Raw genomic sequence first — 72089 nt, 5'->3', positions numbered from 1 at the left:
TGCGTGAGTCTGCAAAACTGGCTGCCCACAGGAACAGTGCCTTGATGTGCACTAATGTAATGTGTGTGCACACAACAAAGTTGTAACCTCAAAAGAGGCCCACTGAGGATTAGGCTTCAGAGAGAACCACTGTCCCAATATACGTGAGTCTGCAAAACTGCCTGCCCACAGGCACAGTGCCTTGATGTGCACTATTGCAATATATGTGCACACACCAAGCTTGTAACTACAAAAGAGGACCACTGGGGATTTGGCTTCACAGACCACCGCTGTACCAAAATACATGAGTCTGCAAAACTACCCAGTGTGCACTGTCACTGATGCCCAGTGCACTGGCTTCTTGGATTAAAAGAGCACAGCGAGACAGTGAGTTCAATTAAAAAAAAAAGAACTGCAGTTAACAAAAAAGCCTGGCTTGGCACAGCAGCAACATCGATGTAATATATTTTCAATGGAAATTCTATCAAACTAGCTAGAAATTGAATATATCTCCCACCCACAACACCAAAATGCTGCTTAAAACCTATCCCAGGGGGTAAAATAAGCAGCAAAATGCCACTGCTAGTGCTAGCAGCTTCTCTCCATGGCACAGAGAGACCATCTCAGATCAATTTTAAAAAGTGTGGTTAAAAAAAACAGGGCTAGCTGGTACTGCAGCCAAATCGAACAAATATCTTTTTCTATCGAAGTAGCTAGCAATTGAATACAGATTTGAGACATTCAGACTAGCTCTGAGTTCAGCCACCTCCCCGAACCACCTCCCCAGACAATCCCTGCCAAGAAAGTGAGTGGCACGCCGTGTGCTTAACGTATAAATAGCGCTGCATCATCAGCAATAATGTCAGAGAGCACTGAGTGAGAGCCGCATTAGAAAAATGCTTAGCTCTGATAGATTGCATTCTGGTCTCCTTTCCAACCTGTCTGACCCACTCTATGACAGGGCTGTGAGGTCACTTATGACTTACTTTTCCTAGAAGCCTCTCATGAGGAACTTTGTCAAACACCTTCGGAAAATCCAAGTATACTATCTCTACCGGTTCACCTTTATCCACATGTTTATTAACTCCTTCAAAAAAGTGAAGCAGATTTGTGAGGCAAGACTTGCCCTGGGTAAAGCCATGCTGACTTTGTTCCATTAAACCATGTCTTTCTATATGTTCTGTGATTTTGATGTTTAGAACACTTTCCACTATTTTTCCTGGCACTGAAGTCAGGCTAACCGGTCTGTAGTTTCCCGGATCGACCAAAGCCAAGGTTTCTCGAGCTTGTTAGAAGGCAAGGCTCCACTGGTTGTGGGACCCACCATAGGTGGAGAGCGAGAACATTCCACAGCGGGGCGCTGGGGTGCCCAAGCTTCCCAGTGGCACTCCTGGAGGCGATGGTCTTTGCAACCTGTAAGGTCTATTAGATCCTCAAAAGAGGATGGTAATTCACAGGCTGCAAGCTCATCCTTGAGCTGGGGCGACAGGCCATCTAGGTAAATGGCTCGGAGGCAGACCTCCTGCCAGCCCAGCTCTGTTGCTAGAGTACAGAATTATATAGTATATTCATTGAGTGTTCTATGACCTTGCCGCAGATGCAGAAGATTTGAACTGGCCATAGCCTGCCTCCCTGGATCATTGAAGGACTGACGGAAGGTAGTCACAAAACGTGATAGTTCTTGGAGAAGAGAGTCAGCTTGCTTCCATAAGGGAGAAGCACAAGCCAAAGCCTTGCCCTCTAGGTGTGAAAGGATGAAGGTCACCTTCGTGAGGTCATCCTGGAAGACTGATGGTTGTAGAGCAAACTGCATGTAACATTGGTTTATGAAGCCCTTGCAGAGCCACTCATGGCGCTACCCCACGGGTCCCCACTGTCGGGAGGTGAGGCCAAAGGGGAACCGGAGGATGACTGGAGTTTTCACCAATACCAGCCCTTGTTCCCCACAGGTTGAGCCCTTGGGTACCGGGGCCAGCTGGACTTGTGGGCCTCTGCATGGTTGATCCCAGAGAGAGTGTCCAAGGCAGGATGCCAGGAAGCAGCAGAGATGTGGAGTTCCAAAGGGAGAAGCTGGACGCAAAGTCCGTACAGACTAAAGCAGAGACAATGCGGTTGGAGACAAGGTTAAGTCCAGACTGCAAGTAAGGCAGAAAACTGAAGTCAAGGCCAAGTCCAAACAAGGGTCAGGGCAGGCGGCAGGAGATGAGGTCAGGTTCAAGCAGAAGTTGGGGCAAGCAGCTGGAGATGAGGTAGGGTTCATGCAGAAGTCAGCTCAGGGGGGCTGAAGACAAGGTCAGGATCAAGCAAGGGTCAAAGCCAAGGAGATCCGTCTGAAGTGTAGGAGGAACAGGAAGCTGGAGCAGGTACTGGAACAGCAACAGGTACTGTAGCAGGAACAGGTACAGGGTTGCTTGCAGAGAATTCACCCCCTTCTGCAATCAACTCTTCCACCGTGGGATAAAATTCTCTTTGTAATTCCTGAGAGTATTTCATAATATGGAATATAGATTACTCCCAATCACACGAGATGTGAAGGAGTTTTTGGATAAACTAGCATGAGTCAGTATATTGGAAGTTTTGGGGCTCAGCTTATAAATATGTAAACTTGCGCTCATTTGTGTTCTACAGTTTTGGGGCTTTTTTATGTTCTTAGTCATCAAGCTGCAATCTGTTTCTGTGACTGAAGTTTTACAAGTCACCATGAGCTCACAGGGGTTGATTTTAAGACCCATGTGCACATGGATGCGGCTATTTTATAACACGCGCGCATTGGTGTGTGTTATAAAATAAGTTATCCTTGCACACATGCGTGGTGGATTTCAGCCTGCTCCATGCGTAGGGCACGGGATATTCGAAAAATGTGCACGGCGATGCAATCGGGCCTCCACCAGTTACCTCCCAGTCCGCTCCAATTAAGGAGTGGACTAGGTGGGAACTTTCCTATCCCTAACTCTACCCTTCTTACCTCTTCCTCTCTCCTCTCCGACCCCTAACCTAACCCTAACTATCACCAAATTTTTTGTTATTTTACTTACTGCTCAAAAGTTACAATGTGAATGGGTTGTCCATTGTTTTGTTTTTCATCTTTCACCTCTCACCAGAGGGATGTGGCCATCTTAATTAACAAGAATTTTACTTCCTAAAAGGAAAAATGGGTTTCTGACCCCAATGGTCACTTTGTCCTGGTAACGGGGAGCTTGCAGGGGATGAAAGTGGTGTTGCTCAACATATATGCACCAAACATTTACTGTCATAGATTTTTCTCTACTTTGGGATACACTGTTATCATGGGTGGTGACTTCAATGTGGTTGATAAGGCCTTGGTAGACTGTAAGCCAACTAAGAAACCTAAGAAAAATCAAGCTGATTTAGAGGTGGGATTTGTATCACAGGAGTTGCTGTTAGTTGACTCCTGGAGTACGCTACTCTTGGAGGACTGTGAATATACATTCTTCTCCCCTTTGCACAACATGTATTCCTGGTTAGATTATATTCTATTACTGAATCACTTTTTAATAAACTGGTGGAAAGTGGAATTTACGACATGCCTTCTTCTGATCATGCAATGGTGGTCATTACACTTGCTTTGTTACCCAGGGCTCAGAATCAGTTTCAGTGGTCCAAGCCCCCCCCCCCCCCCCCCACCTCTATAATGATAAAAGATTTGTACTCCACTTACGAGATAAGTGGAAGGAATATTTTTAATTTAACTTAAGCCCTGAGATAGACCCTATTACTTTTTGCATGTGGCCAAAGCAGTCATGAGAGGCAATGTCATTGCATATCAAGCATGTACAAAGCGGGACAGGAATTAATCAATCTTGGGCCTTAGAAAAAAGATAATGACATTGAAACTGATCCATAAGAAGAATCTTGGGTGGTGTCTAGGGAGTGGTTGGCAGCAGCTCACAAAGAGTTTAATGCTTTATTGGATCTTACACAGCAAAATATATTATATCTCGTCAATAAATCTGGGAAACTGTTGGCCAGACTGGTGAACTCTGGCTCCCACTCTAGGGATCTTATTACACACATTTGCTATGACTCACAGAACCTTGTGATCAATTCTCAGATTCTCAAGATCTTTGAGTCATATTATAAGACTTTGCATACTGCAAGTCCTACTAATGATCTAGTGCGGCGGGAGTTTTTTCAGGGCTTGGGGCTGCCTGGATTGGATGAACAGGTAAAGGGCTAATTGGAGTTACCTATCACAGAGATAGAGATCCATAAGGTTGAATCTGCTGCCGACATATCTAGGAGGGTGAGCAAGTATGAGGTTCCATGGTCCATACCTTTGAGGATGGTATCTGTCATTGATAGTAGTAGGGTTTCTGTATTGCGTGCTTTCTGGAATCCAAATTGTGAGGGGTGGAGGATGTTGTAGTCTTCTAGGAACTCGGAGAGTTGTTTGTTAATGACTCTTTCCAAAATTTTTGAAATAAAGGCAGGTTGGAAATGGGTCTGTAGTTAGCTAGGTCTGACGGGTCAAGGTTTGGTTTTTTAAGGAGGGGTCTTACTACAGCAAGTTTGAGTGGGTCTGGGATGCTACCATGTGTGATGGAGCAGTTGATGAGTTCAGCAATGAATTTTGCAATGGTGGATGGGATAGCGAGGAGAGTTTTTGAGGGAATAGTGTCTAGGAAGTGGGATGCAGGTTTCATTTTCTTTAGAATAGTTTCAATTTCGGCATTTGTTATAGGGTCAAAGTTTCTGAGTTTGCTCTTGTTGTCAATGCATGGCGGCGATACAGGGGAGGGGTTGGTGGGCAGGCGAGTGAGGATGTTGTCAATTTTGTTCTTGAAGAACGCTGCTAGTTCCTGGCATCTGTTACTCGAATTGTCCTCATGAAGAGGTGTGGTAGCGGGGTTAGTGAGGTCAGTGACAAAAGTGAAAAGTGCGTTTGCATTGAATTTATAGGCATGGACTTTTTTGGAGTAGTAGTCCCGTTTGGCTTGGGTGATGGCTAGTCAGTAGGTATGTGCAGCGTTTATGTAAGTGGCTTTGAGAGTAGCAGATGGTTGTTTACGCCATACATGTTCTTTGGATCGTAGGTCATTTTTGATTATCTCTAAATCCTTCGTGTACCATCTTTTTTCACTTTGCGTCAAGGGAATTTCCTTGTGGATGATAGGACATAGCTCATTAGCGATGGTGGTGGTGAGATTGTTCCAGGAGAGCAATGCTGTGTCAGGGTCTTTAAGGTCGAGATTGTTGGTTGTTTTGTCAAATGCTAGAGCGATATCTTCTGTGTTACAAGGTTTGCGGAAAGAGATGGTCTTGCTGTGCTTCTGCGGGGAGGGAGTTGGGGTGTTGGACGTGAGATTGACATTGATTAGGGAGTGGTCGGACCATGGTACAGGGGTGATTACAGGTGGGTTAAGTGTAGAAAGTTGTGAATTAACGAAAATGAGCCAACCCATATAATCAACCCAGCTTGTATCTCTTTGTCTACCATCCATCCAGTTCCTACTGGAAAAACGGTAGTGCCCCGACGACTCAGAGAAAGAATCCTTCGCTGGGCACAGATTCCAAATTTGCCGGTCAGCCAGGACTAGTGCAAACCTTAGCTTCTGGTGGCCTAACTTGGTCTCTGACGCGAAGGCATATGTCTAATCCTGTAATGTTTGTGCACAGCAGAACCCCCCGGTTGGGTGACCTTGGGGTCTTCTACAACTGCTTCCAGCACTCGAATAACCGTGGACTCTCCTGTCTATGGATTTTATCGTGGATATCCCAACTTCTAAGGGTCACACCGTAATATGGGTCACCATAGACCACTTTTCTAAAATGGCCCATTTCGAACCTCTTCCGGGCCTACCATCTGCTCCAGAGCTAGCCCGATTATTCTTTCATCATATTTTCAGATTGCATGGTGTTGTATTTGTGACATTTGTGGATCCTTGGTCTTATTGGAAGTGACTCCTCCCACAGGGGAACCAATCCTCCCCCCATGGGGAACCAATCCGATAGGCTAGACTCTAAGAGACGGACACAGCGCAAGTAAGACTTTATTATACTGCTGTACTGGAGTTGGCATTGCCCGAAGGGCAGACAGTGCTTTTGTTCAAGCTGTGCTCTAGTCTTGAGTGTCTGGAAGCAGCATAGCAGCGCCTTCACCGGAAGAAGCGAAGGCTCGGTGTAACTCCCGCAGAGCGGGGCAGGCTGTGAATCCAGATAGATATCCAGCTGGCTAGAAGCATAGCAGTACTCACAGCGTGGTAGAGATGATAGGCTCTTTGCTGGTGAAGGAGCAGTGAGAGAACCAGGGTCGAGATGTAGATTACCCAGGGCTGGATAGGCCTCGAGGCACGAGTACCTACAAATACTGAGAGTTTGTAGCAGAGGAGCTGAAGGCTTCTCCTGTAGAGATGGACGAGCGTCCCGGGTCCGTGGTGCAGGATACCCAAAGCTGGATAGGCCCTCGAGGAGCTAGTACCCACAAATACTATGGGTTCCTGAAAAGAGAAAGCAGGGAGGACCCCCGAGGAGAGGGTATCCAGTTAGGAGAAGGAAGCGAGAGGCCCCCGAGAAGCGGGTACCCAGAACTTCCGTAGTCAGTGAAGTAACCCCGAAGGGCAAGGAAGGATCTAAGCGGGTGCTTAGAAGCGGTCAGAGTAGCGAACCAAAGTCTTTACTAACTCTCTGTACTGTAGCAGAGTGAAAGGTCAAATACCTGGTGGTGCTGACATCATGTGGTGGGGCCGCCCCCGAGGTTCCCACCTTGACGTGTTCAAGAGCATGGGTGGCGTGCGCGCGCACCCTAGGAGGCCTCAGAAGCATGGCGGTTGGGAACGCCCATACTAGTTCGTGAATGCCGAGAAGCGCGGCAGGCCACAGCGGAGACAGCCATTCTTCCAATAGCGGGGGAAAGATGTAAGAGAGAGGTGAGGCAGAGCGGTCTCAACCGTCTATGACTGACGGCCGTAATACATGGTATACCCACGGATATCGTTTCAGATCGAGATCCTCAATTCGTCGCCAGGTATTGGCACTGCCAAAAATTTGGTAGTAACATCAGCCTTATGACCGCCTATTACCCCCAGGCCAATGGGCAAGCCAAATGGACGAACCGGTCTTTGAAGGCTTTCCTGCGCGCTTACATCAATGACCAACAAGATAATTGGTCAGACCTCTTATCCTGGGCAGTTTTCTCACAGCTCTCACATCGCCACAGCTACTGGAATGTCCCCATTCTCAATCATCTATGGGAAACAACCACAACCACCATTACCCATACCTCTATACGTGCCGTCCCCTGCAGCACAGGCCACTGCGGATACCCTTAAGATGCTATGGGAACAGACAAATCTTCGCCTGCTTCAGACCGCCTCCCAGGCCAAGAGAACTGTTGACTGTCGATGCCACTCAGTTCCTGAATTCCTTCCTGGCCAAAAAGTCTGGTTAAGTACCAGATACATCCGACTTCGCATTCCATCACAAAGGTTTGCTCCTAGATTCATCGGGACCTGTTACGTACCAGCTTCGGCTGCCTCCTACACTGGGTATACATAATACATTCCATGTATCGCTTTTAAAGCCTGTGATTTTATCTTGGACTGCTTGGAAGGCCCCTGAGCCACCCCCTTTGGTGGCAGAAACCGACACGATGTACAAGGTCCACGAAGTCCTTGACGTCCACCGTAGGGGCTGCTGATGGGAATACCTCCTTTCCTGGGAGGGATATGGACCCGAAAAGAATTAATGGGAGCCAGCTCGAAACATCCTGGATAAGACCCTCCTCTTGAATTTCCACCATGCCCATCCGGGCAAACCCTGACCTCCAGGAGGAGGGCGTAAAGGGGGGGCATTGTTACGCATGCCAGCTGTGGCTGCCCCGCTGAAAAGCCCTTTCCCCTTTTCAGAGAACTCCAGCTCCTGGCTCCTCTTCACTAGAGGTGGTGGGCCGCCAGCTCTGTCCTCAGGTTCCCTCCAGTGTCTCAGGCCCTGCCACGCTACCCAGTGTTGCCAGCTAAGATGTCCCTGCTCGTCGGGCCTCTTTGCATGGCCCGCGGAGAGACGCCACCACCAGCACCACACCCCTTCCTAGGTGCACGTGCATGCATCACTAGTTCTTTTAAAAGGCCCGCGGCGGGAACCTGGCTGCAGACCCGGATGCTGATGTCAGACTCCAGGCCTCACTCCATAGCATTGCCTTTGAAAAGGTCTCCTCATACTCCTCATACTCGTTGCTGATCCAAGTATCATCTCTTCGTTGTATTCCTATTTCCTGTGGTTCCCGGTTCCTGTTCTCCTTGTTCCTGTTTCGGCTATGTGTTGGACTGACTCATTGGATTTGACCTCTGCTACGCCTGACTACTCTTCAGTAGAGATGTGAATCGTGTCCTCGATCGTCTTAACGATCGATTTCGGCTGGGAGGGGGAGGGAATCGTATTGTTGCCGTTTGGGGGGGTAAAATATCGTGATATATCGTTAAAATGGTTAAAACCCGCTAAAACCCACCCCCGACCCTTTAAATTAAATCCCCCCCCCTCACGAACCCCCCCCCCAAATGACTTAAATTACCTGGTGGCCCAGCGGCGGTCCGGAACGGCAGCGGTCCGGAACGGGCTCCTGCTACTGAATGTTGTTGTCTTCGGCCGGCGCCATTTTCCAAAATGGCGCCGAAAAATGGCGGCGGCCATAGACCAACAGGATTCTACGGCAGGAGGTCCTTCCGGACCCCCGCTGGACTTTTGGCAAGTCTTGTAGGGGTCAGGAGGCCCCCCCCAAGCTGGCCAAAAGTTCCTGGAGGTCCAGCGGGGGTCAGGGAGCGATTTCCCGCCGCGAATAATTTTCGTACGGAAAATGGCGCCGGCAGGAGATCGACTGCAGGAGGTCGTTCAGCGAGGCGCCGGAACCCTCGCTGAACGACCTCCTGCAGTCAATCTCCTGCCGGCGCCATTTTCCGTACGAAAACGATTCGCGGCGGGAAATCGCTCCCTGACCCCCGCTGGACCTCCAGGAACTTTTGGCCAGCTTGGGGGGGGCCTCCGACCCCTACAAGACTTGCCAAAAGTCCAGCGGGGGTCCGGAAGGACCTCCTGCCGTAGAATCCTGTTGGTCTATGGCCGCCGCCATTTTTCGGCGCCATTTTGGAAAATGGCGCCGGCCGAAGACAACAACATTCAGTAGCAGGAGCCCGTTCCGGACCGCTGCCGTTCCGGACCCCCAGGTAATTTAAGTCATTTGGGGGTGGGGGATTGAAGGAGGTAGGATTTGGCAAGGAAATGTTTAAGTTATTTGGGGGGGGTTCGGGAGGGTGGGGGATTTAATTTAAAGGGTCGGGGGTGGGTTTTAGCGGGTTTTAGTGTGCCGGCTCACGATTCTAACGATTTATAACGATAAATCGTTAGAATCTCTATTGTATTGTGTTCCATAACGGTTTAAGACGATATTAAAATTATCGGACGATAATTTTAATCGTCCTAAAACGATTCACATCCCTACTCTTCAGCTTCTCTCCAGTCCCGGACCTGCGCTACACCTGACTATACTCTCCAGCCCCGGACCTCACTACGCGTGACCACTCTTCAGTTTCTCTCCAGCCCCGGACCTCTGCTATGCCCGACGACTCTTTAGCCTCTCTCCAACCCCGGGTCTTTGTTACGCCTAACCATGCTTGCCTTCTCCGTGCCCTGACCCTTGCTTTGAATGACTACGCTATAGACGTTCCTGTGTCCAGAGTTCTACGTTGCTTGCCACAACTTCCACTTGCCACCGGCTCTGATCCTCGTCTGTCAGTGATGCCTCCTCTCGCCTATCCTCTGGATGTGGACTTACAAGGCTTAGGCCTTCTTTTGCTTGAGCACCTCCAGTTACCTATTGTTCCTTTGGTGCCTGAGCTCCAGTACTGAATCCTGTCCAGGATAGGACTACACCATCTACCAGCTGCTGTCTCTGGGCTGAATCGCCTTCCATCTCTGTCTAATCCTGAGGCCCACCTAAGTCCTGCCGGCCCCGGCACCCAAAGGCTCAACCCAAGGGGAACGAGGGCTGGTATAGGTGAAGCTCCAGTGGCCTCTAGCTTTAGTGAAGACCCGTAGGCCCTTGCCTGCGGGTTGCGTCAACCCCACATCAGCCCAAAGGTCCACCTCCGATGCAACAGCATGGGATTTATTTAGAGTTTGGGTAATTGCAAGGTACTTGTAACCTAGATTGGCCACTGGGTTTGATAGTCCCTTGGTCTGACCCAATATTGCAATTTCTTATGTTCTTTTATACTTTTGGTCTGATTCAGTGTGTCTGTGTGTGTGTGAGAGAGAGAGGTGTGAGGAAGCCTGTATACATGTGTGAGTTTGTCTGTGAAAGACAGGGCAAATTAGATAACATGTATGCATGTGTGTGTGTGTGAGTGAGAGTGTATGTGTGAAAGTCTATATACATATGTGAGTTTGTGAGTGTGAGAGATGAGATGTGTGAGAGATGTGTATAAGAGTCTGTGTTGTGTTTGTGGCATTGAGGACCCTTGGTTGCAGTGGAGATGACTGCACTCACGGGGAGGGGCCCGGTGGGGAACCACTGAAAGAGGCTGAACTCAGATAGCAGACACAGTATGGATAGAGGCTTTATTGTACTGCTGTAGATAGATGGTGAAAGCAGGAAGGTAAGGCACTGATCCACAAAGTGCCAGTATGTTCAACAGGCTCAGACGTGTAGTCTCACCCAGATATTCATGATAGGCGGGAGCCCTTAGTGCGGGTAACGCCACAGCTGCTGGGTGGAACTGGAGCACCGGATCACAGGAATGATGGTGTCTTCCTGATTTATTTATTTATTTAGTACTTTTTTATACCGACATTCATGATACAGATCATATCATATCGGTTTACATGGAAAAGGGGGTTATAACATAAACCTTAACATAGAAGCAGAGGCAAAAGTTACAATAAAACAAGGGTAATCGAACTAGGGAGATTAAGAAGCCAGAAGCAAAAGGTAAACCGTAACTATGAGAAATCATATACAGTTTCTGAAAATGGTATGCACTAAGTAGAAGGCATTGGTATATGAACTGAGGCATATCTGAGACGGGCTGAGCTAGGGGAAGGCTTGTAGAAACAGCCAGGTCTTGAGTTTTTTCCTGAAAGTCAACAGGCAGGGTTCCTGTCTGAGATCTGGGGGAATAGCATTCCAGATGGCTGGGCCCGCTATTGAGAGTGCACTTTCTCTAGTGGCTGAATGATAGGAGGATTTGGTTGATGGTGGAATAGTGGGACCGAAGGTCTGTGGTGCAGGATATGATGGCTGTTTAGGCCCTCGAGGAGCGAGTACCCGATAGTCCAGTATCCTGAAATGTAGAGAGAGAGAAAGACTCCCGAGGAGCGGTTGTTTTAGTTAGTGAGGGCCCCGAAGGGTAGATGGAAGCGAGAGACCCAGAGGAGTGGGTGTCTAGAGCTTCTACAGGAGTGAGGCTCTTGGAGTGATAGCGGCATCTAAGTGTGCAGTTTAGAGCAGTCAGAATAGCTAAACCGAAGTCCTTGCTAACTCAAGGTGTTAGCAGAAGCGGAGGCTTGTTATATCCGGATGTATTGATGTCATGCGGTGGGGCCGCCCCCAAGGTTCCTGCCATGACGTGTATTTGAGCATCAGAGATGTGTGCGCTCGCACCCTAGGAGGCCACGGGAGTGAGCATGGCAGACTGGGACGCCCATGCTAGTTTGGAAACGTCGAGACCCTCGACACTCGGCAACGGAGGCAGCCATCTTGCCTAAGGAGAGTGAAAGAGGAGAAAAAGAGGTAAGGCAGAGCGGTTACAGCCATCTGCGACCGACAGACGCAACAGTCTGCATGCATTTATGTGTGTGTGAATGAGAAAGAGTGTGTGCAGTAGTGAACTGAAGGGGGGGCAAGGAGGCCAAGGCCCCAGTGAGTCAGGCTTAAGGGTGGGTGCATCAGGAGTCCATAATTTTTTCTGCTGTTTTGTCTGCAGAGCCAATGCCAATAAATAGCATCATGGTGCATGCAGCTGCAGCCAAACAGGGTTCCTTCCTACTGGTGACATCAGACAATGAGGGGCAAATAACATAACAGAGCCAGGAGGTAGGCTCTGCAGCCAAGCAGGATGGCAGAAGGTGTAATCATAGAAACATAGAAATGACGGCAGAAAAAGATCAATCAGCCCAGCAAGCTCCCACACACATTTTCCCATACTTATCTGTTTCACCGGCCACCAAGTTCAGGGCCCTTGTTGGTAATTGTTTGATTCAAATTTCCTGCCCTCCCCTGCCATTGATACAGAGAGTAATGTTGGAGTTGCATCAAAGTGAGCATAAGGCTTAATGGTTAAGGGTAGTAACCACCACATCAAGCAAGTTACCCCGATGCTTGTTTACCCAGACTGCACAGAGAAAGTTCTTTTTCACTCAACGCACAATTAGACTCTGGAATTTGTTGCCAGAGGATGTGGTTAGTGCAGTTAGTGTAGCTGTGTTTAAAAAAGGATTGGATAAGTTCTTGGAGGAGAAGTCCATTACCTGCTATTAAGTTCACTTAGAGAATAGCCACTGCCATTAGCAATGGTTACATGGAATAGACTTAGTTTTTGGGTACTTGCCAGGTTCTTATGGCCTGGATTGGCCACTGTTGGAAACAGGATGCTGGGCTTGATGGACCCTTGGTCTGACCCAGTATGGCATTTTCTTATGTTCTTATGTTCTTATTGCCTTGTTGGATGTTGTCTGAATGTAAATCCTCTTTTCCACATTTCCCCTTGCCGTTGAAGCAGAGAGCAATGCTGTATATGCATTCAAGGAGAAGTATCAGGCTTAATTGGTTTAGGGTAGTAACCGCTGCAATAAGCAAGCTACCCCCACGCTTATTTGTTTACCTCAATAGTGAAATTCAGTCCTTGTTGGTTGTTGTCTGAATGTAAATCCTCTTTTCCACATTTCCCCCTGCCATTGAACGAGAGAGCAATGTTGGAGTTGCATTAACCCTATGAAGGCTTATTGAGTAAGGGTAGTAATCACCAGGTAGTAGCCTCCATTCCAGCAAGCCACCCCCATGGCTCTTCTCTTTATTCCTATCCTCTAGCCTTTATAGATCCACAGTGTTTATTCCATGCCCCTTTGAAATCCTTCACAGTTTTAGTCTTCACCACTTCCTCCGGAAGGGCATTCCAGGCATCCCCCACCCTCTCCGTGAAGAAATTGTTACAAGCGCGCCCTCCGGCAGTTGTTATGGACCGAGGGCTGGGAGGCCTTCAGCTATGGTTATAGACACGGGGGTGCGGTCGTCTCTTAAGCAGGTGTGTGAGCCCTTGAGCCATGGCATGTCCCAGGGAGGAGCCCCAAGACACACTGCAGGAGGTGAACTGGTGCGAGCACGGGTACAAGAGCAGAACAAGGCTGAGGCAAGAACAGAGGTTCTAGGTCTGACCCTCTACTGGACCTGCATGCCCCAGGATGACCAACACAGTGTTGATCGATGAACAGTCCTCCGACCGTTCCAAGCCCTTTCGGACCTGTCGCTGGGTACAGCAGTAGGCGGCAGGCCGGACAGAGGACGAGGGCAGACAGAGTCCTTAGAACACAGAAGACTTTGGACTAGGACTGGAGCGAAGACACAGATGAGTGCTGAAGCGAAGACATCATAGATGAGGGCTGAAGCGAGAACATCATAGAAGTGGGCTGAAGCGAGACACTGTAGATGAGGGCTGAAGCGAGGTTCAAGAACTGGTTCGAGACTGCGACGCAGCGCGCCCTACACAGTCCACCCACGGGACTGGTAGCGGACCACGCTGGACTCGATGCGGACTCTAGAAGGAATAGTGGAAGCTGAAACCAGCACATGATGAAGGTCCTGAAGAGGCCTGCCCTGGGACGTGCCTTACACAGCCCCCGCGGGACTGTTTGCAGACCACGCCAGAGCCTATTGCAACCCTGCGTCTGTCCATGTCAAGTTTCCAACAGAAGACTGGACTTTCAAACAGAAACTTGACATGGACAAACGCAGGGTTGTAATAGGTTCTGAAGACTGGGAAAAGACTGAAGCAGGATTCGATTCTCAAGGATTAAAAACAACGGACTGAAGCAGGAAGTCTTCCAGAGGGTTGAGCTGCGGAGATGAGGATGACCTTGTACTGTGAGGCGCCTTACACAGCCCACCCATGGGACTGGTCACGGACACAACAGCAGTACACCAGGAAGGTGGACATCTAGAAACCAAGGCATGGAGGCAGAGATGAAGGCGAGGACATCAGGAACATCGAGAGAACAGAAGACCAGAACATCAGGCACTGGGAACACGAAGACATATGACGACAGGGACAGAGGACATCAGGAACCTACCGAAGATGGGGGCGGCGCCCAGGCCGCAGAGGATGGAATCGGTGGCACCCTGCCGCATGACGAGGCTCTGCTGGCGGCGTTCCCTGCCACATGTGAGGTGAGAGGCCTGCTCGCGGAGAGTAGCTCCGCAGGCAGGAATCGTAACAGAAATACTTCCTGACATTGGTTCTGAGTCTTCCTCCCTGGAGTTTCAAATCGTGACCCCTAGTTCTACTGATTTTTTTCGAACGGAAAAGGTTTGTTGTTGACCATGGATCATTAAAATTTTCAAGTATCTGAAAGTCTGTATCATATCACCCCTGCTCCTCCTCTCCTCCAGGGTATATATATTTAGGTTCTTCAATCTCTCTTCATTTTATGAAGACCATCCACCTTTTTGGTCACCCTTCTCTGGACCGCCTCCATCCTGTCTCTGTCCCTTTGGAGATATGGTCTCCAGAACTGAACACAGTACTCCAGGTGAGGCCTCACCAAGGCCCTGTACAAGGGGATAATCACTTCCCTTTTCTTACTCGATATTCCTCTCTCTATGCAGCCCTGCATTCTCCTGGATTTAGCTATCGCCTTGTCACATTGTTTTGCCGACTTCAGATCAATAGACACTATCATCCCAAGGTCTCTCTCCTGCTCCGTGCACATCAGCTCTTCGCCCCCCATCAAATACAGTTCTTTTGGATTTCCACAGCCCATATACATGTCTCTGAACTTCTTGGCATTGAATCTCAGCTGCCATATGTTCGACCACTCTTCCAGCTTCCTTAAATCCCATCTCATTCTCTCCACTCCTTCTGGTGTGTCTTCTCTGTTGCAGATCTTAGTATCATCTGCAAAAAGGCAAACCTAACCTTCTATCCCATCTGCAATGTCGCTCACAAAGATGACCGGTCCCAATACCAATTCTTGCAGCACTCGGCTTAACACCGCTCTCTCTTCAGAGTAAGTTCCATTCACCATCACACATTGTCTTCTGTCCATCAACCAGTTTGCTATCCAGGCCACCACCTCGGCACTCACTCCTAAGCTTCTCATTTTATTCACAAGCCTCCTGTGTGGGATCATATCAAAAGCTTTGCTTAAATCCAAGTAGATGACATCGAGCGCTCTTTCTCGATCCAATTCCCTAGTCACCCAATCAAAAAAGTCAATCAGATTTGTCTGACAGAAACTTCCCCTGCTGAATCCATGCTGCCTCTGGTCCAGCAATTCTTCAGATTGTAGATAGTTCACTATTCTTTCTTTCAGCAGCAACTCCATTACTTTTCCCACCACTGAGGTGAGACTAACTGGCCTGTAGTTTCCAGCATTCTCTCTGCTCCTACTCTTGTGAAGCGGGACCACCACTGGTTTTCTCCAATCATTTGGTACCACTCCCGTTTCTAGGGATCTATTGAACAGGTCACGCAGCGGGACCCGCCAGCACATCTCTGAGCTCCTTCAGTATCCTAGGATGAACCTCATCAGGCCCCATGGCTTTGTCCACATTCGGTTTTCCCAGCTCTTCCCATACATTCTCTTCTGTAAATGGAGTTACATCTACTCCACTCCCTCCAGTTTCTTGTTAACTAGTGACGGTCCATCTCCTGGGTCCTCTTTAGTGAACACCGAACTGAAGTATTCATTTAATTATTCTGCCATTTCTTTGTCTCTCTCCAAACATTGATCTTTTTCACCTTTCAATTTCACTATACTACTTTGGACTTTTCTCCTTTCACTGATGCATCTGAAAAATGTTTTTTCACCTCGCTTTACCTCTTTGGCAATCCTTTCTTCCACTTGACTTTTTGCTTTCTTGATTACTTTCTTTGTTTCCACCAGATATTCTTCCTTGTGCTCCTCCATTTGCGATCCTTTATATTTCTTAAACGCTGTTCTTTCATCTTTTATTTTATCAGTCACCTCCTTTGAAAACCAGATAGGTTTCATTTTTCTCTTGCTTTTCTTTACTTTTCTAACATATAGATTAGTTGCCTTGGTAATTGATCCTTTTAATATGGCCCACTGTTGTTCCACATCTCTCTTGTTCTCCCAGCCTTCTAGTTCTTCCTTCAGGTACTTCCCCATTTCAACACTGTGTTTGTTACAATCCCCCCTGTTGCTGCGCTACAGGAGGTATCTCACCTTTTCCTCTGGAGGCCGCTCCGAAGCCAGGGCCTCGCCTGCAAACTATCCAGGATTTGCTCCAGGGCCTGGGAGGCCTCGATGTTCCTGGGGCCTGCCTGTGGCTTGCTTGTGTTTGTTTGGACTTCCTGGTTCCAGCCACGCCCTTCTCCCTAGGGGCCGGCCCGCAGCACTCCTCCTCAGTTATAGAGCCAGTGAGGGGCGGTCTGGGTGAACTCCTCCCAGGGAGTTGCCTGCATACAGCAGTATAAAAGGACTTTCACTTCAGTTCCTGTTTGCCTTTGGATTGGGTTTCACAGTTGTCTGTGTCTTCAGACCAATCCAGGTCTTCCGTGGTCTCGCTTGTCTTGATGGCTCCCTGTCCTGTGTCTCTGCCTGTTGCCTTGATGTTAGTTCCGGATGTTCCTAGATGTTTGTTCCAGTCCTGTTCCTGATGTTTCTACTTGCTTTAGACTGCCAGGAGTGCAGTACATTCCCCTGGACTGCTTGTGCAGTGCTTTGCCTTTCCCATTCTGGTCCCGCTCCTGCGGGTGTAGGACAGGGTAGTCCGTGACCAGTCTAGCCGTGCTAGCTGTGTAGGGAGCCCTGAGGGGCAGTGCCAATGTCCTTTTGCCCAAGTTCCTGTCTCGTCCATGATGTCTTTGCTTCAGCCCTCGTCCATGATGTCCTCGCTTCAGCCCTCATCTATGATGTCTTCTGTGTTCTAAGGACTCTGTCTGCCCTCATCCTCTGTCCGGCCTGCCGTCCAATGCCGTTATCCAGCGGCAGGTCTGAAAGGGCTTGGAACAGTCGGAGGACCGTTCATCAATCAACATTGCGTTGTTGGTTATCGTGGGCGTGCAGGTCCGGTTGATGGTCAGACCTTGTTCTCTCGTCCTTGCTTCAGCCTTGCCTCACCTAGCCCTCCATGCTTGCACCGGCTCACCTCCCACGGTGTGGCTTGGGGCTCCTCCCTGAGTCTCGCCATGGCCCAAGGGCTCACTACACCTGCTCTAGAGGCGACCGCGCTCCTCACGCTCGTAACAGTGTTTTTGAACTGCAAAACGCAGATCTTCATGCTACTTCTCGTATCCTATTTGTGATATGAAACCATACCATTTGATGATCACTGGTGCTGAGGTGGGCACCCACCTGGACATTAGAGACATTATCTCCAATAGTGAGCACTAAATCGAGTATAGCTCCCTCCCTCGTGGGTTCCTATACCATTTGTTTGAACAGAGCCCCTTACAGGGCACCTACTATCTCTCTACTACTGTTAGATTCTGCAGAAGGGATTCTCCAGTCCACATCCGGCAGATTAAAATCTCCAACAATCACCACTTTTTCTTTCTTTCCCATCTTTTGGATGTCTTCAACCAGATCTCTGTCAAGTTCTTCCATTTGAATTGGAGGCCTGTAAACCACTCCAATAAAAATGGATGTCCCATCATCTTTTTTTTTAGGTCGGCCCATAGTGCTTCTTCTTTTCCCCATCTTCCTTGCAGTTCAGATGCTTGGATATTGTTTCTGACATAAAGAGTCACTCCTCCCTCTTTTCTGTCCTCTCTGTCCTTCCTTAACAAGTTATAGCCCGGTATGGCCGTATCCCAGTCCTCATGATCAAGACTGAAAATAAGATTTGTTTCTTGGATTTACTTATTTTCAAGGAGCTGTAGCACTGTGAATGGATGGGAGTGCTAGGGGGCACTCCTCAGCACGGGACAAGATATGTGCCCTTGCGATGAGATGGTCCAAGTCTGAGAACTGGGAACCCAGGAACCTCTACTGGACCTGCACGCCTCCGTGAGACCACCAACACAATGGTGGTCTCTGAATGGTCCTCTGACCATTCCCAGCCCTTTTGGACTTGCTGCAGGGAGCAGCAGAGGCGGCAGGCCAGGCATGAGACACAGGAGAACTTGGACAAATAACAGACTTGGATGAAGGTCAGACATAGACAAAGCTCAGACGTAGATGAAGATCAGATGTAGATGAAGATCAGACTAGGACGAAGATCACATTCAGGGTTCAGATTCAGGGTTCAGACGATGACTTAGGGAGAAGATAGGACTGATGGGGCATTCCCACGCCATGCTCCCTACACAGCCAAACCTGGCTGGTCGTGGATCATGTAGTGGCAAAGCAGACTCCAAACAGATGGAAATCCAGGATCTCAGGGCAGACTCCTTAGATGCTCAATGAAGGGCAGCTGGGAGACATCTGGATGGAAGGTATCCAGATAACTTCAGTGGCAACGTCCTGGACTGAGCCTCGGGCCTCCACGTGATCGACGCACCTGACAGGTCAATAGAAGGAGGACGGAACCTCCGACCCAGCGTGGAAGATACAAACAGATGAGATCCGAGGTTGGACTGAAGACGGCTACTAGGGTTCAATACGGAACCCGGAGTGAGGTGAGGACATCTGGACAGGACAGACAAGAAGGATCTTTGACCCCATTGAATAGAACTTCCCACCAGCGCCCTACACACACCAGCGGGGGTGGTCACGGATCACTGGGCCTCTACGCACCCTACCAGCCCAGCTGGACTGGTCGCGGACCATGCAGGGACGGGATGACGGAGCTTCAGCAACCACTGGACGTAGAAGTTCAGGAACATGGATGAAGACTGGAGCAAGGAACATCAGACATAGAACAGAACATCAGGACTGGAATGGAACATCAAGGCTGGAATGAAACATCAGGACTAGACAAGGGACATCCAGAGAAGAGACCAGGAACAAGATGATGAAGAAGCTTCAACGACGAAACAGGAACACCCAGCAGGCATAGAGAGCAGGGAGTCCTAGGGAGAACTTACTCCTTGCAAAGGTAAGGCATGAATGACAGCGGGGCCCTTTTGTAGGGCTGAAGCAGGAACACCCATGTGATGTCATCCAGGAGGAGCCAGAGGGACCACTCCCTACTGGCTCTTCAAAGCCGGAAGAGAGGCGTGGCCCGGTGCCTAAGGAGGAAGCAGGAAGACTGCAGGACCCTGGACAGTGGCATCCCTGCCGCTGAGCATTTCAGGAGCGGAGATCAGGCCAGAGCAGGCCCCGATGTTGGAGGTGGCTTTCCTGCCACACACGGAGGATCAAGGGTGGCTCCACGCCACGGAGGACACCAGGGACTGTGGCCTCCGGGCCACAGAGAGGCAGGCCGCAGCTCCCTGCTGCGATGGGAGAAGACAGGCTGCAGCTTCTGGGCCGAGAAAGGCTGGTTCGCAGCGACTCCTGCTGCTTTGGGAGGTCCGGGGCGGCTCAATGCCGCAGACCGTGGCAAAGATGGCGGCGGCCTCAGCTACAAAGGAGAGCCCCGGCATGGCTCCTGCCGTGCCGGCACGACGGCAGCCTCTGGGCCGCATGAGAGTGGTGACTGCAGCCTCTAGCCGTGAAGGTAAGAGCCGGCTGGCGGCCCTGCCGTGAGAGGGTCGCAACAGGAGCCTGGTGGATTGCATACTACATTTCATCAGAAAACTATAGAAAGGAACAATTTGTTGTCTTTCTCTAGTTTTCACCCTTATAGATTTAAAGTCAATCTGCCAATTGGTCAATTTTTGTGAATTCAAAGAATCTGTTCAACAAACAAGATATTTTAGCTAAAGCACAAGAACTTAGCACATACCTAATGGAAAAGGCTATCCTTTTACACTAATTAGAAAGCCTATAAAAGAGCACTTAATGTGACTAGATCATGGCTACTGTGGGAATACACTGTCAAGAAACTCCCATCGCTGGTATGTTTCTTGAGGTAATCTCATATGGCAACATTTACAGTTTCAATTATTCATCAACCTTGGAATATATTAATGTCACAGGACATCAATTCTTTTCTGAGATTCCTACAATAGCAGAGCTTATGATTAAATCTCTCTTATTAAAACATCTGCCTATCCATAACCCCCTTCTGGCAGGCCATTTTCCATCTAATAGTAGTCAATTTTATGATCAGGCAATAACCGGTTCAAGTTGGCAAGATCCTCAGTCAGGCAAAATAATAAAGATGTGAGAACACACTATTTGTTAAAATCCTAATTAGATGATGCATGAGGTCTGCCATCTTCACAGCAGGCAGGTATATGTATTTATTGTTCCTCATGCTCACCAGCCACCCATCCACTATCTAAATTTCTAATGATTGAATCACCATCTAGAGTGACCATCCTAACCATTGTCTTCTGGACATATGTACCAGGAGACACATCCCCAGTGTGAGAGGATACTGCATCACCTGGCAGATCCTAGCTACAGGATCACTTCCTGCCCTACCAAAATAATGCTCTTTTTCCAGGTGACTTTGCTCCTCCAGAGCAGAACAGGGGCTGCCAAACTAGAAGTGGTACTGTTCTATTGTGTCTCTGAAAATCACCCCTACTCCCCTATGAACCTCTCTGTCTGCCTCAGCTCATCCAGGTCTGCCACTCTAGCCTCAAGAGATCAGACTCATTCTCTGAGATCTTTCCATTCAGGCATACATACAACCTTTCACCAACTGATAGATAATAATACATGTGGCTCTCTGTACTAAAGACTGGAAAGCCCCCAACTCATTGCTGGACTACAGTCTGCATCTTAATATTGTTGAGTTGTTAGTTAATTAAAGTTGTTAAGGGAATAGGAATGCTTAATCTAATATAAAGTCCTTCAAATTTATTTGATGTATTTCGTTAGTTTGGCAATGATCTGCAAGAAGGCAACAGTTAAGGGCTGAGTTACTCCTTTGTTTTATCTAAATCATTGATTGACTTTTATTAATATCTCTCTTGTGCTCTTAATTGGGATAATAATCTATAAATCAAATGCTTGTAGTGGGTGGGAGGAGAAAAAGACACTATAAATTAACCTCTCTTTCTCTTTTAAATCAAGCACAGACACATATAGAATATTAATTTACCCTACTATCCTCTTTTCCCCCAAGTTTTAAGTCACAAAATTTCCCAGAAAGGCCACACTTTCAAATCCTCTTCAATCACCAGGAAAATTACCTTCTGCTCTCAGTGCTCCTTCAGGTTAGAGAAGGAGAAAGAAAGTTTAATTGTTGACCACTCTCTTTCTGTTTTATGCTTTAAAAGGAAAACTGGAAGATGATGAAAAGAGAATCCAAGGACAAATTGAAAAAGAGAGCAAAGCTCAGGAGGAAAACCTTTCCAGACTTGCAGAGGAAATGACATACCGGCAGAGTGGATTTAAGAGACATGAACAGCGCTCAGAGGTGCTGCAGGATTTAATAGAAATTGAGGACTCTGACATTATGACAGATGAGGTATTGTTCCCATTTTGAAGAATCCCTTCTGTTACTGATAAAAGTCAGTCAGTGATACTGGGGTGCATGAGTTTTCAAGGCAATGTTTTAAGACCTCATTCAGGTATGCCTAAGGCTGATCCAGTAAGAGATATTATAACCTATAAAGAATTCAGTTTTTTCCAAGACCAATGGGGTTACTAAGAAGAACACTTTGGGCAACAGTATTCACATCCAAGGGGTTGAGTTTTCAGGATATAATAATGAATATGCACGAGAGAGAGTGAATGCTGAAGGTAATTTTCAAACAAGCCAATTAGAAGTAAAGTCTGTGAGGCAGATATTCAGAGCTACTTAGCTAGATAGGTTCCAACTTCTCTGGTTAAGTGGTAGGTTTTAAATATTCAGCCACAGTCAGCGACCGCCACATTGCCAGATAAATACTTATCCGGTTAAATATTTATCTGGCTAAGTGATGGAAAAAGAATGGGCATAATGGGGAGGAACCATGTTAGCCAAATAACGTATCCAGATAACCCAGATTCAGAAGTAGCCAGATAGCTTATCTGATGATCTCTGGTTGGCCTGTAGACCTGTCCTTAATTTGGCTGCATGTACAGTGGTGTAGCTTAATCTTCCTAATATATTCAGTGAATATATAGGGCAAGCTAGATAAGTTTATCTGGCTAATTAGCCAGCCCTCACAGCTGCTGATCATGGACCTTTGTGTGTATATTCCACAAGCACAACTTATCAAGTAGTTTCAAAGTTAGCTTACATGTAATAGTTGCTTTGAAAATCCTTGGGTAATTGGCCGTATGTTTGCACATGTTCACTCACGTAAAGTTACAGCTCCTTTTTGAAGGGCGTAGTTTACACAGAGTCACTTATACAAATACTTTTAAAAATAGAAAAGTTTGCCCTTAAGTTCCAGTTCTTCCCTATAGCAGCTCTCTGTTGACATAAAAGTACATGGATGATAGGGTTACAGGCTTACTTCTAAGAGCATGGGCCCAAGGCTGATTTAATAAAGCCATTTATGTGCATAAATCCTTCCAGCCCAGAGCTGTTGTTGTAGTTGATGATCAACCGGGATCCAATGACCAATGGAATTCAAAAAACTAACTTTCTCAAAATGGGGAGTCCCCAAAATCTAGGGGAAGTAGAAAGGCAGTGGGTAAAACTAAAAAGACATATCATAAGGGCAAGTAATATTTTTGTTAGCACTGTCAATAAAGGGAAGAGGAAAAAGAGACCACTATAGTTTTCTAAAGAAATAGCTGAAAAGGTAACTGAGAAAAGGTTCGCATTCATAAACTACAAGAGATCGCAGAAAGAGGAAGACAATATCTGGAAAAGCTAAGGGCCAGATTTTCAAAGGGTTACGCATGCTGGGCCTATTTTAAAAAGGCCCAGCGACGCGCGTACAGCCCCTGGACGTGTGTAAGTCCCGGGGTTTTACCAAAGGGGCGGTTTGGGGGCGGGGGGGGGGGCAGGGCCAGAAGCCTCCGACACAGCTGCTGTGTCGGAGGATCGCGTCCTGACAGAATGCCCGCGTGCGCAACTTGCGCCTGCCCAGAGGCAGGTGCAAAAGGTAGGATAAACATTTTGGGGGGGTTAGAGTAGGGCTGGAGGGGGAAAATTAGGGGAAGGGTTGGGAAGTTTAGGTTAGGAGCGGCCTGGGAGGGAACGGAGGAAGGCAATGCGACTTGGCGTGCACAATTGTGCACCCCCTTGTGCGTGCCGACCCCGGATTTTATAACATGCGCGTGCGTGCGCACGCATGTTATAAAATCGTGTGTCATGTGCACGTGCCAGGTAGCACGCACACATGGACACGTGTGCAAGCTTTTAAAATCTACACCTAAGAGAAGCTGGGAAAGTAGTCAGGAATGTGAAAATTCAAATAGAAGAAAAAATAGCAAATATGGAAAAACAGGAAGAAATGACATTTTTTTAACCTATGTTAGTGATAGAAGTGTAAAAATGGTATTGTGAGACTCAGAGGTGAAGGGGAGGAATGTGTAGGGGCTGATGAGGGAAAAGCAAAATTGCTTAACAAATATTTCTTTTCTGTGCTCACTATGGAAAGGCCTGCAGCATGAACACTTGAAACAAAGAAATAAGATTGGAAGTGAGGTAACCCTCAATCGATTCTGAGAACAGTGAGCTCAGGAGGCGCTAACTAAACTTAAAGTAGAGAAGGCAATGGGGCTGGATAGGATACACCTGAAGGTACTAAGATAACTTAAGGGATTCACTTATAGCTCCGCTGGTGACCTTTTCAAAACTTCCTTAGCCTGGAGTAGTCCCAGAGGACTTGAAAAGGGCAGATATGGTTCCTTTTCATAAAAGTGGAAGCAAGAAGGAGTCTGGGAACTGCAGACCAGTGAGTCTGACCTCTGTGGGGAGCAAACTAATGGAATCGCTGCTAAAGAAGAGGACATTGCAATTTTTGGAATCCAATGGATTGCAAGAACCGAGGCAACATGGTTTTACCAGATGTAAATCTTGTCAGATGAATCTAATCAATTTCTTTGATTGGGTGACCAGAGAGTTTATTTTATTTATTGAGACATTTTATATACCGTTCTTCCAAATGAAGATCACAATGGTTTACAAACGTAACATTCATACTATAGGTCAACATGACAGGGATTAATATAAATCTACTGTGATTTTCTGATACTAAAGGTCTAGGATATCAGGCTAGTGGTACAGAAATTATATTACAACAATTTTCACATAATCATCAGTAAGTTGTCTTGAGACACTTATAACCTCACGTTACTTATTATTATCTTTGTTCTTGTTGTAGCAAGAGAGAGTGCTAGATGTAGTGTAGTTGGATTTCAGCAAGGCCTTTGACATGATTCAGCACAGAAGACTTATAAATAAATTGGGCACCCTTGTATGGATTCCAGAGTGACTGACTGGGCTAGAAACTTGCTTCTAAGTAAAGAATCATCTAGGATAAAGGATTCCAAGGCGGTTTACATTAAATTGAGTTGCAGTAGCAACACTCAAATACATATAAAACAATCCTTACACATTTTAAATAACATAAAATTAAACTAACCATTTAAATCCCATTCTCAATACAACCATACAGTATAACCCCTGCTTCTACCCCTTTCCTCATACCGTTAATCATCCAACCCATCCTCATATCTATTTACTCTTCTCCCTATTGAGCCTCCTTCCCGTCATCACACATCTAATCTTCTCACTATTACCCTGCTTAACCCTTCTTGTCCCTCCTCAACCTATAAGATATAATAAGGAAGATCCATTAATTAACATAATCCTGTTCAAATAGCCAGGTTTTAATTTGCTTCCTGAAACTACTAATATTCTCCTCTAACCGAATCTCAACAGGCAAGGAGTTCCACATCTTTGGGCCTGCTAAGGACAAGGACCTTTCCCTCACTGAGCTCAAATGAGCCAGTTTGGGTGATGGTATAGTCAGCAAGGCCTGCCCCAGAGATCTCAAATTCCGTACTGGGGCATGGATGCGCAGTGAAGCGTTTAGCCATTCAGAATTCCTACCATAAATGGCCTTGTGGATTAAAGTTAGGCATTTATACTGTATACGGGCATGGACCGGCAGCCAATGCAAACCCATCAGTACTGGGGAAACATGATCAAACTTCTTAGTATCAGTTAGAAGTCGCGCCGCAGCATTCTGCAACAATTGCAGTGGGCGAATAGTAGATAATGGCACACCTAGCCATAATGCATTACAATAGTCCAATTTGGGCAAAATCAATGCCTGAACCACAATTCGAAAGTCATTTGAATGTAGTAATGGTTTTAATCTCCTCAGCACTCGTAATTTATAAAAACCATCTTTTATGATGGTCCTCACTGAAGTTTTCATACTGAGCTCTGAGTCAAGAATGCATCCTAAATCTCTAACATCCTGTTGAATCTTATATGTGGGGGAACAATTTGCAATATCAATCTCTATTTTCTCTGTTATTTTGTTACTAACCAACAGAATTTCAGTTTTGGAGTTATTTAATGCCAATGACATATGATTGAGGAGTTGTTTTATTGATTTATAATATACCTCCCATAATTTCAGTGTAGCTGCCAAAGAATCTTTTATAGGCAACAGTATCTGAATGTCGTCCGCAAACAAATAATGTACCAATCCCATGCCCGCTAAGAATCGACATAATGGCGCCATATAAACATTAAACAATGTTGGTGAAAGGGACGAACCCTGAGGGACTCCGGTATGTAAGCTAACTACATCAGATTCTGCTGTTCCCAACTTAACTACATACGATCTATTGGTAAGAAAAGATCTAAACCAGTCAAGAGTTTTTTCTTGAAGCCCAATTTCACTTAATCTTAAAATAAGTGCTTCATGACTGACGGTATCAAATGCTGCCGATACATCCAACAGAATAAGTAGATAAGAAGTATTTTGATCAAAGCCTCTCTGAATAGTGTCAATTAAAGAAATTAACAGGGTCTCGGTATTATGCGATTTCCGAAAGCCATACTGCGATGGAAAAAGCAGTTGATGTTCTTCTAAATGATCCATAAGCTGTCGGTTGACCACTTTTTCGATTAATTTAGCCAAAAAGGGCAAAATAGAGATTGGTCTATAATTAGCAAGAACTTCTGGATCCAAATTGGCTTTTTTTAATGTAAACCGCCTTGAAATGAACTTGAAAGTCGGTATATAAAGTGAAATAAATAAATAAATAAATAAAATTCCAAATTATCCCTATCAAGTGAAAAGCAGGTTGTTAATACAATCAAAAAACACACTTTGAAATGTCTGTATGCCAATGCCAGAAGTCTAAGAAGTAAGATGGGAGTGTATAGCAGTGAATGATAAGATAGAAGTAATTGGCATCACAGAGACCTGGTGAAAGGAGGATAATCAATGCTTTCGCCAATTACTACCGTAGTTTTATTCACAACTATGCTAGGTTGCTAGCTTGACTGCACCTCTTTCGGCCTTGACCCGTAAAGGAGCAAACCCCAAGCAATGGCCACCTGTAGCCCAGAAGGCCTTCCAACGTCTAAAGGCTGCATTCCTCAGCAAGTCCTGCCTCCGGCACCCAGACCCCCAAAGACCCTTCATCGTAGAGGTGGATGGCTCCTCTGAAGGGGTGGGGGCTATCCTAAGCCAACACTCCTCCACCAGAATGCTGCATCCCTGTTCCTTTTTGTCGAGACGATTCTCTCCGGTGGAGAGAAACTACGGAATTGGGGACAAGGAGTTACTAGCAATAAAACTCACTTTCGAGGAGTGGCGCCCTTGGCTAGAGGGGGCGCAACATTGTATCACTATGTACACTGATCACAAAAGTCTGAAATACTTGTACCAAGCCCAACACCTGAACCCCCAGCAGGCCCGATGGGCTCTCTTCTTCACCCGCTTCAACTTCATTTTCCGGTATTGACCCACGGCCAAGACCGTCAAGGCGGACACCCTTTCCCGCTCATTCATCCCTCGTGTCATACTCGCAGCCTCCGCCATGGTACTGCTTGGGAAGATCATCATACCTCTCAGACTTCGCGAGAAAGTTCTCTGAGGTGCCCATAACTCTCTTACCGCAGGACACGCAGGCTGGGCCCACACCTTAGCCTTCATCCAGCGGTTCTACTGGTGGCCACCACGAGAAGGGATGTCCAAGCCTACGTGGATGCGTTTCTCATGTGCACCCAACAGAAGCCACCAACCGGTCGACCATGGGGTTTGCTACAGCCCCTACTGGCGTCCAAAGTACCCTGGACGCATATTTCCACTGATTTTATTGTAGACTTACCACCTTCTGAGGTCAAGACTACCATCTGGATAGTGGTCGAACGCTTCTCCAAGATGGCAGACTTCGTTCCGCTCCCAGGTCTCCCGTCTGCTCCGCAGCTAGCACAGCTCTTTGTTCAGAACATCTTCTATCTCCATGGTCTTCCCAAGCTCCTAGTATCCGACCGCGGCATCCAGTTCACGGCCAGATTTTGTAGGGTGCTCTGCAAGAAGTTTGATATTATGCTGGATTTCACGACTGCTTCCCACCCTCAGGTGAATGGCCAAGCAGAGAGAACCAATCACACATTGAAACAATTCCTCCGCACTTATGTTAACATCCAACAGAATGATTGGGCCGCATTATTGCCTTGGGCTGAGTTTGTCCTCAACTCTCACATCTCTTCCAGCACTAAGTCATCGCCTTTCCAAGTAGTCTATGGGAGGCAACCGCTCCCTCCATTGTCATTACCCCTGACATTTCCCTCACACCAGCAACACAATTCACAGCACAGGAGTTACATTGACTCTGGAAAAGCACACATCAGTTACTGAAGGAGGCTGGTCACCAAGCTAAGCAAACGTGGATGTTCCTCAGAAACCCACTCCACAACTCTGGCCCAGCGACAAGGTCTGGCTCAGCATGTGCTTCATCCACTTAAAGCTTCCATCCATGCACTTGGCTCCACACTACATTGGGCCCTTCCTGGTGCTCCAGCATCAAAGTCCAGTGACCTACCAACTACGGTTGCCATCATCTTTTAAAATCCACAGCTCTTTCACATTTCACTCCTGAAGCCATTAGTACTCTACTGGCCTAATAAGAAGCCACCAGAACCACAACCAGTGGCGTCGGAGGATGACACCACCTATCAAGTGTGTGAAGTGTTGGACATAAGAAAGAGGGGTCGAAGATGGGAATATTTACTCGCCTGGGAAGGCTTTGGTCCAGAAGAAAATTCCTGGGAACCCACCACCAACATCCTGGACAAAAGCCTTTTACAACAATTTCATGCCTCCCATCCCAACAAACCTAAACCCCCTGGAGGGGGCCTAGAAGGAGGGTACTATTACACTCACCAGCCATGGGCCGTCCCAGCAGGCCTCCCCAGCTCTCCAGTACTCCGTTCCAACTTCAGCTCTTGGGTTGTGGCACCCAGCTCCTCCTGACACAGCCGGTGTCTCTCCCACGCTGCCGAGGCCGCCCCAAACCAGCCAGCACGTGGGATGCTGCCAACTCCTTCCTCTCCTGGTCTTTCCCCTATGCATGCATGCGCATGCATGCCGCCTGCGAGGATTTAAAGGGCCCGCGGTGGTAGGATGCCACCGGCCCCCTCAGATGATGTCAGGGCTCTGGCCCTCTATAAACCTGTGCATACATCCACCGGATGACTTGGCAACATGTCTCCTTGCTCTGGGTTCCTGTTTCAGCATTCCTGTTACTGTGATACTGATTCAACCTACCTGTTCCAGCCTCCAGCCTTTCTTTCCACTCCACCTCATCTGGCTTCACTCCTTTCCTCTTTGGACAGATCTCCCAGCCTTTTGACCTTGGACCAAACCTTTTCTTGCATTCACTGCCAGCCCCTGACCTTTTGGATCGGATTTCACCTTGCTGCTTTCCACCTACCTCAACCTTGGGACCGGACTGTGTTATTCTCTAGCCTCCTTACTCTGGCTGTGGACCACACTCTGCCTCACCTTCAGTCACCCTCATCCCCACCAGTTGTCTTCACAGGGGCCAACCTAAGACTAGCCGGCCTTGGTACCCAAAGGCTGAACCTGCGGGGAACATGGGCTGGTAGTGGTGAAGCTCCCATTGGCCCCTGTGTCTCTCTTGCCTCATCTCCCAATGGTGGGGACCTGGGGGGGTTCACCACCTCAGGTAGTGCCAACTCCACCTCGGGCCAAGAGTCCACAATCCATACCAGATTCATAACAAAATTCCAGGTAAAAAAGGGAATAAAATAGTAGTGGGGCTGTAATATCATCCACCTGGCAAGAATGGACTAACAAACAATGAAATGCTAAAAGAAATTAGGGACACTAACAAAATCAGCAGCACAGTAATAAGGGGTGATCTCATTTACCCCAGTATTGACTGGGTGAATGATACATCAGGACTTTCAAGAGAAGTAAAGTTCCTAGATGAAATAAATGACTGTTTCATGGAGCAGCTGGTACAAGAACCAACAAGAGAGGAAACTATTTTAGACCTAGTCCTTAGTGGAATACAGGATTTGGTGTGAGAGCTAACAGTAATGGAACCAAAAAGCTGAAAGGGGCAACTGCAAAGGTTAAGAGTTTATCTTAGGATGGACATCGTTTAAAAATACCATCTTGGAAGCCCAGAACAGATGTATTCCACACATAAAAAAAAGGTGGAAGGAAGGCTAAACAACTACCAGCAGGGTTGAAAGGTGCGTGAAAGAGGCTATAATATCTAAAAGAACATCTTTCAAGAAATGGAAAAGGAATCCAAATGAAGAAAACAGGAAACAGCATAAGCACTGGCAAGCTGAATGCAAAGCATTGATAAAGAAGGCAAAGAGAGAATTTAAGAAGAAGCTTGCCATGGATGCAAAAACTCATAATACAATCTTTTCCAGGTACATTCGAAGTAAAAAGCCTGTGAGGGTGTCAGTTTGGCCATTAAATGATCAAGGGGTAAGAGGAGCACTTAGGGATGACAAAGCCATAGCTGAGACTTAATGAATTCTACGCTTCAGTTTTCGCTGAGAAAGATGTAAGAGATATACCCATAGCACAGCAAATATGCATATTAAACAGAACACACATATAATTAAATATTGAAAACAAAATGTGTGGTTCAAAAAATAATAAAACACTATTCAATGCATAAGTATCCAATTTTATTTGGTTAGAAGCAACAGAAGGAACTCTTGCTGAGAAATTACTACTTACCTGATAATTTCCTTTTCTTTAGGACAGTCAGATGAATCCAGAACCAGTGGGTTATGCACCTCTACCAACAGATGGAGACCGAGCAAACTGATGTCACAGCCTATAGGCTCCTTCCATGACATCAACCTGCCAGTCTTCAAAAAGCAACTGTGGACAGGCTTGCAAAATTCTTGATTAAAAACAAGTAATGATTTCAATACTCAGCTCCAGGGACTGGACTAACACTTATCAGTAACCCCTGTAATCTGTAGGGACACAAGAGGACCATAATACAATCAATCGGCAGTCACAGAAGGGAAGCTGGATTCATCTGACTGTCCTAAAGAAAAGGAAATTATCAGGTAAGCAGTAATTTCTCATTTCCTAGAGTCCAGTAAGATGAATCTAGAACCAGTGGGATGTACCCAAGCTACTCCCTCATCGGGTGGGAGGCTGCCTGCGGTCCAGTAAAAACCACACATGCAAAGGCTGCATCCTCCCAGGCCTGAACATCCAGGAGATAATACCTGGAAAAGGAGAACCATGTCGCAGCTCAGCAAATGTCGACTGGAGACAACAACTTAACTTCTGCCCATGACACTGCCTGAGCTCTAGTGGAATGAGCCCTAATCTGACCAGGCAATGGCTTTCCAGCATCCACGTATGCAGCTGTGACTACTTCCTTAATCCATTGAGCTATATTAGCCCATGAAGCTGGTTTATCCTGTCTAATATCACCATGAAGGAAAAAAAGGTGGTCCAACTTCCTCAAAGGTTCTGTAGCCTTCAGATATGTGAAAATATGCTTCTTGACATCCAAGGGCCATAATAAATTATATTCCTCAACATCTCTCTCCCTGTCCAGAGATGGCAGATGGACTGATTAAAGTGAAACTCAGATGCCACCTTTGCTAAAAAGGAAGGAACAGTACACAACTACACTGCCCCTGGAGTCACTTAGAGAAAAGGCTCTCAGCAAGACAAGACATAAGAACACAAGAACATGCCATACTGGGTCAGACCAAGGGTCCATCAAGTCCAGCATCCTGTTTCCAACAGTGGCCAATCCAGGCCATAAGAGCCTGGCAAGTATCCAAAAACTAAGTCTATTCCATGTTACCGTTGCTAGTAATAGCGGTGGTTATTATCTAAATCAACTTAATTAATAGCAGGTAATGGACCTCCTCCAAGAACTTATCCAATCCTTTTTTAACCCAGCTACACTAACTGCACTAACCACATCCTCTGGTAACAAATTCCAGAGCTTTATTGTGCATTGAGTGAAAAAGAATTTTCTCCGATTAGTCTTAAATGTGCTACTCACTAACTTCATGGAATGCCTCCTAGTCCTTCTATTATTCGAAAGTGTAAATAACCGATTCACATCTACTTGTTCAAGACCTCTCATGATCTTAAAGACCTCTATCATATCCCCCCTCAGCCGTCTCTTCTCCAAGCTGAAAAGTCCTAACCTCTTCAGCCTTTCCTGATAGGGGAGCTGTTCCATTCCCCTTATCATTTTGGTCGCCCTTCTCTGTACCTTCTCCATCGCAATTATATCTTTTTTGAGATGCGGCGACCAGAATTGTACACAGTATTCAAGGTGCGGTCTCACCATGGAGCGATACAGAGGCATTATGGCATTTTCCATTTTATTCACCATTCCCTTTCTAATAATTCCTAACATTCTGTTTGCTTTTTTGACTGCCGCAGCACACTGAACCGACAATTTCAATATGTTATCCACTATGATGTCTAGATCTCTTTCTTGGGTAGTAGCACCTAATATGGAACCCAACATTGTGTAATTATAGCATGAGTTATTTTTCCCTATATACATCACCTTGCACTTATCCACACTGTATTTCGTCTGCCATTTTGATGCCCAATTTTCCAGTCTCACAAGTTCTTCCTGCAATTTATCACAATCTGCTTGTGATTGAACAATTTTGTATCATCTGCAAATTTGATGATTTCACTCATCGTATTTCTTTCCAGATCATTTATCAATATATTGAAAAGTAAGGGTCCCAATACAGATCCCTGAGGCACTCTACCACCCACTACCTTCCACTGAAAAAACTGTCCATTTAATCCTACTCTCTGTTTCCTGTCTTTTAGCCAGTTTGTAATCCATGAAAGCACATCGCCACCTATCCCATGACTTTTTACTTTTCCTAGAAGCCTCTCATGTGGAACTTTGTCAAACGCCTTCTGAAAATCCAAGTATACTATATCTACCGGTTCACCTTTATCCACATGTTTATTAACTCCTTCAAAAAAGTGAAGCAGGTTTGTGAGGCAAGACTTGCCTTGGGTAAAGCCATGCTGACTTTGTTCCATTAAACCATGTCTTTCTATATGCTCTGTGATTTTGATGTTTAGAACACTTTCCTCCCTGGCCAGAAGGTCTGGTTGAGTACATGTTATATTTATCTTAAGATGCCTTCCCAAAGGTTTGCTCCAAGATATATTGGACCTTTCCCAGTTACTCAGCGTGTTGGACCGGTCACATACTAGCTTCGGCTGCCACCATCTTTGGGAATCCACAACACGTTTCACGTGTCACTCCTGAAGCCAGTAATCCTATCCTGGCCTTCATGTAAGGTTCCTGAACCATCCAAGCTGGTTACATAGTCTGATAGCACTTACAAGGTCCATGAATTCCTTGATGTTCGCCGTAGGGGCCGCCAGTGGGAATACCTCCTTTCCTGGGAGGGGTACGGCCCAGAAGAGAATTTGTGGGAACCTGCCCATAATATCCTGGATAAAACCTCCTCCTCCAGTTTTATCGTGCCCATCCTGGCAAACCCAGACCTCCAAGGGGGGAGCGTAAGGGGTGTTACTGTTGCATGTGCCGGCCACGGCAGACCCACCGCTCGGCCCTCTTACCCTCAGCCGCCTAATCCAGTGCCTGGTTCCACGGCCCTTGCAGCGTAGGCTGCCGGCTCCATCCTCGGGCTGTCCCTGACATTCTTAGTACTATGACGGACTCCTGTGCTCAGTGGTGTGCCTCTCCGCGTGGCCCGAGGAGAGATGCCACAATCCAGCGCTGCGCCCCTTCCTAGGAGCGCGCGCACACCTCTCTGTCTTTTGAAGGGCCCATGGTGGGAACTTGGCCATAGCCCCAGATGATGACATTGCTGAAGCTTTGGTACTTAAGGCCAGGCTCGGCTCCAGCTAGTTGCCTTTGCAATAGGTCTCCACGCTGATTGTATACTTCGTTGCCTCCTGGTGATTCTCCTGTGCTCCTGGTTCCTGATCACTGTGAGCTCCTGTTCCTGATCTTCGTTCCTGCATTCCTGATTCCTTGTCCTTCCTCTGATTGATTTCTCGGACCCAACCTCTGCTTTGCCTGACCATGCTATTGATCTTCTCCTGGACCTGACCACTGCTTTGCCTGACCACGCTATTGATTTTCTCCTGGACCCAACATCTGCTTTGCCTGACTACGCTATTGATCTTCTCCTGGACCCAAACTCAACTTTGCCTGACTGTGATATTGATCTTCTCCTGGACTCGACCTCTGCTTTGCTTGACCACATCATTGATCTTCTCCTGGTCCCGACCACTGTCTTGCCTTGCCACTGCTCCTGGGTTGCCGCCTGCCCTGACTTCAGCCTGCCCCACGATGCTCTTCTAGTCTTGGTCCTGGACGTGGCCTCTCAGGCTTCGGCCTGTTCTTACTCGGACGCCCCCTATCAGACTTTGGTTTCCTTTGGCGCCCGGGTCTCCAGGAATCTGCCTCGTCCAGCACAGACGCCTCAGTTCTACTGTTGCTGCCTCTGGGCTGACCTCCATTCACTCCTTGACAACTGCATACGGAGGCCCACCTAATTCCTGCTGGCCCCGGCACCCAAAGGCTCAACCCGTGGGGAACGAGGGCTGGTAGTGGCGAAGCTCCAGCCGGCATCCGTCCATCAGCCCACTCTGCCTGCCGATGGTGGGGACCCATAGGATCCTTCCTATGGGTAGTGCCAACCCCACCTCATCCCAAGGGGCCACCTCCCATGCAATACTTTACCCTTAACTGGCGATATTCAAAAGAATAAGCTGGATAAGTGACACTGCAGCATGCAAAGAAGCAGCTCTGAGCATAGTGGCCCAAACGACAGTCCCTGTGCCCAAGCTGTGGTAAGTGGCATCCCCATCCCCAATCCCTCTGAAAAGATTGAAATAAATTTAAAAAATAAGTCTATTACCAGGAATATTTATTCATTACCAATGTGGAACCAGGGAGTGGACCGTCCGGTGCCAGACCTCTTCCTTTTGAATTTATTTCAATATTTTTAGAGGCATTTGTGGGGCGGGGATGCCATAGCTTGGAGGGGGCACTAACATTTGGACTGCTGGCATCCAAACTTTTTTCTTTTTTTAGTGCCACAGGGCCATTTAACTTCCTACAATCCTTTGAATATGTTCTTTTGAATATATAAGAAGTTAAGAACATAAGAAATTGCCATGCTGGGTCAGACCAAGGGTCCATCAAGCCCAGTATCTTGTTTCCAACAGAGGCCAAACCAGGCCACAAGAACCTGGCAATTACCCAAACACCAATAAGATCCCATGCTACTGATGCAATTAATAGCAGTGGCTATTCCCTAAGTAAACTTGATTAATAGCCATTAATGGACTTCTCCTCCAAGAACTTATCCAAACCTTTTTTTAACCCAGCTACACTAACTGCACTAACCACATCCTCTGGTAACAAATTCCAGAGCTTTATTGTGCATTGAGTGAAAAAGAATTTTCTCCGATTAGTCTTAAATGTGCTACTCACTAACTTCATGGAATGCCTCCTAGTCCTTCTATTATTCGAAAGTGTAAATAACCGATTCACATCTACTTGTTCAAGACCTCTCATGATCTTAAAGACTTCTATCATATCCCCCCTCAGCCGTCTCTTCTCCAAGCTGAAAAGTCCTAACCTCTTCAGCCTTTCCTCATAGGGGAGCTGTTCCATTCCCCTTATCATTTTGGTCGCCCTTCTCTGTACCTTCTCCATCGCAATTATATCTTTTTTGAGATGCGGTGACCAGAATTGTACACAGTATTCAAGGTGCGGTCTCACCATGGAGCGATATAGAGGCATTATGACATTTTACGTTTTATTAACCATTCCCTTCCTAATAATTCCTAACATTTTGTTTGCTTTTTTGACTGCCACAGCACACTGAGCCGATGATTTCAATGTGTTATCCACTATGATGCCTAGATCTTTTTCCTGGGTGGTAGCTCCTAATATGGTATCTAACATCGTGTAACTACAGCAAGGGTTATTTTTCCCTATATGCAACACCTTGCACGTGTCCACATTAAATTTCATCTGCCATTTGGATGCCCAAACTTCCAGTCTTGCAAGGTCCTCCTGTAATGTATCACAATCTGCTTGTGATTTAACTACTCTAAATAATTTTGTATCATCCACAAATTTGATTACCTCACTCGTCGTATTCCTTTCCAGATCATTTATATATATATATATATATATATATATAGATAGATAGATAGATATTGAAAAGCACCGGCCCTAGTACAGATCCCTGAGGCACTCCACTGTTTACCCTTTTCAACTGAGAAAATTGACCATTTAATCCTACTCTCTGTTTTCTGTCTTTTAACCAGCTTGTAATCCACAACATCGCCTCCTATCCCATGACTTTTTAATTTTCGTAGAAGCCTCTCATGAGGGACTTTGTCAACGCCTTCTGAAAATCCAAATACACTACATCTGGTTATGACTAAATTTATCTAGCCATACGAAGTCTGATAACATTAAACCTGCTTGCAGGCACATCTTGAGTTAATTAGCTAACTTGATCCCATCCAGATATGTCCCCAACATGCCCCTTTCTTATTGACTAAGTCATATCCTGATAATGGATTATTCTGCTAAGTTTTAGCTGGATAAACAAGGGGAATATGCAAAACCTACCATTTAGATGGATAACTTGTGAGTTATTTGTCTAAAGGACTTTGAATACTGACCTTGCTAATGTTCACATGTAACAGCATGAGACAAATAATTTTGTTTTTGCTTGTTTTTCTATTAAAGGTTAAAGATGTTGAAGAGAAATTTAAAGAGCTCCTAATTGACAACCAGATCCAGGAAGACACAAGTATGGCATCCTGTGATATTAGAGAACACATGGAAACCCTTCAGCATCACCTTCTCGGCATATATTATGCGGAGAAGAATTTGTCCCATTGGAGTCTCAGTAGTCTGATCAGAACTTTGACTAATCAGAATCTCTCCTTGAGAGAAACCCTCAGTCTTCTCCAGACTGTAATCCAACTAAAACATGAAAAGTTGGATATCGTTAAGTTACTGCCTTCTAGTACAGAAATTGATGATAAGTCGAGCTGCATTATCCATATCATCCACATTCTGTACAAAACAAACAAGACCTTAGCATGGAAACTCTCAAGAACGGTCTTCTCTGAGCTCTCCAGCATGAGCCAGGACTACCTCAGTCAGATATTATTCAACGGAATATGGACCCCCATACAGGCTGTTATCTTTAGTCTTCAGGTTCCTCTAGCCATCAATTCACAGGAAAAAGTAGAGAGAATTCTCCAGAAGGCTCAGACTTACCACATAGATGCCATCTCTGCCACTGCTGCTCTTAAAGAAGGAGATCCCCTGGATTATATTCAAATACATGTGAAGAAAGAAAAAGACAAAAATACACAAACTATTCTGGATGAGATGAGAGCAAATAAATATCCAGAAGAAATCCTGCGTATTCTTGAACCAGTCCTTCAGAGTTTGGAAAGCCAGATTCCTCAGAACAGATCTTATATTAATAAGAAGTTACATATACATACTAAAAAGAAAGATATAAAATCCCTTGACTTTGCAAATCCAGATCAGGAAAACCTAATTCAGATTATTCTCAGTTTATCAGAAGCTGTTCAGGATGTTACCACCATTGTAACAAAATCTGGTGAGAAAATAGAAGGCTATTTGCCAACACTTACTCAGCTGGCAGCTCTGGTGACTCTTCTTCTTTCTGAAACACAAGAAAGCAGTGGCTGCCTCCTGGAGATTGCCACGGGGGAAGGAAAATCTACTATTGTGGCTATGCTTGCTCTTATCCACGCCATACGGGGAAAGAAAGTTGATGTTATAACAAGTAACCCAGTACTTGCACGTCGTGACAAAGAAGACTGGGAGAAACTGTTTAAGATATTTGGTGTGTCTTGTAGTGTAATACCTCCACCAGGATTAGAAGAATGCACTAATTCACAACAAAGAGACAAGGCCATAAGAAAGGCATATAAGGCTGACATTGTGTATGGGACGGTCAGTAACTTCGCTGCTGACATCCTCAGGCAGGAGTTTGAGAAGACGAAAACTCGAGGAGACCGACCTTTTGATGTGGCCATTGTCGATGAGGTTGACTACATGACCTTAGACAGTGGTGTGCAAGTCACGTACCTCTCACATGCAGCCACTGGGATGAGACATTTAGAACAAGTTCTGGCTGCTATTTGGGCAAAGGTCTGCACATGCCAACAGATAGAAGACGCTGAGACTGGGGAACGTGTTTGGTTAACAGGAGCCCAGTATTTTCACAAAGCTGCAGTAACAGCTGTGATGGGGTCTGAGACATCTGAGCATTTGAACCCACAGGACATTCTGGTATCTGGGCTACAGCTAGGATTCTTCACTGAGGAAGATATTAAAAAACTTGCATCTAAAGTAAATGAACCAAGTCAAGAATCACAAGATTCTGAAATTAAGGAAATCATGAATAAACTTGAACCTTCTCAACTGCGAGATCTTTTAACTGTTTTCCAAGTAGTTTTGGAAGACACTGTACTGTTTGAATGCTATAAGGTACAGAATGGTAAAGCTGTGAGATGTGATGCAAACGCCACAGTGACCCATGATAACAAGATCCATATGCTCCTTCTGGAACACGGCCTGGCCTGTTTGATGATAACAGAAGACGAATTGATAACAGCAACAGTGGATCAAATAAAATCTATAATTAGATTCTCCAATGATTATATACCCCGAGAGAAGGAAGAGAAAATGGATGAGAACTTCCTCATGCTGCCAGGATTTCTGAAGGAATACACAAATAACAGACTAAGAGTCTTTGTGGAAAATGCTTTGAAAGCCATTTTAATGATGAATAACCGAGAGTACATGATAGATTCTGCTATAGATCCAGGGAAAGACAAGACTGTTTCAGAGAGTCAAGAATATGATGGAATTATTCCAGTTGACTTCAGAGCTACAGGAATACTTGAGAAGAACAAACGCTGGGGTGATGGTCTACAACAGTTTCTGGAGATGAAACATCAGTTGGCGATCTCACCTTTAACAAATGTAACTAATTTTATGTCTAATTTCCATTTCTTCCAGCGATACACTAAAGGCACTGGCATATTTGGGGTCTCTGGGACCTTAGGAGATGAGGCAGAAAAAGAGTTCCTTAGAAAACATTTCAAAACCTCTTGTTTTCCAATCCCAACCCACCGCCACACAAAGAGAGTTGAATTACCACCTATTCAGGTGAAAAGAGGAAGGGGCGCCTGGATCAAAAAGATTTGTGACTGTGTCAAGGAAAGAACCAGTGAAAAGGAATGGATCAAAGGTCAAGCTGTGTTAGTGATCTGTGAGGATGTCAGAACAGCTGATGAAGTTCAGAAGAAATTATTAGAATATGAGATCGTCCCCAGTTCAGACAAACTAACAATGTATACAAGAAGTGATAAACACAATGTGGAAGATAAAATATTTATACCTGGAGATGTTGTTATTGCAACTAATCTCGGTGGAAGAGGCACAGACTTTAAGATGAACAAAGACGTGAATGAGAGTGGTGGTCTGTGTGTGATTCTTACACATTTCCCTAAAAACATGAGAGTTGAGAAGCAAATATTTGGGCGTACAGCTCGGAAAGGAAACCCAGGAATGGTGCAGATGGTTTTAAATTATGAAGACTTGGCCCCATCCTACCAAGACCAACCAATAGAGATCATGAGACAGCTGAGGGCAGATAATGAGAAGAGATGCATTGCTGATATGGAGAATGACGAGTTGCTGCAGGTCAGTGTGCGGGAGGTGTTATTTAACATTTTCTGCAATCTTCTTAATGAATTTGATAACAGTTACAGCAAGGATGAAAAGCTGGATATTTTCACATGTTCTGACAGAAATCGTCTACGCACTATCTTTGGTTCTTACAAGGATAAAATGGATTTCAAGCCAGCTCTGAATGCGTTAAAGGAGACCTGGTCCCTGTGGCTCACTCTCCGTGAGAAAGACATTGAGAACCATATGAATTTAGACCAACTAAAGAATGACCTTAGTCATGTAGTCAAGAGGAAGATAGATGAAGTCCTGAAAGGGAACTCTAGTAACTTTTATGACTTCACTAAATTGGCTCTGGATCGTATGTACTTACTCACCATGGACAAAAGCAATGATTATGGAGCATTAAAGTACTGGGAAAAAGTAAAGAGCACTGATCCAGTGTATCGTGCCGTCTCACTGTACAATCAGGCATACATTACAGTTATCCTGAGAAAGAATGGCTACATACAGAGAGCAATTGATTTATTGAATGAAACTAAGAAGACAATGGATATCTACATTTCTGAACTGACAAACACAACGGTAGCTTGCCAGATGTCCTGCCTTGCAAAGTTTGAGCCTCACTGCAAAGAAACAACAAACTTCACAAAGCAAATGCAAACTCGAAGCAGCTTGTTCCAGTCCTGGATTAATTATATTGACAAATCTGTTGCAAAGTTATTAGAAATTCAGAAGGCAGGAGAGAATGTAATAACCGAGGGTAAAGGAATATTCTCACTCTGCCAGGACTATGATTATATAACCACAAATGAACTCAGCACTTTGTATGACATGGGCCTGGCTTTTGTCTTTGAAGTAGAGAAGAAGCCCGAGTTTTGCATTGATGCAATGATCTGCGCAATCCTTGGGGCTCTGCAGATTCTGGCTGGGGGCCTGGTACTTGTTCTCTCCTTGGGGACAGCCACTCAGTTTGGGATGGGGCTGATAATGGAGGGGGTTTCTGACCTGATAGAAGGGATAATTGGTATGGCCACGGGATCCTTTAGTTGGGTACAATGGGCCATCTGCAAAGCCATCAGCATTGGGATCTCCTTACTGACTGCAGGATTTAGTGTAATTAAAAGGGGAGTAACAACAGTGAAAAGTTTGATGACAGGAAGCAAAAGCTTTGCATCTGTGGCAGGCGATGTCATTCGATCAGGAAGGGTCACATTTAATTCAGTCAGAAGCGGTGTAACAGTGGTCTCTTCAGTCACCAAACAGTCACTGTCGCAGTCAATGAGCTTGACTGTAAGGAAAAGCTTTATACATGCTACTAAGTATGCCGGGCAGGAAATCGTCATACAAGGGGTGATGACAGTCTTAGAGTTTGGGGTAGAAAAGGGACTACAAGAAGCCTTCCAGGCCATTTTTGAAAAGATGCTCCGTGACAGTGTGTCTGTTGCAATCAGAGAGAACCCCGACCTGAAGAAATACCTAACCAGCTTTATCCTGGTTCATTCAGTACCCGAGAGTGTCTTAAAGAAACTGAATCAGAAAACATTTACAATTCCAGATGGTAGTAAAGTACACATGAAATCCATAGTGCAAACTATCTGCAAACTGGCTGCTGAGGATGTCGGAAATGATTTTGCCACCCTAGATACCGTGGCATTTTATCTGAAAAGTGTAAAGTCTTTAGCACTGGCAGTGATGAAGAAAGCAAAGGCGAAGAAAGCAGCACTGAAAGTTGTTAGTTTGGCTGCAGTACTGGGAGAATGTTCCCTCGATATTATAAATATGGTGCAACACTTTCCAACTAAAGACATAATTGACAAGAGAATAGCACCGTTCATAGCTAAACAAATTGATGCCAACACAAATAAAGTGCAGTACAAGGAGGAGGACTGGATTGACGATCCTGACGTGCAGACTCTGCAGGAGGAATTGCTGAGCACTGCCTGCCATGAAGTATCCCAGCAATTGATGCAGCTCATTACCAACCATTTAGCAGGATGCTTAAATAAACTAGGCAAAAACGTTTTGGGAGAAAAAGTGGCAGAGACCGTGGGCAATATAGTAGGAAGGCAAAAGACAGAACGATTCTTTGTTGATCAAAGACATGGGAAAAAAATGAAAAAGATAACACCTGGGGAAGGAAAACAGAAGCTAACAGAGACTCAGCAGAAGGACTTTGATGAATACGTGAAGAAGCTGCAGGAGGAGACACGTCCGGCTACAGAACTGGATCTGAATATTCTTACCAAGAGCAACCTGATGCAGGGAGAGACAATCAGGATCCTCGTGGTGGATGAAAAGGGGAAAAAACTCTCCACTGAGACATATCCTGGAAAAGACAGCTCAGCAGGGACCATCACACTGCAGCTAACCAAAGTGAGAGAGCAAACAGGAAGGTAAGAGCCAGAGACAGCTCAGTAGGGACCATCACACTGCAGCTAACCAAAGTGAGAGAGCAAACAGGAAGGTAAGAGTGAGAGACCGCTCAGTAGGGACCATCATACTGCAGCTAATCAAAGTGAGAGAGCAAATAGGAAGGTAAGAACCAGAGACAGCTCAGCAGGGACCATCACACTGCAGCTAACCAAAGTGAGAGAGGAAACAGGAAGGTAAGAGCCAGAGACAGCTCAGCAGGGACCATCACACTGCAGCTAACCAAAGTGAGAGAGCAAACAGGAAGGTAAGAGCCAGAGACAGCTCAGCAGGGACCATCACACTGCAGCTAACCAAAGTGAGAGAGGAAACAGGAAGGTAAGAGCCAGAGACAGCTCAGCAGGGACCATCACACTGCAGCTAATCAAAGTGAGAGAGCAAATAGGAAGGTAAGAACCAGAGACAGCTCAGCAGGGACCATCACACTGCAGCTAACCAAAGTGAGAGAGGAAACAGGAAGGTAAGAGCCAGAGACAGCTCAGCAGGGAACATCACACTGCAGCCTATCAATGTGAGAGAGCAAACAGGAAGGTAAGAGCCAGAGACAGCTCAGCAGGGAACATCACACTGCAGCTAACCAAAGTGAGAGAGCAAACAGGAAGGTAAGAGTGAGAGACAGCTCAGCAAGGACCATCACACTGCAGCTAACCAAAGTGAGAGAGCAAACAGGAAGGTAAGAGTGAGAGACCGCTCAGCAGGGACCATCATACTGCAGCTAACCAAAGTGAGAGAGCAAACAGGAAGGTAAGAGCCAGAGACAGCTCAGCAGGGAACATCACACTGCAGCTAACCAAAGTGAGAGAGCAAACAGGAAGGTAAGAGCCAGAGACAGCTCAGCAGGGACCATCACACTGCAGCTAACCAAAGTGAGAGAGCAAACAGGAAGGTAAGAGTGAGAGACCGCTCAGCAGGGACCACCACACTGCAGCTAACCAAAGTGAGAGAGCAAACAGGAAGGTAAGAGCCAGAGACAGCTCAGCAGGGGACATCACACTGCAGCCTATCAATGTGAGAGAGCAAACAGGAAGGTAAGAGCCAGAGACAGCTCAGCAGGGACCATCACACTGCAGCTAACCAAAGTGAGAGAGCAAACAGGAAGGTAACAGCCAGAGACAGCTCAGCAGGGAACATCACACTGCAGCCTATCAATGTGAGAGAGCAAACAGGAAGGTAAGAGCCAGAGACAGCTCAGCAGGGACCATCACACTGCAGCTAACCAAAGTGAGAGAGCAAACAGGAAGGTAAGAACCAGAGACAGCTCAGCAGGGACCATCACACTGCAGCTAACCAAAGTGAGAGAGCAAACAGGAAGGTAAGACCCAGAGACAGATCAGCAGGGATCATCACACTGCAGCTAACCAACGTGAGAGAGCAAACAGGAAGGTAAGAGCCAGAGACAGCTCAGCAGGGACCGTCACACTGCAGCTAACCAAAGTGAGAGAGCAAACAGGAAGGTAAGAGCCAGAGACAGCTCAGCAGGGACCATCACACTGCAGCTAACCAAAGTGAGAGAGCAAACAGGAAGGTAAGAGTGAGAGACAGCTCAGCAGAGACCATCACACTGCAGCTAACCAAAGTGAGAGAGCAAACAGGAAGGTAAGAGCCAGAGACAGCTCAGCAGGGACCATCACACTGCAGCTAACCAAAGTGAGAGAGCAAACAGGAAGGTAAGAGCCAGAGACAGCTCAGCAAGGACCATCACACTGCAGCTAACCAAAGTGAGAGAGCAAACAGGAAGGTAAGAGTGAGAGACCGCTCAGCAGGGACCATCACAATGCAGCTAACCAAAGTGAGAGAGCAAACAGGAAGGTAAGAACCAGAGACAGCTCAGCAGGGACCATCACACTGCAGCTAACCAAAGTGAGAGAGCAAACAGGAAGGTAAGAGCCAGAGACAGCTCAGCAAGGACCATCACACTGCAGCTAACCAAAGTGAGAGAGCAAACAGGAAGGTAAGAGCTAGAGACAGCTCAGCAGGGACCATCACACTGCAGCTAACCAAAGTGAGAGAGCAAACAGGAAGGTAAGAGTGAGAGACCGCTCAGCAGGGACCATCACACTGCAGCCTATCAATGTGAGAGAGCAAACAGGAAGGTAAGAGCCAGAGACAGCTCAGCAGGGACCATCACACTGCAGCTAACCAAAGTGAGAGAGCAAACAGGAAGGTAAGAGCCAGAGACAGCTCAGCAGGGAACATCACACTGCAGCTAACCAAAGTGAGAGAGCAAACAGGAAGGTAAGAGCCAGAGGCAGCTCTGCAGGGACCATCACACTGCAGCTAACCAAAGTGAGAGAGCAAACAGGAAGGTAAGAGTGAGAGACAGCTCAGCAAGGACCATCACACTGCAGCTAACCAAAGTGAGAGAGCAAACAGGAAGGTAAGAGTGAGAGACCGCTCAGCAGGGACCATCATACTGCAGCTAACCAAAGTGAGAGAGCAAACAGGAAGGTAAGAGCCAGAGACAGATCAACAGGGAACATCACACTGCAGCTAACCAAAGTGAGAGAGCAAACAGGAAGGTAAGAGCCAGAGACAGCTCAGCAGGGACCATCACACTGCAGCTAACCAAAGTGAGAGAGCAAACAGGAAGGTAAGAGCCAGAGACAGCTCAGCAGGGACCATCACACTGCAGCTAACCAAAGTGAGAGAGCAAACAGGAAGTTAAGAGCCAGAGACAGCTCAGCAGGGAACATCACACTGCAGCCTATCAATGTGAGAGAGCAAACAGGAAGGTAAGAGCCAGAGACAGCTCAGCAGGGACCATCACACTGCAGCTAACCAAAGTGAGAGAGCAAACAGGAAGGTAAGAGCCAGAGACAGCTCAGCAGGGACCATCACACTGCAGCTAACCAAAGTGAGAGAGCAAACAGGAAGGTAAGAGCCAGAGGCAGCTCAGCAGGGACCATCACATGCAGGTAAGCAAAGTGAGAGAGCAAACAGGAAGGTAAGACCCAGAGACAGATCAGCAGGGATCATCACACTGCAGCTAACCAATGTGAGAGAGCAAACAGGAAGGTAAGAGTGAGAGACCGCTCAGCAGGGACCATCACACTGCAGCTAACCAAAGTGAGAGAGCAAACAGGAAGGTAAGAGTAGAGACCGCTCAGTAGGGACCATCACACTGCAGCTAACCAAAGTGAGAGAGCAAACAGGAAGGTAAGAGCCTGAGACAGCTCAGCAGGGACCATCACACTGCAGCTAACCAAAGTGAGGGAGCAAACAGGAAGGTAAGAGCCAGAGACAGCTCAGCAGGGACCATCACACTGCAGCTAACCAAAGTGAGAGAGCAAACAGGAAGGTAAGAGCCTGAGACAGCTCAGCAGGGACCATCACACTGCAGCTAACCAAAGTGAGAGAGCAAATAGGAAGGTAAGAACCAGAGACAGCTCAGCGGGGACCATCACACTACAGCCAACCAAAGTGAGAGAGCAAACAGGAAGGTAAGAGTGAGAGACCGCTCAGCAGGGACCATCACACTGCAGCTAACCAAAGTGAGAGAGCAAACAGGAAGGGAAGAGTGAGAGACCGCTCAGTAGGGACCATCACACTGCAGCTAACCAAAGTGAGAGAGGATAACCTTCTGCTATCAGTCCTCCAACAACTTTCATGTTTATTGCTGCCAGCTGAAGCTCTCCAGGCAGACTCTGAGATTGATTGGTCAGGGAGTGGAAATCTGGGTGTTGGGTTTGGATTGGAGGTCCAGGGTGGGATTATAGAGGTGATGGGGTCAGAAAGTTTTCCATCATAGGCCAGGCCTAGTAGTTGTGTGCATGAATCCAGGTCCTCTTTTTCTTCTGATGCTTTCCTTTTCCCAAGTTCAAGAGACTTTATTCTCATGGAAGTTTGTTCAGGAGTTGCCATCTTAACATTATTAATACCTCTCACTTGTAGGAAGACAGAATAAACTCTCTCATATAACTGTCAGCTAAATCTGTGATCTCTTGGTTTTCTTTCAGTGACACCTCTGTTATGCACAAACTCAAATCCCATATCAAAGGGGAGGAAAGTTCCTACAGTGGCCACTTCAGTGTGGTACAGTCAGATGGGACCCTCATAAACTCTGACAACACATTCTCCCTCTACAGCGCCCTGGCAGCAGCTAACGGAGCCACGATGGAGGCGGATATAAGGTGCCAGGCATGTGAGCTGAAGAGCAAGGTTCACAATGAGGTAAAGACCTTCCACTTCTTATGCAATTTTACAATGTGATGTATTATTTTACATAGTCGCAGGCTTCTCTCCCCAAGGAACTGATGCAATAATGTATGGGTAAAAATTGTGGACTCAAATTCAGCTTCTTAACACCCAGGTTACAGTCTCCTGATGCTGTAAGCTAATATTAAGTTTATCTTCCAATCAACACTCTCTAATCAAAGAAATGGACTGGGCGAAAAACTCACAAAACACATGTTTTAAAGAATATTTTAAGCAAAATAAAATCTGTAATATAGAAACATAGAAATGACGGCAGAAGAAGACCCAACGGCCCATCCAGTCTGCCCAGCAAGCTACGCACTTTATCCATTTTTTCCGCTTTTTTCTCTCCCACCTGTTACTATTGGCTTCCAGTACCCTCCAGCCCTAATTCCCCTCCACCCCACCACCAATTTAGAGAGCAGCGCCGTATCTGCATCCAAGTGAACGTCCAGCTCAATTAGGGGTAGCAACCACTGTAACAAGCAGGCCACACCCTTACCCCATACTCTTACCCACCCCTGTTTTTATTTTTTTGTTTGTTTGTTTGTTTGTTTGTTTTGGAGATAGCAGCCCTCCATCCTTCCGCTCCGTGAAGGTGGAACACCAACTACTGGCCACTGGCATCCCGCTCCGTGAATGTTCCTATCCTGCTCACTGTAGGGCTGCGAGCAGGCTCTTACCCTTGGCCCGGAGGCCATAGAAGCCAGGGCCTTGCCTGGAGCCGCCCTGAAAACCTTGCTCCCACGGTGTGAAGGCCACGCCGCTCCTACCTTCGTGGCTGGGCTGCTGTTGCCACCCATTCTTCGCCTCCAGGCGGCCGCATCCCCGGTCTCTCCTTCACAGCTGGAGCCACTCTCCATCCTCCCTGCCTGGCCCGGTGGCCATCCTCAACGTCAGGCCAGCCCTGAGGCCTGCTCAGTCTCCTCAGTGGCAAGCATGGCTGCTGTCCAGGGTCCTGCCCCCTCTGCCTAGGGGGCGCGGCCGCGGCTTCTCTCAAGCTTTAAAGGGCCAATGCAGGTGTGCTCCTCCCTAGGACTCCATCTTCAGCTCTTGCCTGGTTTACTTGATCTTCACCTTGGTTCCAGTCCTGATGTTCCATTTCATTTCTGATGTTCCGTTCCAGTCCTGATGTCTGATGTCTCATCCCGGTCCTGATGCTCCAGGTCCTGATCAACCTGTGCGTCCGGCGATTCCTTGTTTTTAATCAGAGTTCCAAGTTCCATGTTTTATCTTCTCCTGAATCCTGTCCTGACTCCGGAGGATCCGAGGGGTTACTTCACTCCTGTGCTATGAGACCTTCTGAGCCTGTCCCGTTCCTCATGTGGTCCGCGACCAGCCTTCGGGATGAGTAGGGTGCGTGGAGGACATTGTGGTCCACGACCAGCCTCCGGGCTGTGTAGGTCGCCTGAGGGTTTTGCTCATCCCTTCTGTGTCTATGCCCAAGTCTTCAAGGACTTTCCTCATCCAAGTCTTCAAGGACTTTCCTCGTCCAAGTCTACTCCAAGTCTTCATGGACTTTCCTTGTCTGTTCCTGACTCCCAGACCTGGACTGTCCTCACTACAAGGGCACACTTCCTCCTTGTTCCATGCTGGAGAGTTCCCAGTTGCGCTCCGTTCCATCATCAGTGCAACAGATTGCCAAGCCTTGAGCGCCCCAGCTCGAGGCCGATGTAAGCTCCAACACAAAACACAAGTGTTGATCTTTGCATCCTCAACTTAAGAATTTTTGTGTACTTTTTATACACTGATGGATATTGATAAATGTTCATAGCAGTTATCTGTACAATATAATTTCTGGCAGGTAATCAGTAAAAATATCTTACTGCCCTCCCAATGTTGGCCACATTTCAAACCTACTCTTTCATCAGGGGATGTCAATCAAATGATGATGTGCCAGTGAATCGAAGAATGATCCAATGGCTAGAAGCCATTTAATATTTTTGAATACTTGTCTCATTCTTTGATTATCACTTGATTGACATCTCCTGATGAAGGACATTTGAAACGTGGCTGACTGGGAAGGCAGTATGACATTTTTACTGATTGTTACGGTTACTACCCCTACTACCCCTAACTAATCAAGCTTGATATTTCACTTGGATGCAGCTCCATCACTGCTCTCTGCATTAATGGTGGGGGTGGAAGGGAAATGGAACCAAAGAGCTAAGAGAAACAGATAAGTATGAGAGAGAAATGTGTGGGGCTTGCTGGCAGACTGGATGGGCCGTTTGGTCTTCTTCTGCCGTCATTTCTATGTTTCTATGTTACCTGTGTCTTGGTTCTGCTCTGATAGGTAGATCTAAGTAAGAGAAACATTAATAAAGAGTTCCCTTATAGGTTACTCTCTTTCCCTAGAGCACCATGTCACGTAAATTTAACACAGCAGTGCTCCTTAGAGATAATGCATTAAATTGAGAACAAATAATTATTTGATGAGATCAGAAACTCAATAACTCATATAGTCTTAAAAAATAATATGAATTTATTTTACATGAAAAAAGTATATTATTGATCTAGCCATATGACAGATGCATAAAAATTGATAACAAGATGGTTGCTTATCATATACAAGTTAATTTACCATGTTCCCAGGCACACCATAGGAACATTTGGCAGCCTTGAGGCCTTACATTTCATTGTATATATACCCTTTACTTACTGACAGCTTATAGTCTTAATGAAACATGTACTTCATCTCAGACATCACATATACAGAAGCAACCACCTCTCCAATAACTACTCACAACAAAAGTGACCAACTTTAGAGAGGGAAATAGCAATAAACTATTTAACTCATACAAAACTTCCAACTAGACTAGAGACAATATCATCGGTATATACTCAATGAAAGATTTAATCTGCTGTCTCTCGCCCTTACAGGGCCCCAGGCAGTAGTCAGCCTTCAGAGTATCGATATTTTAATCATTTATTGTCTCTGTGTCTCTATTGTAGACTTTTATAGAAATATTTTTAATACTATTTAAATTCCAAAAACTATTTTTGTATTTTTTATTCTATAGCATCTATTAAAGGGTATCTATTATTACCCAACCGGCTTAAAAGCTTAATGTCAAACTTTAAATAACAAAAATATACTTAGCCGTAAGGTCATTCAACCCCAAAGTTCTTTTCTCCTACGTCACCAGCCTCACCACCCCTGTCCCCCCCATTATCCCAGATTCCGAGGCCGTGGCCAAATGTGAAGAACTGGCCAACTATTTCCAAAGCAAAATCTCCAACCTCCTCTCCAGATTTTCCCCCACCAACCCTTCTCCCCCTTCTAACCCACCCTCGATCCCCTCCCTGTCCCAACCTTCAATGGCCACAATGGATCTTACCTCCTCTAAAGAAATTACAGGCCTCCTTCGAAAACTTAAGCCTGCCTCTCATCCCAACGACACCATTCCCACCAAAGCGCTAATAGCCATTCCCAACAGCATATCCAGCACCATAGCTGAGATTATCAACTGCTCCATCACCCACGGGATAGTCCCAGATTCCCTCAAACACGCTGTTGTCAAACCCCTCCTCAAGAAACCCTCCCTAGACCCAAAAGACCCTTCCAACTTCCGCCCCATTTCCAATCTCCCTTTTATCTCCAAACTTATGGAAAAGGTGGTAAATTCACAACTCATGGACTACCTAGAAAACCATGATATCCTCCATGTCTCCCAATTTGGATTCAGGAAGCACTTTAACACCGAATCCTTACTGCTCTCCCTCACTGACTATCTTCTCAGAGGTCTGGGACAAGGCCACAGCTACCTCCTCGCCCTTCTTGACATCTCAGCGGCCTTTGACACCATCAGTCACCACCACCTCCTGACACGGCTAGAAAGCATCGGCATCTCAGGAATAGCTCTAGCTTGGTTCAAATCCTATCTCTCTAACAGAAAGTTTTCTGTTAAAATTGGAAACAACCTATCTGCCTCATATCCCCTACAACAAGGAGTCCCGCAAGGCTCATCACTTTCATCTACCCTATTCAATATTTACCTCACTCCTCTCTGCCACCTCCTCTCTGACCTTAAACTCAAATTCTACCTTTATGCTGATGATGTACAGATCATCATTCCCATTCACAACTCCATATCTGATGCCCTGGAGCACTGGGAAAAGTGCCTTGCAGCCATCAACGCCCTCCTCACCAACCTTCAGCTTGCTCTCAACACCAACAAAACGGAACTCCTCCACATCTCCTCGCACCCCCCTGACCTCCTGCCTAACGACCCTAAACTTAACCTCCCCACAGCTCAACCTTCCGTTAGAGACCTCGGAGTCCTTCTTGATCCCAATCTAAGTATGAAACCCCACATCAATTCCATCCTCAAAACTGGCTTCTTCAAGCTCAATGTACTAAAGAAACTCAGACCCCTGCTCTACGCCCATGACCTCCGCACAGTGATCCAAGCCACCCTCACCTCCAAACTAGATTACTGTAATGCCCTCCTCTTAGGGCTCCCAATGTCTTCTATAAAACCCCTCCAACTTCTGCAAAATGCTACTGCAAGACTCATCACTAACACACGCAAACATGACCATATTACCCCTATCCTCAAGGATTTACATTGGCTCCCCATAATGTCCCGTATACACTACAAAACTTTGACCATAATTCACAAGTCCATTTACACCCACAACTCCAACTGGCTCGACCTCCCTTTCACTGCCCCCATGTCCACCCGAGCCACCAGATCTACCAACAAAGGCACCCTACATGTTCAATCCTTGAAACTGGCTCATCTCTCCTCCACCCGCGACCATGCCATCTTTATTGCCGGTCCCGCTCTCTGGAATACTCTACCTGTCCACATGCGACTTGAACCTTGTGCATTTAAATTCAAAAAGAAACTAAAAACTCTACTGTTCAACCATGCCTACACAGAATAACTCCTTCCACTCCCCTTCGTAATCCCCTTTCAGGTGACCACCCTCTCCTTATTTTAAGGAGACTTTCATTGTAAATTGTTTTGGTTATGACTTTCTTGTTCTCCTATCCTTCCTACTGCCTCTCTGTTCTACCCCCCGCCCAGTTACATTCCCCTGTTGAAATGTATTTTCCAATCTTTCAGTTACTATGTGAACCGGTATGATGTCCCCACAAATACCGGTATATAAAAGTTTCTAAATAATAAATAAAAAATAAAATTCAAATGCCCAACCCGACATGGGCCATGTTTCGACTAACAGCAAGTCTTCTTCAGGGGGAACTATTAAGTACAATGTTCTTTAAATGCCGGAGAAACTTATTTAAAGATCCTAGAAAACATTAAAAACAACACACCCAAAAGAATTATATTAGAGGAAAATGCCACCATAACCAAAGTCTTGTACCTTGATGACTCAATCTAAATTTGCAACGCAAATAGTCCTAACACTGAACTTACCGGGACGAATCGCACATCTCTCAAGATCTCACCATGGCATCTGAACGCCTCTAGCATTCTATCCGTTATCATTAAAGGTTTAAAAAACAGTGACCACCCACGTCACCGGAAGCTTAGTAGTCAAATGTTTCACAAACAACTACACTTCCCAGATCACATTGCGTCCAAATGAATTTACCGTAATGATAACCTATATACGATATACCTATGTAAAAATAGAAGGAACCCTATCAGCTTAAACACATTTAATAGCATCTTTTAAAACACTGACCAATCAATTTCTTTGTTGAGACCTTTAGGAAATACTGAATCAAAAAATATATCCATTTCTGCTCTCTCTGGATTAGATAATTGTCAAAATTCCCACCTCGATTACTAGGAATGGGTTTCTCAATTACTGCAAATTTCAACATGGCAAAAGTGTGCTGCTTTTCTAAACAGTGCTGTACTATCGGCGCTTCTAATCTACCCCTTGCTAACGCGCTACGGTGTTCAATCATCCTCGTCTTAAGGCTTCTCTTGGTTTTACCAATATACAGCAGCGGGCAAGGACACCATAAACCATATATAACCCCACTCGATTCACAAGTGGTGGCTGATGTCAATCTAAACTGGCCTTTAGCAAACACTGGTAACCTATCCCCATCAAAAGATTGTTCACACACGGAACATTTTCCACATGGTCTATGTCCCCAACCGCACTCTCCGAGATTATCCTGTACTTTAAATTCGTCAGAAAAATCTGAACGAACAATAATATCTCTGATGTTCTTTCCCTGTTTGAATGCAAAAATCGGTAGCTGTCTTAGATCTTCATGTAATCTCAGTATGTGCCAGTACGTCTTTATCACGTTCTGTACTCTATAGATCTGTGTCGAAAAAGGCAATACACAAATCATTCGATCTTGATTTACAGTATCTTGTGATGGTTGAAATAGCAAGTCACGGTTTATCCATCGGGCTCTTTTGTAAGCTTTCTTAATCACATGCAAGGGATAGCCCCGTTGTAGGAAACAAGTCATCATAAATTGAGACTTCAATTTATATTCTTGTAAATCTGAGCACAGGCGTCTGAGTCTCAAAAATTGCCCAAAAGGCAAATTAGTACGTAGATGATAAGGATGGCAACTATCAAATCTTAAAATGGTGTTTCTGTTGGTGGGTTTGCGATAGATTGAAAATTGAAAACCCCACTGTTGTATAGTAATTGAGATGTCTAAATATGAGATATTTCTCCTGTCAAATACATAAGTGAAACTAAGGTTGGAATCACAATTCTGCAGCCACTCTATGAAAGCTCTAAAAATATTTTCATCCCCATCCCACAATATTATGATATCATCAACATATTGCTTCCAGAGTATCACATGTCGGCTGAAAGGATTATTATTCAAAAATTTGTCTTCAATATCTCCCATGTACAGATTGGCGACATCAGGCGCCATAGTGGCGCCCATCACCACTCCCTTAGTCTAATGAAAAACAGTGTCATGAAATTTGAAGAAATTGTTTCTCAAAGCAATTTCTGCCAAAGAATTGATAAACTCTGGAGGAATACGAGTATTTTGACTCGTCCCTTGAATTTTCTGTTTGATGATATTAATCGCTTCCGTCTGGGGGATGTTGGTATAGAGCGAAACAACATCAATAGTGGCAAGAGCCAAAGATGCTTTAGGAAATATCTCAGCAGAAATCCTCTCCAACTTCATAATCAAATCCGAGGAGTCCCTCACAAATGACGGTAATTCTTTGACCAATGGCGCTAAAAATTTGTCAACAAATATCGACAAGGGTTCTAACAACTAACCTCTAGTCGACACTATTGGTCTACCTGGGGGTTTCTCCAAAGATTTATGTATCTTCGGGAGTATATACAATACAGGTATCTTGGGGTGATCCACCATCAAAAAACGTTTCTCCCTCGATGTAATCCAAAATCTTAAAAATGCCATCTCTATCAAGGCATCTATCATCGATTTCAACTCAGTAGTGGGATCTTGCTCCAGTTTTGTATAATATGCAGTGTCCTCAACTTGTCGCAATACTTCTGAGTAATAATCGCCCACATCCATTATAACCACAGCCCCACCTTTATCTGCTGCCTTCACTATAATAGAGGGATCTTTAGCTAAATCATTCAAGGATCTTAATTCTGCTGCAGAACAATTCTGATCTTTATCACTGGAGAAAAACTTCATATCTCTTAATTCGTTTAATACCAAATCACGAAAAGTGCCAACCAATGGATCCACAGGTCCCGGTGGACACCATTTTGACTTAGGTGTCACTATAGAAGTATCATATGTATTATCTGAATGTCTGGAAAAAAAGACCTTTAACCATAAACTTCTAATGAATTTGTGAAAAAACTTTTCAACTTCAAACATATCACACCGCACTGTGGGTACATAGGACAAACCCCTCTCTAATACAGCGATTTGTTCTGTTGTCAATTGAGACGTAGACAAATTAATCACCGTAGATTCGTCTCCTGTTGTGATCGTGTGAGAGGTCATGTACGGGCTGTATTGGTCCCCGTGCCTGAATTCTCCGTGCCTGAATTCCATCCCGTAGGATTCTGGTTTTTTTTATTCTGAAAACGTACTTTCCTATTGCGTTTAGCATTATCCAGATTCTTATGTTCATTATTTTCTCTCTCTTCTCCTGAAGAATCTGAAGAAGAGCTAGAATTTTCAAAAGTACGCCCCTTCCGTTGTTGATTTCTTTTATAGTTTGGTTGCATCCAAAAATACACTGGACCTTCATCTCAGACATGCATGTAGAAATCCAATAATTTATATACAATATTGCTTACTATAATTGTATAAAAGCAATAGATTTAAAATTTATTTTTCTATATCTGTAAATTGTAATATGCTCTCATAAATATTAATATATATTTATATATAGAATATTCTGTACTAAAAGCATTAAATTATATCCTTGGAGATATATAATCATGTATAATGCCTTATCATACTTGCTCAGCTTAGCTGGCTACATGTTCAGTTTAGCTGGTTAAATGTATACATTTAACCAGCTAAACTGAACATGTATGTATATATATATATACATTTAACCAGCTAAACTGAACATGTAGCCAAATATATAATTATGTGTTACACTAATTTCTTTTTATTTATTTATTTATTTTATTTAAACATTTTTATATACTGGTATTAGTTTTGGACATCATACTGGTTTACATTGAACAAATTAGTTTTAGAAGTTACATGTTAACAAGGAAAACACAACTGGGAAGTGGGGTAACAAGAAGCAGCTATGAAGATAGAGATTAACAAAACAACTGGCTCCTCAATATGAGGAGAGCATAAACACCATGTGGCGATACATAGGATGACAGGTTTGAGGGCCGTCTATTCTGGATAAGCTTGCTTAAATAACAAAGTTTTTAATTTCTTTTTGAATTTGATCACACATGGTTTAAGACGCAGATTGGGCAGCAGGGTGTTCCAAAGAGCGGGACCAGCGATTAAGAGGGCATGGTCGCGTGTAGATGAGAGAAGGGCAATTTTAAGTGAAGGCACAAGAAGGGTGCCTTTGTTGGCAGTTCTGGTGGGTCGAGTGGACTGGGGAGCAGTAAAAGTAAGGTCTAACCAATTGGAGTTGTGTGTGTGAATGGCTTTATGTACTATGGTAAGGGTTTTGTAGTGTATGTGGGAGGGTATGGGGAGCCAGTGGAGGTCTCTGAGAATGGGACTGAAGTCGTTGGGGGAAAGAAAAGGTTTTAGATGTCGTAGGGTTAGGAGTTTGTGATATACATCTTTGATTTTTGCAGTGATATTTATTTGTTTTATTTATTTAAGGATTTTTTATATACCGGGGCACGTTAAAAACATCACCTCGGTTCACAATGTAACATAACATAGCAACAGGCTTTACAATAGAGTAGGAAGAAACATTGAGGTAATTAATTCAACTTGATAGGTGGTTACATATTCACATATTTTAAGTATATTCACATTAACTGTATTCACATTAACTATATTTACATTTTAACTATTCACATGGTGCCAGGGAGTATAGGCGGTTAGAGCAGGTAGTAGGATGAAGGGGAGGGTGAGGGTGGAGGGTTGGAGGGTGAGAGGGGATGAGGAAGGGGAGAGGGTTGGAGGAATGGGAATGGGGGTGGGAGGAATGGGAATGGGAGTGGGAATGGATGAGGGTCATGGTTGTTAAGTTCAAAAGGGCGTGTCAGTCAGGGAGGGGGCGTCAGGGTATGCTAGTTTGAAGAGCCAGGTTTTAAGATTCTGTTTGAATTTTTTATGGCAGGGTTCCTGGCGTAGGTTGGGTGGCATTTTGTTCCAGTGGGAAGTGCCTGCTATAATGAATGATCTATCTCTGATCGTGGCATGTTTGATGACTTTGGGGGAGGGAGTCAGGAGTTTGGCTTGGTGCTGTTTTCTAGTTGGTCTGGTTGTGTTGTGGAGATGGAGATATTCAGGGAACCAGTGCATGTCTTGGTTGTGAATGGCTTTGTGTATGAGGGTGAGGGATTTATAGATTATCCTGGAGGTTACTGGGAGCCAGTGCAGGGATTGAAGAACTGGGGTGATGTGGTCATGACGGTGAGTGTTTGTGAGAATGCGGGCGGCAGCATTCTGTAGGAGCTGCAACGGTTGAAGGGTATTTTTTGGGAGGCCTAGGAGGATAGCATTGCAGTAGTCCAGTTTGGATAGGATCATGGCCTGCAGTACTGTTCGGAAGTCAGAAGTGTGTAGTAGTGGTTTGATTCTCTTCAAGGTGTGGAGTTTGAAGAATCCGCTCTTAATAGCGTTAGAAATGAATTTTTTGAGGCTAAAATGGTTGTCTATCCATATGCCAAGGCTGCGGACAAATTGGGTGGGTGGGCAGCCTGGTGGTGAGAGGGAAGAAAGGCTTAGTGTGGGAATGTTGGGGGGAGAGATGATGAGTAGTTCGGTTTTGTTGGTGTTGAGTGCCAGAAAGTTGTCAGTGAGTAATTGTTGTCAGTGAGTAATATGGTTCTTGAAGGATAGTTCCTTGTCAATTATGACTCCTAGGTTGCGGGCATGGGTGACAGGGTAGATTGCCATCTTTTGGTTCATTATGTTGATTGGTGGTAGGTGCGGAGGATTGTTCTTTCTATCCAGCATGATTATTTCTGTCTTCTCAATGTTTAGGATATGTCTCATGTTGGTTAGTAGTTGCTTTATTTTGCTGAAGTAATTGGCTGTTTTTTTTGTAGGTATCTTCCAGAGTGTTGTGATTTGGGATAAGTATTTGGATGTCATCAGTATATATGAAATGGGTCAGTTTAAGGTTTGATAGGAAGTAGCATATCGGGAGAAGATAAATGTTGAAGAGCATCGCAGATAGTGCGGAACCTTGGGGAACTCCAGTGGCGAGGTTTATTTCCTTTGAGTGGGTGTCGTTGATTGACACCTGGTAGGTTCTTTGTGATAGACAGGATGAGAACCGTTGTAGGGTTTTTTCATTTGCACCAATTTCGGAGAGACGGTCAATCAGTATTGAATGGTTTACCGTGTCGAAGGCTAATGATAGGTCTGGAAGGACTAGAAGGTAGCTGTGTCCGTTGTCAAAGCCTTTCGGGCGGATTTTAAAAGCCCTGCTCGCATAAATCCGCCCGGATTTATGCGAGCAGGGCCTTGCGCGCCGGCGCGCCTATTTTCCATAGGCCACCAGCGCGCGCAGAACCCTGGGACTCGCGTAAGTCCCGGGGTTTCTGAAAAGGGGCATGTCAGGGGCGTGTCGGGGGTGTCGCCGAGTGACGCCGTGTTTGGGGGGCGTGGCACGGCGTTTGGGGGGCGGGCCCGGGGCGTGGCATCGGCCCGGGGCGTTCCGGGGGTCTCGGCGCGCCAGCAGCCCGCTGGCACGCGTGGATTTACATCTCCCTCTGGGAGGCGTAAATCCATGGTTTGCGCCTGCTGCACAAACAAAAGTACGCGATCGCGCAGTTTTTAAAAATCTACCCCTTTGAGCACAGTGTCGTTTAATGATAGGAGTAGTGATTCAGTGTTTAGTTGTTTCCTAAAGCCGAATTGCGTGGGGATTAGGATGTTGTTCCTTTCCAGGTGGTTACTGTATTGGGAGTGGAAGATTTTTTCAATAATTTTGACAATGAATGGTAGGTTTGATATGGGTCAGTAGTTTAATGGGTTTTCTGATCAAGGTTGGTCTTTTTCAATATGTGTTTGATAATTGCTGATTTTAGGCAATCGGGGTAGTTTCCTTCTGTGAGGAATAGGTTCACGATGTCGGTTAACAACCCTGGTTTAATGAAGAACTTCATAAACTTAAACTCTCCCTTCGACAAAAAGAAAGTAAATGGCATAAAGCACCATCACCGACTTCCCTCTCGGCTTACAAACTCGCACTCCAACTATACAAGAGCGCTACATTAACACCAAAAAGGGACTACTACGTTCACAAGATACATCACCTCATCTTCGATTCAAAAGCCCTTTTTTCTTTCATTTCGAAGTTAACTCAAGTCAACCCACCGGACATCCCCCTCAACCAAGTGCATGAAAAAGCAGAGGAATTAGCCATCTTCTTCAGTAACAAAATAACCAACCTGCAATCACAGCTGAAACCTAATACCTTAGCGCCCTCCAGCGCATACCTCCACCCCTGAAGAAGGCATTTCCATACAAGCCTTTGAACCGATCGCAACTTCAGAGAGCCAATCAGTATTGAAGAGAATGAAACCCTCCTCCCACCCATTCGACCATATTCCTTCCAAACTACTGCTGCTAATACCAGATACCATCTCTAAAGCCCTGACTGACATTATCAATTGTTCCTTGGCACAGGGAATCTATCCAGATGACCTGAAAATTGCCTCCATCAAACCTAATTTAAATCCCAAAGACCCTTCCAACTTTCGCCCAATCTCCAACCTCCCTTTCATTGCTAAGGTAATGGAAAAATTAGTTAACGCCAGATTATCAGACTACCTCGAAGACCAAAATTTATTATTCCCCACTCAATATGGTTTCCGAAAATCCCTAAGTACTGAATCACTTCTCATATCCTTAACAGATTACCTCATCGTGGGCCTCGATAAAGGTCATGCCTACCTACTGATACTCCTCGACCTATCGGCTGCCTTTGATACTGTTAATCACTCCCTCCTCCTAAATCAACTAGCGAACATTGGAATAACAGGCTCTGCTCTTGCCTGGTTCAAATCATTCCTAGGAAACAGAGGATACAAGGTCAAAATACACAACAAAGAATCTCAGTTTTATCCTTCCTCGCTAGGAGTTCCGCAGGGCTCCTCCCTTTCGCCCACGCTCTTTAATATTTACCTCCTCCCCCTATGTCAACTATTAACCAAACTGAACCTCAAATACTTTCTATACGCGGATGACGTCCAGATCGTCATCCCCATCAAAGAATCCCTCACAAAAACTATTAAATTCTGGGAAAATTGCCTGCTACAAATAGACAACCTCCTCTCAAGCCTAAATCTAATCCTAAATTCTTCAAAAACTGAACTTCTTCTAATTTCCCCTGAAAACAGCAACCTCACCTCAAATCCACCAACTGGCTTTCAAACATCACAAGTAAGAGACCTAGAGGTTATCATTAATAATCGGCTTAATCTAAAATCTTTTATTAATCAAACTACCAAGGACTGCTTTCATAAACTTCATGTCTTAAAAAGAATTAAACCACTTTTTCACTTCCATGACTACAGAACTGTCTTGCAATCAATAATCTTCTCTAAGTTAGATTATTGCAATTCCATTCTATTAGGTCTCCCGTCTTCTCACACGAAACCCCTCCAGATGGTTCAGAACACGGCGGCCAGAATTCTGACAAACACAAGAAAAAGAGACCACATATCTCCTATCCTCAAATACTTGCACTGGTTACCAGTTCACCACAGAATCTTATACAAATCCATTACCACCATCTACAAAGCTATCCATCAACTCTCTCCGCTCAGCCTTCAAATCCCATTTAAAAAATATACCTCCGCCAGACCGATCAGAGAGTCCTACAGAGACTCACTACAGGTTCCTCCTTACAAAACCTTTCAGCACATAACTCTCAGAGACAGAGCATTCTCCTCAGCAGGACCTACTCTGTGGAACTCCATCCCACCAAATCTGAGACAGGAACCATGTCTCCCAAAATTCAGGAAAAGACTTAAAACCTGGCTATTTATGAAAGCCTTTCCAGACACCAACTGAACCTTAATTCGCCTAATCAACTCTGACCACCCAACAGGGTAATCAAAAACTTTGGCCAGGTTTGGGCAGTTTTCTTTTTATGTTAAATTCCTATCGCCTCTTCACCGTTCCAAGTTGTATTACGTCCCTGTTATATTGTAGCTGCTACTTTTTCTGTTGCACCTGTTAATGTTATTATTATTTTCCCTTTCTGCACACCTTGTTAATTGTAAACCCGGCATGATGCGACTCCCATTGCGAATGCCGGCATAGAAAAAACTCAAATAAATAAATAATAAATAAATAAATGGCTGGTAGGAGAAGGATCTAGGTGGGCTTTTTTCTACTGTAAATTTACAGTTGGAAGACAGATTGGCGTAGATTAGAGAGTGGTCCGACCAGGGGATATTAGTGATATTTGTGTAGTAAGTAGCCCATATGTCAGTATTGATGAAGACTAGGTCTAGTGTGTGACCCGCTTTGTGCGTGGGGCCTTTGATGATCTGACTTAGTCCTCTGTTATTGAGTTGCATGTGGGGGAGTGGGGGATTGTGTCAAAGTCTCCTAAGATGATGATAGGTTTGGTTTGTTGATATTTGCTTTCATATACTTTAACCATATTTAACAGGTAAGAAATACCTGGACATTAATGGGGAAGAACCCAGGGTTCAGATCCCATGTCTCCTACCAGAGATTATATTGTGCAGATAACTGCAATGAACATCTATGAACATTTATCAATATCCATCAGTATATAAAAAGAAAACAAAAATACATAAGTTAAGGATACAAAGATCAACACTTGCTTTTTGTTCGTATTACCATTTTTATTTTGCTTAAAAAATGTGAGGGTTGATGGCAGTTAATGGCTGTGATAACCCAGCGGGAGTCACATGTTTTGCCTGATATTAAACTACCGTCACATTGCACCAATTAATTTTTTGTTTAAAAAGTTTTGATAAAAAATATTTTTGTCTTCCTCAATAAATCTTCCTCAATAAACTTAAACCATATTCCTCAATAAACTTAAACCATCCTCTCACCCACTGGACACCATTCCCTCCAATCTTTTACTATCTACTCCCAGCACCATCTCCAAAGCATTAGCTAACATCATAAACTGCTCCTTATCTCAAGGAAAGGTCCCAGAACAACTGAAAATAGCCATCCTGAAACCACTACTTAAAAAACCCAACTTGCCAATAACAGACCCTGCCAACTTCCGCCCGATAGCAAATCTACCTCTAATCTCAAGAGTAATGGAGAGATTCGTCAATAAGCAACTGTCCGATTACCTGGAGGAGAACAATATACTCTCCCCCTTTCAGTTTGGATTCAGGAAATCGCAAAACACAGAAGCTCTACTAACTTCACTATCCGACACCATTCTCCTCAACCTTGAAAGAAAACAATCATACCTCCTCGCTCTTCTTGACTTATCCGCCGCATTCGACACGGTAAATCACGACATCCTCCTCGAACGGCTATCGGATATAGGAATCCAAGGAGAAGCTCTTAGTTGGTTTCAATCATTCCTAGAAAATAGATCCTATAAAGTCAAGATAAATAACGCAGAATCACCTCCTATCAAATCTTGCAGAGGAGTACCTCAAGGTTCATCACTCTCCCCCACCCTTTTCAATATTTACCTGCTTCCGCTCTGCCACCTACTCGCCAGCCTCAAGCTAAAGCACTATATTTTCGCGGATGACATTCAGATACTCCTCCCCATCACAGAATCACTGCAAAAAACCTGGACCCATTGGAACAACTGCTTACTATCCATCAATTCCCTGTTATCCAGCCTCAACCTTATACTAAACACAAACAAAACAGAAATCCTCATCATCTCGCCTGACGAAAAACACACTACCTCCAACATCCAAAACTTAACACAATCCACAACACCACCCATCAACCCCTCACCGTCAGTCAGAGACTTAGGAGTGCGCATCGACAATCAATTCAACCTTAAATCCTTCATCCACAACACAACCAAAGAATGTTACTTCAAACTACAAGTGCTAAAGAATCTGAAACCACTCCTCCACTTCAGTGACTTCCGTTTAGTAGTTCAGTCTATAATTCTATCCAAGTTAGACTACTGCAATTCTCTTCTGCTAGGTCTTCCGTTATCAGCCATAAAACCCTTACAGATGGTACAAAATGCTGCGGCGAGGTTACTCACCAACACCAACAAAAGAACCCACATCACTCCAATTCTACTCTACCTCCACTGGCTTCCCATAAAAGCTAGAATCACCTTCAAGACATTATCAATGATCCACAAGGCTATTATGGGCAGCGCCCACTTAAATCTTACCTCGCAACTCCGCCTTCACACATCAAAAAGACCTATCAGATATAATTATAAAGGTTCTTTATATGCTCCCCCGATTAAAACTTCGCTAGCTAAAAGGGCACTCTCCACAGCCGGACCCACCCTTTGGAACTCATTACCGCCTGATCTGCGACTTGAAACCTGCCATCTAACATTCAAGAAAAACCTAAAAACGTGGCTCTTCCGGCAAGCCTACCCGGAATTGCAGGAACTCTTCGACTCCGATCAAAGAGCAAAATAGCTCAATACAAAGCCCAATACCGACCTTTTACCTATCATTTATTCATGTTGTTTGACAATATTATTGTCATATATTGTATATATCTATCACATCTAATTTTTAATTTTTATTGATTTTCGTTCTTTTGTTCAATATGTGGATTGTTTAATGTAAAGCCGCACATTACCTGTTCAATTCTATATCTATTGTTTTATGTAACGCCTTACGGCGAAAGTTTTGTTCTTTGGAAACCGTCTTGATTTGATTTGTATATCGAGAAAGTCGGTATATAAAAACCCTAAATAAATAAATAAATAAATAAATAAATAAATAAAAAATATTTTTGATAAAATTTGTTTTGTGAGTTTTTCACCCAGTCCATTTCTTTGATCAGAGAGTGTTGTTTGGAACATATAGTTTGTGAGTTGCTACACCTTCGGTGGAGATTATTAGTATTTTTCATAAGATAATTTTAGGCAAATGCATTGGGAGTTAAAAAAAACTGCACTGACTGGAAAATGTGCCCAGAAAACCCAGTTAAAATGTGTGCACAGCACAGGCTGAAGGCACATTTTAAAATTGGGGGAGCGAGAGAGAGTTTCTCTTAAACCTGAGGATTATCAAATCAGCAGAATATAAGAATTTTAAACAAATAATATATAAGCATGCTTTGTGTGTGCAAGGCATGTTTTCTGTGCATAAATCTATATTTCCAGGTCCTGGTGTAAGAAATTCAGCTTCTGTCTGGAGACAGACACAAGCCCTGGAAGCTTTACTCCACCTCTGCCCAGGAGTAAAATTTCCAGCACTAGGAAAACCTGAGTTAAGGCAGCTCTCTTCTCTCCCTTGGGGGTTAATTGTCAACGCCCTCATTTGCATGGGATTTCCATGAGAGGGCAGTAAGCAGCAGGACACACAGTTTTACACACATTTTCTGTGCACAAAACTCATCAGCAATGACATTTGTGCACACAACAGAGGGTAAAATTGTCCAGTATGATGAACTCACCTTATTGCTTTAGCCTGCTACACCAATCCACATTAACACATGGAAGTCAACCAACCACAATCTAGCAGCCTGACTTCAGTGATGGGAAAATTCATAGAAACTCTTCTAAAGAATGAAATCACAGAACACATGGAAAGACATGGATTAATGGGACACAGCCAGCATGGATTTACCCAAGGGAAGTCCTGCCTCACAAATCAGCTTCATTTTTTTGAAGGGGTTAATAATCATGTGGATAAAGGTGAACCGGTAGATGTAGTGTATTTGGATTTTCAGAAGGCGTTTGACAAAGTCCCACTTGAGAGGCTTCTAAGAAAACTAAAAAGTAATGGGATAGGAGGCGATGTCCTTTCGTGGATTACAAACTGGTTAAAAGACAGGAAACAGAGAGTGGGATTAAACAGACAATTTCCTCAGTGGAAAAGGGTAAACAGTGGAGTGCCTCAGGGATCTGTACTTGGACCAGTGATTTTCATATATTTATAAATCATCTGGAAAGTGATTCAATGAGTGAGATGGTGAAATTTTCAGATGATACAAAATTATTCAGAGTAGTTAAATCACAAGTGGATTGTGATGAATTGCAGGAAGACCTTGCAAGACTGGAAGATTGGGTATTGAAATGGCAGGTGAAATTTAATGTTGTCAAATGCAAGGTGATGTATGTAGGGAAAAATAACCAACGCTGTAGTTATACGATGTTAGGTTCTATCTTAGGAGATATCACCCAGGAAAAAGATGCGAGCATCACAGTGGATAATATATTGAAATTGTCATCTCAGTGTGCTTTTGGCAGTCAAAAAAAGCAAACAGAATGTTAGGAATTATTAGGAATGGTGAATAACATGGGGAATGTCAATGTCTCTGTATCATTCCATGGTGAGGTAGTACTTGGAGTACTCTGTGCAATTCTGGTCATCACATCTCAAAAATGAATCATATATTCATTGAAAAAGGTACAGAGCAAGATGACTAAAAATGATAAAGGGGATGGAACAGCTCCCCTAAGAAAAAAGGATGAAGAGGTTAGGGCTGTTCAGCTTGGAGAAGAGACGGCTGAGGGTGAATATGATAGAGGTATACAAAATCTTGAGAGGACCAGAAAAGGTAAATGTCTATCTGTTATTTAGTCTTTCATGTAATAGGACTAGGGGGCACTCCATGAAGTTAGAAAAACAAGTTGAAGAAAATTATTTTTCACTCAATTTGCAATTAGCTCTTGAATTTATTGCCAGAGGATGTGGTTAAGGGAGATAGTGTAGCTGGGTTTAAAAAATGTTTGTACAAATTCCAGAAGTCTTTAAACTGCTATTAATCAAGTTGACTTATGAAATACCCTCTGCTTATTACCAGCTTTAATAGCATGGTATTTACTTAATGCTTGGGCACTTGCCAGGTGCTTGTAACCTGGATTTACCACTGCTGGAAACAGGATGCTGGGGTTGATGGGCCTTGGTCTGACCCAGTGTGGCAACGTCTTATGTTCTTAGCATACAAAAAGACAACACCGCAAATATAGCGCTAGAGCACAGTTTGTCTCCTAAAGGAAAGAGCAAATTTGAAAACAGAATAAGCTGGACTAGTGCCGGTCCCTACACAGAAAACGCAGCCTAGCAGAATAGCTCACCTCAGTCATGCACATAAAATCAGGCAGACCCCAGCAAGTACAGGATAAGTGACCACTGACTACAAACAGATTCACGCAAAAACTGAACTGGAAACTCCAAGACAGCAGACTCTGCAATGCAACACCAGAGAAACAGGAAGGGAAATGCATTTCCTCCTGTGCTGTGCACATTTCCTGAAGCTGAGAGATAATCTTAGGGAATGAGCAGGAAAAAAACCTCTTTATAATCCTAGGGGAAAGAGGAGCAGAAAAGTGTGTGAGATCAGAAACCTGAGAAGGGAGAGCAGGGAGCAGCACCCAAGCTTCACACTTGCTCCCAATGCTGCCCTGTTACTACCTCATTGTAATTTTTCCCTTTTATGTCACTCGTTCTGGACATTACTCTGGCAGCATTGTCCTGCCCATAAAGTGATCTGAATCCGGTTTCAGGTGGCTTAAGCGCCTGTGCTTCTCTGTTGCATTAGAGCTGTCAGCCTGCCGGTGCTGTTCCAGAGTCAGTAAGCGCTGCAGAGTGCCACATTGCCATAGCTGCATTCAGGTGTAAGTCTCACTGTCTCAGAAGATGGTGATCACCCAAGGACAAGTTTATCCTGAATGAATGCATCAGTCAGTGGGCCATACTTGCATGTCACTGCTTTCTCCCTCAAACGTGTAATAACGTTGTCAATAAGTTCACTCTGCTCTTGCTTGCAGCAGCCAAATAAGGTGGCGTATAAATCAAGTAAATAAATAAATAAATGTGAATCTTTCACATCTTACATTTTTTGCAGACCTGAAATTGGCTTTCAAGACATCAAGGATGGTTTTTGTATCCTCTGCAAGGCTGAAACTGTGCTTGTAAACATGGCGACATTCAGTACCCATCACCCTCCTCAATGTAGCTGCCTTCACTTCAGCTGACTTCCCATTTAAGCTTGTGATTAGAGAGTGGTCTTCAAATCTCCCTGACATTTTCCAATTGCTACTTCAGTCACCATTGACCTTCAGGCCTTCGGGAGGTGGGATGCAGTTACCAGATGCCATGAGATAGAAACAATGTCATTCCTTAGCTTCCATAGGAGGGCACATGCAATCCTAATCCCTTATCCCTGCAAGCCTCACCTACCCCTCACAGTTCCTGAGCCAACTCTCCACTTCAGATGTAGCAAAGCAAAGGAGGTTCAGGTACTTCTGACAGCATGTTTCATATGTAGAAATAAAGACAACACGTACCATGCTGAATTACCCAGCAAGCAACTCACAAGGTTATAGTAACAGAGACAGGACGTAGAAACAGTGAATCGGCCACAAGGTGCCAGCAACCTTTAAGTTAACATCTGTAACAGTGCATCAGCTCTTTTTCTTACATCTGTTTTACATACTTGTTTATTCCTAACCTTGTTTTCTAAAGTTCTTTTAAAAATTGAAAGTATGCATTAAGTGCTTTCTTCCCCCAGAACACCTCCAATGAGTGTAGGGATAAATGGGCATGGAATTGGGTTTTGCATGACTTTTGCCCCCACAACTCCCCCCACCCAGTTCATTTTCAAAAGTTGATTTAAACACATAAACTGCAGTCTATGCACAGTAATCCTTTTGAAAATTCCCCCATTAAGGCTGTTGTGAAAACCAGATCTGGAAGGATGACTCTCATAGACTGGATTTGTGAACTGATGTTACAGAGCATGAGTCAATGCTTTCTCTCCTCGTTTCAGATATCACAGAACACCCAACAGTACCAGGACCTCATTAAAAGGCAGATGAAGTTTGAGAAGATCTGGAAGACATCAGGGAAATACACCATGCAAGGAAATGCGACAACAGAGGAAGTCAGCCAAGACCACAGCACAGGAGGACAAGTCGGACCTCATTCCAGCAATCCAGAACATCCCCAGGCCCAACCGAATGTAATCTCTACCCACACTCAAGGAATAGCGACAACAGCGGAAGTCTGCCAAGACCAGAGCACAGCAGGACAAGTCGGACCTCATTCCAGCAATCCAGAAAATCCTCAGCCCCAGCCGAATGTAATCTCTACCCACACTCAAGGAATAGCGACAACAGCGGAAGTCTGCCAAGACCAGAGCACAGGAGGACAAGTCGGACCTCATTCCAGCAATCCAGAAGATCCTCAGCCCCAGCCGAATGTAATCTCTACCCACACTCAAGGAATAGCGACAACAGAGGAAGTCTGCCAAGACCAGAGCACAGGAGGACAAGTCGGACCTCATTCCAGCAATCCAGAAGATCCCCAGCCCCAACCGAATGTAATCTCTACCCACACTCAAGGAATAGCGACAACAGCGGAAGTCTGCCAAGACCAGAGCACAGCAGGACAAGTCGGACCTCATTCCAGCAATCCAGAAGATCCTCAGCCCCAACCGAATGTAATCTCTACCCACACTCAAGGAATAGCGACAACAGAGGAAGTCAGCCAAGACCAGAGCACAGCAGGACAAGTCGGACCTCATTCCAGCAATCCAGAAGATCCTCAGCCCCAGCCGAATGTAATCTCTACCCACACTCAAGGAATAGCGACAACAGCGGAAGTCTGCCAAGACCAGAGCACAGCAGGACAAGTCGGACCTCATTCCAGCAATCCAGAAGATCCTCAGCCCCAGCCGAATGTAATCTCTACCCACACTCAAGGAATAGCGACAACAGCGGAAGTCTGCCAAGACCAGAGCACAGCAGGACAAGTCGGACATCATTCCAGCAATCCAGAAGATCCTCAGCCCCAGCCGAATGTAATCTCTACCCACACTCAAGGAATAGCGACAACAGCGGAAGTCTGCCAAGACCAGAGCACAGGAGGACAAGTCGGACCTCATTCCAGTAATCCAGAAGATCCTCAGCCCCAGCCGAATGTAATCTCTACCCACACTCAAGGAATAGCGACAACAGAGGAAGTCTGCCAAGACCAGAGCACAGGAGGACAAGTCGGACCTCATTCCAGCAATCCAGAAGATCCCCAGCCCCAACCGAATGTAATCTCTACCCACACTCAAGGAATAGCGACAACAGCGGAAGTCTGCCAAGACCAGAGCACAGGAGGACAAGTCGGACCTCATTCCAGCAATCCAGAAGATCCCCAGCCCCAACCGAATGTAATCTCTACCCACACTCAAGGAATAGCGACAACAGCGGAAGTCTGCCAAGACCAGAGCACAGCAGGACAAGTCGGACCTCATTCCAGCAATCCAGAAGATCCTCAGCCCCAGCCGAATGTAATCTCTACCCACACTCAAGGAATAGCGACAACAGCGGAAGTCTGCCAAGACCAGAGCACAGCAGGACAAGTCGGACATCATTCCAGCAATCCAGAAGATCCCCAGCCCAACTGAATGTAGTCTTCACGCACACTCACCCTCATGACTTCCATGGAAATGTGCTGTGATAGTGCAATTGATTCTTGTATTTGTTTTGTTGCATGGACACACATATTGAAATTGACTGTTTAATCATAAAAAAGGACAGAATACGGGGCGCTCTAACGCAGCCGATGAGAGCAGACGCGTAGCACTTGAGCTCCGCTCCCCCACGAGCCCGCCGCCCGTGAAACCGGCAGCGAACTGCGAAAACTTTTGCTCTTATTGCTCGGGAGACTTGCCCTCAGTGCCAGCCTACCTCTTTTGATGGCGTCGAAGAGAAAAACAGCCGATCTTCGGCGATTTTCTTATAATCAGCTACCGCCATACCCGGACCAAGATGGTGCCTCTGACGGCGATCTCAGCGCGGGGGACAGTGAGGAGACCGTGGAGCCGAGCGCGGTGACGCCCGGCGGGGCCGTTGCCTCGGCAGACAATTTTCTCACCCGATCAGAGGTACGGCAATGGTTTATGGACCTCCGTAAGGACATGAAACAGCACAAACAAGACATCATGGCCTCTGTAGCAGACCTAAAAGAAGATCTGGCGGCACTAGGGAACAGGGTAGATGACGTGGAAAACAGGGTCGACTCTCAAGGTGAGGCCCTAAACTCCTTACAAAGTCAGGGAACCCACGTTCAGTCTGAGATTCTGGAGCTGCAGGAAAACTCGAGGACTTAGAAAATAGAAATCGGAGGGCTAATCTCCGCATACGGGGGGTGCCTGAAACTCCTGAATGACGCAGCACTGGTGGCTACCCAAATTTGTCAGCACTTGCTTCTTGGAGGCCCAGATGGTGCGACTATTTCACCGGCTGCACCCCCGGAGGTGCGTTTGGAGCGTGCACACCCAGGGCCGGTGCAAGGGGATTTGGCGCCCTAGGCGAGCCTTCTTCCTTGCGCCCCCCCCCGGTCTCGGCCCCGACTCCTACCTCATTCTCAATCACGCCCGCTGACTGGGGTTTTCTGGGTCGCGAGCAGATTGGGCACTGCTTGCGGCCCGCCAAATCTCCACTCCTCTTTGCCACCACTTGCGGCCCCATATGGCTCGCACCCAGTGGCGCACCAAGGGTCTCCAGCGCCCAGGGGCCAATGCATTTGTGTGCCACAGAAAATCAGTGGCATCTCTAGACAGAAGAATTTGTTTGGGGGGGGGGGGGGGAGCCAAAATGACATTTCTTCATCACACCCACCTCTATAGCATGGATCCTGCTTTAAAATTGGTTATAAAAAAATTGTTGTTAAAAAAAGTCCAAAGGGTCCTCTGCATTATTTAAAAAGCTGGCCAGTTTCACACTATATAATTATTTGATAGCCTCATTCAACTAATTCTATATGATTATGAGAGTGAAGTCTGGAATATATAGGAAGGGGCAGAATGTCAATACAAATCCTGCACCTCCAGTTCTGTATCTCTGTGCATCCACTGAAATTCCCCCAAACAATGGAGCTTGGATGTTTCCCTTACAGCTCATCATACTAAAAGATATTTTCAAATTCTGGTGTCACCTCACAGTAACAGCAGCACAAACACCTTCCACTGCCAGACACATTGTGAACTAACACAAAGCACCGCAAAAAAGACACCCAAAATCTATACTGCAATCCCATTGTAACATAACAGTAATAACACCAAGGACTCAAACAACAATAACCCTACCTGTGAATAAGCAAGGGTAAATATTACACTGGGTCCTAGAATACCAATACACCACCTACTGAGGAAACAAAACAAACCCGATTGCTATAGATCTCTATACAGACACTATATGATAGAAGAATCTCTCATCATGGTCACACACACACAGAGCAGAGACAGACCCTCACCAAATACAGAATACAAAATAAAGGAGCACAAATTAGACAAAAACTGAAATGGAAACCCCAAGAAGCCAGACTCTGTGTATTAACAATGGAAAAACAGAACAACCATTCCTCATAAAACAAATAAAATCAAGAAACATAAAGCATCAGTTATAATAGTAAAACCATACTAATAAAAGAATATTTTAAAACTACTGATAAATAGAATTTCTATTAATTAAAATAATATACATTTTTTTACAATTTCCCAAACACCAATAAAATATTTCAAAACAGTACATATATCAAATAACACACAATAATTAAAACTAATAAGGATTTTAAAAAGCCCCTGCTGTCCATACATGGGAGCTCTTGATTTCCAGTCACCCTGATATTGTCGAGGATTAGGAGGTTATCCTCTCTCTCTCACACAGACTCACATTTCCATTCTCTCTCACACATACACTGTCACATACATACACATTCATGCTCTTATACCCAACCATAACCTCTCGCTCTCACAGACACTCAGGCTCTAAGGCACTCTCTCCCCCTCCACACACACCCCCACACAAACTCTTACTCCCCTGGATTTTCTCATACACACTCATGCTCTCACTCTCACTGGCTCCCTCACATACAAACAAACACACACTCCCAGGCAAGCTCCCACTCGTTCTCACACAGACACACACAGGCAAGCTCCTAGTCATTCTCACACTGAACCCCAGGCAGGCTCCCATTCATTTTCACACCACTCCCTCCCCATCCCCCAGGCATGCACACATTCATTCTCACACACACACAGACCCCCAGGCAGGCACCAATTTATTCTCACACACACACATACACCACAAACAGGCAGGCACCTATTCTCACACATACAAACCCCAGGAAGACACCCATTCATTCTCATACACAGACACACCCTCAGGCAGGCACCCATTCATACACATGCACACACTAAAGGCAGAGACCCCCTCTCTTTCTTTTGCCAGCAACCTTCACTCCCACACACACAGTCTCTCAACTCATCTCATACACGCACACATACACACTGTACAAACCCTCAGTCTCTCTCTCACCTCTGGGCTTCCTCTTCACGGGCCGCTGCAGGATGGGCTCTGCAGCGGCCCCGGTGTTCTCGAGCCGCGCTGATCCTCTTCTGCACGCGGCTGATGCTCCTCCTCCTTCCTGCCCGCGCGCCCCGGAAGAAAAATGTTGCCGGAGCCGCGCGGGCAGGAAGGAGGAGAAGTTCCTGCATTGGCTGATGCTCCTCCTCCTTCCTGCCCGCGCGGCTCCGGCAACATTTTTCTTCCGGGGCGCGCGAGCAGGAAGGAGAAGTTCCTGCATTGGCTGATGCTCCTCCTCCTTCCTGCCCACGCGGCTCCGGCAACATTTTTCTTCCGGGGCGCGCGGGCAGGAAGGAGGAGAAGTTCCTGCATTGGCTGATGCAGTAGTTCACCGCTCAGCCGCCATTGGGATGACGTCCACCGGCGGCCATTGGCCATCAGCGGCTCGGCGCCCCCTAATGCTCGGCACCCTAGGCGATCGCCTAGTTCGCCTAGTGCTTCAGCCGGCCCTGTGCACACCGTGCGCTGGGCCCGCGCAGGGATCAGAAGCCCCGAGATTTAGTCATCTGCTTCCACAGCTTTTTAGTCAAGGAGAAGGTGTATGCTGCTTCCCGCTCCCAGAAGGAAGTACAGTGGAACAACCTGCCCATTTCCATCTATCAAGACCTAGCGCCCGTCACACTTCAGAAGCGGTACGCCTTGCGGGAGGTTACGGCTGCCCTACGCTCCAAGGATATCAAGTATCGTTGGACCTTCCCTTTTGGACTATTATTTCAGGCACAAGGAGTGACTTATAAAATTAAAACGCTGTCGGATGCAGTAGAGGCCTTTCAAAAAGCTCAACTTCCAGCATCGTTTCAGGCTCCTAAGATGGCGGCGCCCCTGGGAAGGCTGGATGCAGCCCCGCGCTGGCAGCGCGCCGACAAGGGGGGAAAAAAGCTGAGGAGGCAGTCGGATGTTCGTCGCTCCCCTCCAAAGGAGCAAGGGTGATCTCTCTTCTGGATCAGCATCTTTTCCCTTTGCAGGCCTAGATCTCAAGCAACTGCTTTATCACTGCTCTGTGGACTTGGTTCTGGCTACTGATTGACTCTCTTACAGAGGTTTCTGTGCTACTCTGCGTTGCATGTGTGG

The 72089-nt window shown here is 45.5% G+C and overlaps 1 protein-coding gene across 1 annotated transcript; it reads left to right on the top strand.

Moving 5' to 3' along the window:
• Positions 1-19431: 19431 nt before the first annotated feature.
• On the top strand, positions 19432-68181 carry LOC115073611. Its single transcript, XM_029572150.1, has 5 exons — positions 19432-19768; positions 21444-21634; positions 36343-41732; positions 45726-45939; positions 66428-68181. Exons 1-5 carry the CDS (start codon positions 19432-19434, stop codon positions 68054-68056), a joined length of 7761 nt encoding a protein of 2586 aa, XP_029428010.1. The 3' UTR covers positions 68057-68181.
• The last annotated feature ends 3908 nt before the right edge of the window (positions 68182-72089 follow it).

Source organism: Rhinatrema bivittatum, chromosome 1 (genome assembly GCF_901001135.1).
Source record: "Rhinatrema bivittatum chromosome 1, aRhiBiv1.1, whole genome shotgun sequence".
In the NCBI taxonomy this organism is placed as follows: domain Eukaryota; kingdom Metazoa; phylum Chordata; class Amphibia; order Gymnophiona; family Rhinatrematidae; genus Rhinatrema; species Rhinatrema bivittatum.
The sequence above is the reverse complement of the archived record's forward strand: the minus strand, read 5'-3'. Positions and strand labels throughout refer to the sequence as shown.

Excerpts from the sequence above, each read along its gene's own strand:
- LOC115073611 (XM_029572150.1), top strand. The coding sequence starts at position 19,432 with ATGTTGGAGGTGGCTTTCCTGCCACACACGGAGGATCAAGGGTGGCTC. Across the intron at positions 19,769-21,443 it reads TGCAGCCTCTAGCCGTGAAG|GAAAACTGGAAGATGATGAA; the intron begins GTAAGAGCCGGC and ends ATGCTTTAAAAG. Across the intron at positions 21,635-36,342 it reads CTGACATTATGACAGATGAG|GTTAAAGATGTTGAAGAGAA; the intron begins GTATTGTTCCCA and ends TTTCTATTAAAG.